The sequence below is a fragment of the Sus scrofa genome, chromosome 13 (assembly GCF_054392235.1).
Source record: "Sus scrofa isolate SSC_HxYL_T2T_F1_AM1 chromosome 13, Sscrofa_HxYL_maternal_Yorkshire_Landrace_v2.0, whole genome shotgun sequence".
In the NCBI taxonomy this organism is placed as follows: domain Eukaryota; kingdom Metazoa; phylum Chordata; class Mammalia; order Artiodactyla; family Suidae; genus Sus; species Sus scrofa.
Genome location: NC_139395.1, coordinates 212842513 through 212914320, shown reverse-complemented (window position 1 = coordinate 212914320; position 71808 = coordinate 212842513). Strand labels below are relative to the sequence as shown.

Genomic DNA, 71808 nt, shown 5'->3' with positions numbered 1-71808 from the left:
TGTGTTTTAACACAATTTTTTAAAAATGCAACTCCTGTATTGCACCCTTAGGTAATCTGGCCTAACCTCCATCTTTGACCTCATTTCCCAGCCCCCTCCCCCTCCTCCTTAGCTCTAGCCATCCTGGCCTTCCAGCTGACACTCTTCCTCCCACCTGGAAGCTGCTTACTCCAGATGTGCTCAGGACTCGCCTTCTCAGCACCGCAGGCCTCTGCTCCGGGAGCCCTCCCCTGACAACCGTGTCCAAAATGGCAGCCTCCCACACTTGACTTGTCTTTATGGCACTTTCCACACTCAGCATTACGTTGTAAGTACAATTATTTTCTTGTTTATTACTTCTCTCTTCTTTGTTCGGGTAAGGACTTTTCCTGCTTTCCTTGCCACTATGTCTCCAGCTCCTGGCACACAATAGGTGCTCACTAAATACAGTGACTTGTTGAGAGAATAAATGTGAGCCCGACAATGCAGTCTCTCATCAAAAGACAAGGGAGTTCCCGTTGTGGCTCAGAGGTAATGAACCTGACTAGTGTGCCTGAGGATTCAAGTTCCATCCTTGGCTCCACTCAGTGGGTTAAGGATCTGGCATTGCAGTGAGCTGCAGTATTAAGCCATAGATGTGGCTTGGATCTGGTGTTGCAGCGGCCATAGTGTAGGCTGGCAGCTGCAGCTCTGATTTGATCCCTAGCCTAGGAACCTCCATAAGCTTCAGGTGCAACCCTAAAAAGAAAAAAAAAAAAAGACAAGGGTAGGGGTCTCCAGGGGCCTCAAATCACCCCCCGCCCCCGCAACCGCCACTCATCAGTAAATCCAGTTCCCTCCCTGGAAAATGGGATCCCTTCAGGTGCCTCCAAGACTGAGATGATAAATAATGGAATCTTATATGTAAAATACTGTGAGTTCTTAGGAAAACAATAATTCTGAAACATGCAACAACTGGTACACAGCCATGCTTGACGTTTGCAGAATAAAGATCTTTGTGTTGGCATGATTTAAAACATTAAGCTATTTTTCCATTTCCACCAACCAAAGTGAGGCTGCTGGGCTGGGGGTCAGAACACCTGGCCTCTATCCCTGGTGCCACCAGTTACCTGCCTTGTGACCTTGGGCAAGCCAATTTCCCTCTGGGGACCTTGGCTTTCTTTCTGGCCCCGTGAAAGGACTAAGCTGGTATCTCATGAGTCCCTTTCTCCTTGAAGACTCTAAGATCTTTGACAAGTTGTAGTTCACTCACCCTTTGATATTGTTGAGATTTTTAAGTTCATCTCGAATTACTGATTAATCGGATCCCTTTTTCATGCTTCCGTCTGTTGGCAATGCAACAACAGTAGAAAAACATTTCTACCCAGGAGTAAAACCACAATGACTCATGACTTGTTAAACCCAAATGTGAATGGGGGAGGGGAGGAAATACAGGCGAGAAGGGAAATTTACTGATTCGTGGAAGGAGAAAGAGCTTCAACTCAAAACTGCATGATTCATGGTAACATCGTTCATTGGGACAAACCGCTGGGTTTTCCACGAGGGTCTAAGATGATACCTCAGGCATTCGATGTTCTTAGAATGGTGGAGTCCCGTCCTGTCAATAAAAATGGAATAAACTCTATTTTTAGGGAGGTCAAGAGGGAGTCTCACCCAGGAAAGGCACAGAGGGCGACACGGTGCTGGGAGCAGTCCCTGGACATGGACATAGGGTGTCTGGGACTAGGAGGGGGGTGCGGGGGGGCTCCAACTGACTCATTTCAACTCCACTGAGATGAAACAGGAAGCGGGCAGGCAGGCCTGAGCATCACAAGCTCCGAGCTGGGAGGGGGCCAGTGGGGACTTTTTCAGAGCATGGCTGTAGGAAATTTACCAAGTGGAACCTGGGGACTCGAAAGCGTGCCTGTGCTTTCCCCAAAGAGTCCAGAGGCACTTGTGCCAAAAATAGACGAGTGAGTGAGTGTGTGTGTGTGTGTGTGTGTGTGTGTAGCAGGTCCTGGCAATTTAAAACAAGTTCTGTGGTTCTTCCCACTCAAATTCCCCCACCCCTACATCCCCTCCTGGGTTCCACGTGTCTGAGCATGTCTAGCTGCGTGTGAGGTGACACCACGCCTCCCCCCACCCCTGCCACCAGAAGCTAATCAGCGGGAGCCAAGCAGCGCAGGTGAGTACCTGAAAGGAAGGGAAAGGTAGACCCAAAACCCTGGCTGCCCTCTAAAATAATAACCACGGAGTTCCCATTGTGGCTCAGCAGTTAATGAACCCAACAAGCATCCATGAGGTTGCAGGTTCAATCCCTGGCCTTGCTCAGTGGGTTAAGGATCCGGTGTTGCCGTTGCCTTGAGCTGTGGTGTAGGTCACAGATGTGGCTCAGATCCTGTGTGGCTGTGGCTGTGGTGGCTACAGCTCTAAATGGACCCCCAGCCTGGGAGCCTCCATATGCCACAAGTGCAGCCCTAAAAAGACCAAAAAGACAAAATAAAATAAAATGATAACCACTATCATCAAAGGGGAAGGACTGTTATATTTACAGCCTCCTCTGACCCCTGTGACCAGAATCTGTCCCCATGGGATGGAACCAGAGGAACTACATGTGAAAATGGAAGGAACTGTTTTTACTCGAAGTAATAAAAACTTGACCCAAGCCGCTTAGGAGCCTACCACCGCCACCACCCCTACCTGTCACTGTTGCACAGAGAGCTGTGTGGCTTCAGTTTTCTGAGAAGCTCAGAAGTTGAAGAATCACTCTGGCCCTCTGAGTGTCCCTAAGGGTTTTGGCACAATAAGCAAGAGTGGCTTTGGTTGTTTGAAGAAGTGGCAATGGCCAGCAGGAGGCAGCTTTCAGTGAAGGCAAAAATGAGGTGATTGGAGTTCCCTGATGGTCTAGAGATTAAGGATCTGTGTTGTCACTGCTGTGGCTCAGGGCACTGCCGTGCATGGATTCAATCCCTGGCCTCGTTCAGTGGGATAAGGATCCAGCATTGCCGTGAGCTGTGGTGTAGTTCACAGACACGGCTCGGATCTGGCATTGCTGTGGTTGTGGTGTAGGCCAGTAGCTACAGCTCTGATTCGATCCCTAGCCTGGGAACTTCCATATACTATGGGTGTGGCCCTAAAAAGACAAATAGAAAAGATGAAAAGGAATTCCTGTCGTGGCGCAATGGTTAGCGAATCCAACTAGGAACCAACCATGAGGTTGCCGGTTCACTCCCTGGCCTTGCTCAGTGGGTTAAGGACCCAGCGTTGCTGTGAGCTGTGGTGTGGGTCACAGACGAGGCTCGGATCCCGTGTTGCTGTAGCTCTGGCGTAGGCCAGTGGCTACAGCTCCGACTGAACCCCTAGCCTGGGAACCTCCATATGTCACGGGAGCGGCCTTAGAAACGGCAAAAAGATGGAAAAAAGAAAAAGAAAAAAGAATAGGATGTTCCCATCATGGCGCAGAGGAAACGAATCCCAGTAGGAACCATGAGGTTGCAGGTTCAATCCCCGGCCTTGCTCAGTGGGTTAAGGATCTGGTGTTGCCGTGAGTTGTGGTGTATGTTGCAGATGCGGCTCGGATCCTGTGTTGCTGTGGCTGTGGTGTAGGCTGGCAGCTGTAGCTCTGATTGGACCCCTAGCCTGGGAACCTCCCTATGCCGAGAGTGAGGCCTAAAAAGGCAAAAAAAAAAAACCCAAAGAAACAAAAAAGAATGATGAATATCTTCATGATAAAAAGTGACTAGATTTCCAGTGAATCAGAAGTGTATTTGGAACGACTTAAGCTTGGGCTCCATAGCATGGGAACCATTGACTTAGAGGATCCTTGTGTAGGTTTCAAAGAAATCAGGCCAGCAGCTGTCCTCCAGGACAGCTGAAGCTGAGCCGCGTTGGATCAGGAGAGGCGTGCCATGCCTGGTAAGATGCAGAGGAAGCAAACTGGGTTTCCTAACCTGAGCCAGAGACAGAGAGTCACAAGCACATTTGTAGGTGTTGGGTTGCAACAAAGCGGATTCTCTCATGACGCCATCCAGCGTGCCTCCAGGTGAGAAAACTCAGGGTCTGTTTATTCAACAGTGGTTAATAATTATCCAGTCTGTAGTAATCCACGAAGCAAACTACACCCAGAGTGGGAAAAAAAAATCTTTAAGGTTATGCAAGTTGAAGATGACGTTGGCCTGGTGCAGGTGGAATGCAGTGGATGCATGTTTTTTTTGTTTTGTTTTGTTTTGTTTTGTTTTTGTTTTTTTGTCTTTTTGCCTTTTCTAGGGCCACTCCCGTGGCATGAGGAGGTTCCCAGGCTAGGGGTCCAATCGGAGCTGTAGCCACTGGCCTACACCACAGCCACAGCAACGCAGGATCCGAGCCGCGTCTGCGACCTACACCACAGCTCACGCCAACGCCGGATCCCCAACCCTCTGAGCAAGGCCAGGGATGGAAGCCGCAACCTCATGGTTCCTAGTCAGATTCCTTAACCACTGCGCCATGACGGGAACTCCTGGATGCACATATCTTAGAGGGCAATGTAGCTTAGCCACAAACAGACCGGATAGGAAATGTGGGATGGGGATCAAGGATTACTCAAACAAACCTAACTTGAGAGACTTGAAGCACCTTTGAGATGAGAAAGACACAGAAAAGAACACTTTTTAAAATTAGGGGGCAGGAATGAGGAGGGAGCGGATTCAAATTTTCCATTTTAGACTTTTAAATTGACAACACCTCTGAGACCTCCAAGTGGCAACATCACTTCTGCAATTGGAGCCCCGAGGAAGGGTTTAGGCTACAAATACAAATATTGGCATCATTAGCCCATTACAGGTGATATTTACTGCCAGAGATAGGGATGAAAATCATCTAGTGAAAATGCATATAATTTTAAAAGACCCTTTTTTTTTTTTTTTTTTTTTTTTTGCCTTTACTAGGGCTGCTCCCTTGGCATATGGAGGTTCCCAGGCTAGGGTTCTAATCGGAGCTACAGCTGCCAGTCTACACCAGAGCCAGAGCAACGAGGAATCTGAGCTGCGTCTGTGACTTACACCACTGTTCACGGCAACGCCGGATCCTTAACCCACTGAGCAAGGCCAGGGATTGAACCCAAAACCTCATGGTTCCTAGTCAGATTCATTAACCACTGCGCCATGATGGAAACTCCAGAAGACGCATAATTTTTTAAGAGAGAATACAAATCACCCATAGTCTATGAGCAGAGACCATCTATAAATGATCTAACCACCTAATTATAAATTTATGGAATTTTATCCTAGCCATGGATAAACGAATGTATCACTGGGAGGATAATATTGAAATAACAAACTACGGTTTGATTTACAATTTCCTTGTACCCTTGGCTCTCGATTTTTTCCTCCAATTTCTAGGAACCTTTTGATGCCCGCTGCCATAGTGAAGGGATGTGTTAATTGGCTGCCTTCTAGTTTGGGGGTTTCCAAGGGGCATGGAAAGGACCAAAATCAACCCCCAGGGGACGGGATGGAAAGAGCACCCAGTGAACACATGTTCCAGTCTAGATAAAGCTCCCCTGGAATGGGAGGAAAAAGAGGACAAGAGGGAAGTCAGGGGCCCCAGGTGCTGGTGGCTCCCCATGAAGGACCCTCCAGCCCCGCCCCAGGCCAAGAGCTGGATCAACCTCCACATGGAATCTAATAGCAAGGGGGGTCCTAAGCCTCATTGCTCACGTAGCACTCAATGAGCGGGGTCTGGACCCCACAGCAGGAAAGCTGCCAGATGAAGGGGTCTTGGCCCCCACTGTGGGGCAGAAGCAGTGGCACACCCAAGTGGCTGGGAAACCCAGACTGCGCAGAGCCTCTGGCAATGGATGGATCCTTGGCAACCTGTGTGGACCAACAATGAATGGACAAGTCCAGGGACACCAGTTAGGATGGGAGGGACCCACACATGTACCTAGGCACACTGAAGCCCCCTGGAACAGATGTAACCTCAGGGAAAACATGGGAATCCTAACATGACTTGGAAACAGGGGGGCTTGTGTTAAAATCAGTTAGGGAAGAATTTTTTTTTTTTTTTTTTTGCACCCATGGCATATGGGAGTTCCCAGGCTAGGTCTTAAACCGGAGCTACAGCTGCTGGCCTAAACCGCAGCCACAGCAACTCAGGATCTGAGCCACATCTGTGACCTTCACCACAGCCCACAGCAATGCCAGATCCTTAACTCACTGAGCAAGGCCAGGGATTGAACCCAAATCTTCATGGAGGCTAATAGGGTTCATGACCACAGGAGCTCCAGGGGAGAATTTTTTGAAGTTATGCTTCCTGTGATATATCAGTGAATTCTTGGAGGTGGGCTTTGCAGAGAGGATGAGAAATTTGCAAAAGCAGACACGGCAAACATGGAAGAAACACCATCCATCACTATTCAGGGCATCACATTTTGCCTCCCAGGGTGGCGGGACTTGGGAAACAAGGAAGGGAGGGAGGGGAGAAGATGAAGACAGAGGGAGTGCCCTCCCCAGGACCTGGGACACACAGAGGGTGAGCTTGGCGACAACGCCAATTACGCCCGCTTCACTCACCACGGGCACAGCGCCTCGCTCAATATTAAGCATCTAATAAACGTCTGCAGAGTGACTGAATGGTAGGTACACAATAAATATTTGTTGAATAAACACGCACATTGTATATGTGAGATATAAAGCTTGCCGAAGCAGCGCAATATTGTTGGGGACCAAAAGTTAAGAAAAACATTTTCGTTCATCTGAATCCCATCATCTCACGAAATCAAAGTGTTGGATTTTTCGGTACTCCCTCCTGTCATTGTTCTGGATAAAGATGGAATCAGAACTTCTAGACTTTACTTGTTTTTGCTAAGAAGTTTTCCTTTTCTTGCAATAAGCATTTGTAATTACAGCCATTAGCCTCCTAGAGGCAGGAGTCTCAAGCGCATGTCCCCACTGTCAAGGGAAGGGCTGGATCTGGCTCACGCTGTCCGTGGGTGCGCCTGCGCAGTGGGACCACGGCCTCCTTTCCCGGGATGGGCGTGAGGGCCAAGGTGGCCGGTGGCGGAAGCTGCCCCAGCCTGAGCAGCAGTTGGACCCGCTTCTGGGCCTGACACTGGCGCCACTGTCTCTCCGTCAGCAGTCCGGGCTTGTGTTCCCCTGATCTTGGAGATGCCTTTCAGCTTAAATGTTTGATGAGGCTGAGCTTCTTTGATTCAAGTAGCTGATTGTCACGGGGGTTTGATTCCAAACCCGTGTGTCAGCACTGGAGCTGACATGCAAAGAAGCCTGGCTCCCCCAGGATGAGAAACCCAGGCCTGAGGGAAGTTCTCCTGCCTGCCCAATGAGCCAGGCTTCTGCTCACAGTCCCCAGCCCCTGGACCTTCCACATATGAGGAGAAACCCCTGCTGCAAGACCGAGGGCGAGGGGTGGAAAGCGGCCAGCACGGTGGTTCCCTCTGTCCCAGCAGCAGCGCCTCCGCAGGTGGCTCGGTCTCTGGTGACTCCAGCTTCCCCAGGTCAGGTCCACCTGACTTCAACGTCCAAGAGTGACCCCCAACCCTACAAGGGTGACCCCCCACCCCCAGGGGGCCAGGAGCCCTACCTCCTCCCTCTGTCACTGCAGCCAGAAAATGGTCTTGGCACCATTGGTTATTGCTAATCTCTGAGTTTTTCCACTCCCCTATTTGGTGTCTCAGTTTTCCCACCAATTTCCTGAATGGTGTATATTTTCTGTCTCAAATACGAAGAGGAGCTTCTAGTTTCCTAATCAGCCCTGGCAGTGAGATGGAAGAGCGTGTGGCTCCTGGAGGAGTCAGGCCAGGTCTCCGAGGCCCTTCTGAGCAGGTGACTGGGTGCTTGTGGGAGGGCTCACAGAGGGGGACCAACTCATCTCAATTTGCCCAGTTTTAGAGCCCAAAATCCCACAGCCCAGGAGACCCCTCTGTTGAGCATCCTGGGGAGGAGTGGGGGGCCGCTGGTCACCCTCTGCCTCAACAAGATGGCTCTGAGGAGCAGAAAACAGTGTCTTCAGAATGAATAAATCCCTTCGAGGAGTCAGAGGCGGGCACATTCCTGGTTCTTGGGGTCACAGCCAGAGCCCCGGACTCAGGCTGGCCGCATGTGTCATGTGACTCTGAGAAGTCACCCCGGCTCCCTGGGCCTGGTTCCTGTGGGGTGGAGAGGAAGAAGTCTGACAGAACATCTCAGCCACCCCCTGAGTTTCGAGGAGAGTCAAAGAGGGAAGCTTCTGGAAGGGCAGGTGTCACGGTTGCCTCATCTCACTCCTTGACCATGACCGAAAGAAAGTCAGTCAGAAATTTAGGCACCTAAACAAATGACAGATGCGTCAAGCTCCTGTGAGTGGAGTTCACAGGTCCATTGAGTAGAAGCCCAACTTAATCCCTCATCTCATGACTGGACTTGGGGGACCGCCCCCCAACCCCGGATTCCCTAAAAGAGGCCAGAGCCAGGCCTTGCCCCCTCTCCTGACTTCCCCTGCCAGGAGCAACCTTCAGAGACCGTGGGCCCGTGAGGCCATTCTCCCTGGCTGCTCCCATGGAATTCCCAACACACCTCCACCTCGGAGCCCCAGCGGCTCCCCCAGAGGCCAGAAGGATGGTGACAATTCCAGGGACGTAGCTGCACACACTGGCCCCAACCTCCCTGCCCTAAGGGTCCAGAGGAGGAATCTCATTCCCCAGGGTAATAAAACTTCCTGGGGAAGAGGGATTGGTAAAGATTGAAAGCCCACTGGGCACCTGAGCACACTGCCTTCTTGAAAACAGGATTACAGAATTCCACCACATGCATTTTCACAAATGTAGCCTCGGTCCACTTTTATGTCCTTTAGGATAGGAAATATTATCTTTCCTTAATAAATAGTGGTAGGCTGAATAATGGCCCCTAGAGATGCCCCAGCACTAATCCCTAGAATCTGTGGCTATTACTTTACATGGAAAAAGAGCTGCTACAGATGTGATTCCATTAAAGGTCTTAAAACTATTATTCTGGATTATCCAGGAGGGCACAAAATGCAATCACAAATGTGCTTATAAAAGGGCGATATAAAACAATAAATGCTGAAGAGGGTATGGAGCAAAAGGAACCCCATCACACTGTTGGTGGGAATGCAAATTAGTGCAACCACTGTGGAAAACAGTATGGAGATTTCTCAGAAAACTAAAAATAGAATTACCACTTGATCCAGCAATCCCACTCCTGGGCATCTACCAGAGAAAACCATGACTTCCAAAGACACATGTACTCCGATGTTCATTGCAGCACTCTATGCAATAGCCAAGACATGGAAACAACTTAAGGTCCATCGACAGAGGAGTGGATCAAGAAGATGTGGTACATATACACAATGGAATATTACTCAGCCATCAAAAGGAATGAAATACCAGCTTTTTTAGCAATATGGATGGACATAGAAATTATCATGCTAAGTGAAGTCAGCCATACATTGAGACACCAACATCAAATGCTATCGCTTATATGTGGAATCTCAAAAAGGACACAATGAACTGCTTTGCAGAACAGATATAGACTCACAGACTTTGAAAAACTTACGGTTTCCAAAGGAGACAGGTTAGGGGGTGGGGGGATGCACTGAAAGTTTGGGAAGGAAATGCTAGAAAATTGGGTTGTGATGATCATTGTACAACTATAAATGTAGTAAAATTCATTGTGTAAAAAAAAACACAGGCAAACCAAATAAATAAGTAAATAAATAAAAGAAAAGGGAGGCAGAAAGACAGGAAAGAAGGCACCGTAACCACCAAAGCAGGATGTTATGCTACCGGCTTTGAACGTGGAGGAGGAAGCCAAGAACCACAAAATGCAGGGAAGATGGCATTTGAAGCTGGAAAAGGCAGGGAAACGGAGCCCCCAGAAGGCCCATGGCCTCAGCCCAAGGAAGTCAACTTCAGACATCTGACCTCATCATTCTCAGCGAATAAATGTGTATTATTTAAAACCACCAAGTGTGTGGTAACATATTACAGTGGTAATAGGAAACGAATAAAATGAATAAACAGGGAGCTTTACTCTGACTCACTTCAAGCCACCCAGCAGGTAAGCAGAGCTAGAATTCACACTCTGTCCTTTGGATTCTAAGCCTCACATCTTTCTGTTACACCATGCTGCTTCCAAAGTTCAGGGTGTAATAATTAGGAAACAGATAAATTATTTAAATGTGTGTGTGTGTGTGTGTGTGTGTGCTCGATTGCACACCCAATATTAGCAGGAAAGGAAAGAAGCATTAAGACAGCACATCATTGAATTGCATTCATTCCTCAAACTATGTCCAATGGGAAAATGAGAAGCACCAAATAAAAGCTTGACTAGGACAGGTAATTTTTTTTTTAAGGCCGAACCTGCAGCATATGGAAGGTCTTGGGCCAGGGGTCAAATCAGAGCTGCAGCTGTAGCCACAGCCAGAGCCACACGGATCTCAGTGCATCTGCAACCTATACCACAGTTTGTGGCAATACTGGATCCTTAATCCCCTGAGTGAGACCAGGGATCAAACCCGCATCCTCGCAGAGACAATGCTGGGTCCTTAACCCACTGACCCACAACAGGAATTCCTAAGACCAGTAATATTTTTTTTTTTTTTTGTCTTTTTAGGGCCACACCTGTGGCATAGGGAAGTTCCCAGGCTAGGGGTCAAATTGGAGCTACAGCTGCCAGCCTATGTCACAGCCACAGCCACAGCAACAGCAACACAGGACTGGAGCTACGTCTGCAAACTACACTGCACTCACATCAACGCTGGCTCCCTGACCCACTGATCAAGGCCAGGGATCGAACCCACATCCTCATGGACACTAGTTGGATTCATCTCCACTACACCACAACAGGAACTCCGGGACCAGTAATTTTTAAAAGACATCATTTAGCTCATTTCTCTGATCACATTGCAGTCTTGGCGTTGCAATGAAAAGTGAGGATCTGGTGAGCCCACATGCTCACCTCAAGCAACGGACTTAAAGAAAGATCTGGGACTTCCCGTCTTGGCACAGTGGAAATGAATCCCACTAGGAACCATGAGGTTTAGGGTTCAATCCCTGGCCTTGCTCAGTGGGTTAAGGATCCGGCGTGGCCATGAGCTGTGGTGTAGGTCACAGACCGTGGCTTGGATCTGGTATTGCTGTGGTTCTGGCATAGGCCAGCAGCAACAGATCTGTAATCCTCTAGCCTGGGAACCTCCATGTGCCACGCAGATGTGGCCCTAAGAAGACAAAAGACAAATAATAATAATAATAATAAACAAACAAATAAATAAATAAGATTTGGAAGAAAGCAAAGGTTGTATTCCTTGAGAGTCCTGCTAAATAATAGAATATGAGTGGGATGGATTCCATCCAGGGCTCCAGTTCAGAAGGTCTTGAACTTCAACACTGGCCTTTCCTGAACACCTTGAGAAAGCAAGTACATCATTGATGGATGTTGGTCACATCCATCAATGATAACAACAACCAAAAAAACCCAAATAGCCCAATTGAAAAATGGGCAGTAGATCGAAACAGACATATAGACAGTTCTCCACGAAGACGTACAGATTGTCAATAGCACATGAAATTCTCTAATAATTCACAATGCTCATCATCGTGAATTATTAGAGAAATGCAAACAAAATCACAATGAGGTAAAAAGTCCAAAAACGATAAATGCTGGAAAGAGTGTGGAGGAAAGGGAACTCCTGGAAGTTCCCTTGTGGCACAGCAGATTAAGGATCCAGTGTTGCTGTAGCTATGGCACAGGTCCCAACTGAGGCATGGGTTCGATCCCTGGCCCAGGAACTTCTACATGCCATGGGTGTGGCTAAAAGAAGAGAAAAAAGAAAAGAAAAGGGAACTCTCTTACACTGCTGGTGGGAATGTAAATTAGTAAAGCCACTATGGAAAACAGGATGGAGATTCCTCTAAAAATAGAGTTGCCACATGATGCAGCAATCCAACTCCTGGGCAGATACCCAGACAAAACTATAATTCAAAAAGATACATGCTCCCCTATGTTCACTGCAGCACTATTCACAACAGCTAAGACATGGAAATAATCCAATGTCCACCCACAGAGGAATGGATAAAGAAGATGGGGTACATGTGTACAATGGAATATTACTCAGCCATAAAAAAGAATGAAATAATGCCATTTGCAGCAACATGAATGGACTTAGAAATTATCATACTAAGTGAAGTAAGTCAGAAAGAGAAAGGCAAATACCATATGATATCACTTACATGTGAAGTCAAAAGTACGAGACAAGTCAACATGTCTACAAACAAAAACAAGATACACAGACACAGAGCACAGACTTGTGGTCGCCAAGGGGAAGGGGGAGGCAGGATTTGGGAGTTAGGGATTAGCAGATAAACAGCAAGATCCTCCTGGAGAGCCCAGTGAACTGCATTCAATGTCCTGTGATAAACCATAACGGAAAAGAATATGAAAAAAATATATGTATAACTGAGTCACTTTGCTGTATAGTAGAAATGAAAACAGCATTGTAAATCAACTATACTTTAATATAATATTTTTACAAGGGAAAGTACCTCCTTCAATGTAACAAGGAATCTGAGGCCCAGAGAGATGAAGGAATGGCTCGAGTGTTCACTGGAAGTGGTAAGGGAAGCTTCTCTTACTTTCTTTTTTTCTTTTTTCTTTTTTCTTTTTTTCTCTTTTGTCTTTTAGGGCCACACCCGCAGCATATGGAGGTTCCCAGACTAGGGGTCCAATAGGAGCTGTAGCCACCAGCCTACGCCACAGCTACAGCAACGCCAGATCCCAGCCACATCTGTGACCTACACCACAGCTCACGGCAACACCCGATCCTTAACCCACTGAGCAAGACCGGGAATCAAACCCGAAACCTCATGGTTTACTAGTCAGATTCGCGTCCTCTGTGCACTAATGGGAACTCCCTTCTTTAATTTTTTAAAGTTTTCAGCAGGGAGTTCCCACTGTGGTGCAAAGGAATTGGTGGTGTCTCCGGAGCACAGGGACACAGGTTTGATCCCAGCCCAGCACAGTGGGTAAGGCTCCAGCGCTGCCACAGGTGCAGCTTAGGTGGTGACTGGGGCTCAGATCTGATCTCTGGCCCAGGAACCCCATATGCTGCGGAGCAGCCAAAAAATTTAAAAAGAAAAAATAAAATAAAAAGTAAGAAATTTTTGAAAAAGCTCTCAACAGAAGAACTGCAAGAATCTGGCCTTGCCTCATCTTCTGGAAAGCAGTTAATCAGAGAAATCTGTGGCTGAGCTATTCAACGTGTTTTTACATATGAAAACTTCACTACATGCTGCTCCCTTTGATATAGAAATTTTGACCTCACCTAACTTTAATAATCTATATGTTTATTTGGAGTTCCCGCCGTGGTGCAGCAGAAACGCATCCGACCGGGAACCATGAGGATTCAGGTTCCATCCCTGGCCTCACTCAGTGGATTGAGGATCCAGTGTTGCTGTGAGCTGGGGTGTAGGTCGCAGATGTGGGTCGGATCCTGCGTGGCTGTGACTGTGGTGTAGGCCGGCGGCTACGGCTCCAATTCGACCCCTCCATATGCCGCAGGCACAGCCCTAAAAAGACAAAAAAAAATCTATATATTTACGTATAAATACATGTCCAGTTAAATGCATGTGACTTGGACACAGTAATGTAAGAGTATCTGAGCAATCACAGCGCATCTCATGCCCTGGGTTGAAGAGAAAAACAAAAGTCAAAGACTCCTAGCAGACAGATGATAGCGTGTCAACGTTTAACGCTATGGGGCTTTCATTTTTATTTTTTGGCACCTTTAACTCAGGCAAACATGCCATATAACAAACACTGAGAAATGAAGGTGGGAAGGTCCCTCTAGCTGATTAAACTCCCTAATTCTTTTCCAAGGTGCCCCCGCAAAAACCTGAAATCCCCTTATCAGCTCTCATATGGGCAACAGAAGGAAACAAGCATTCTCTAAACCCTTAATCCTATGCCTACCTAACCTCCTTCACGGCCTATGCCAGGCTTCCTGTTTCTTTAACTCGATCTCCACCGCTGGTGTTAAAAGCCACTAACACCTCCTCTGTTGCCAGGAATTTTCTGTAGCTGGGACCGACTTAGTTGGTTTTAATTAGGGGGTTGGAGTGGGGAGCCGTCTGAAGCCCACCTTAGTGGACCCACATAGAATCAAGGTAGATTATTGATGGCCTGGGTATAGAAACTTCCACTGAGACAAGGTCCTGGCAATACGGCTGCATTTGCTTGGCTCACCGAGTGACAATGACCACATGTGCTGGGGAGATCTTTGCTCAGGGCACCTCTTGCTTGGCAAGTCTTCAGGGATGCCAAGCATGGGCCAGACCAAAAGGTAGGAGTTTAAATAGCACGGCAGAGGAAATTTGGAGCCAGCCATAAACTCGAATTCCCTGAACCAGAGGACTTTGTCCAGGAAACATGCTTATTTTGTCAATGACATCGACCAGCAGAGAATCCGAGGCCAGAGAAGCAGTGGGCGTGCCTCCAGGCAGGAGGAGTCACCTGTGACCTTAGCACATCCCTGGTTTCTCTTCACAGTTGACAGCTTGATGGCATTGGACATTCTCCTCTACAACCACTTCTACAAACTTGCCTTTCTGTTTCAAGCGGTTCTCCCGGGAAACTGATCACATTTTAGATGGTGCTAAGTGGGCACCATCTTAAACCCAGCCAAATGCCAGTCTTCCCAGGTGTGCTTTGAGGAATTCACCAGACTGATAGCAACTTACTTAAAATTCAGCCGCTACTCTTATTTGTTTAAATTCAACAAAGCATTGCTGAGTGATGCTATCGCCAGGCTCTGCCCAGCTGGGAATCTTACTGGTCGCCTCTGACCTCAAGGAGCTCCCCATCTAGCTGGAAAGACACATTTAAATGGGGAATCACGCTGCAATGAGCTTTGCAGCCTGGGCTATAAATAGCATGGGGATTAGCGCTAATCTAGAGGACCAGCTGCTGCTGATGTTGTTGCCACTGCAGCAAATTGAAGCCAGAGAGGGAATGAAAGAAAATGCAGGAAATGTGCCTGAAAATAATAATAATAGCCTGGTGGCCCCACACAATGGTGACCGAGTTGGTTTTTTTTTTTTTTTTTTTTTTCCCCACAAGTTCCAATGAAGCATCCATTCATTTTTATGTTGTGAGATTGAAGCAGTAATAGCTGGGTGTACACAAAGAATTTCCTGTAGATTAAATGAAGCTGGAAGGCATTGATAGACTTCAGGCAGCGATTTGGGCTAATAATCCAAGCCAGTCATTCATTAACCCTCAGGAAGTTTTCTGTGCCAAAGTCATTATTATTATTATTATAAACGAAACCCCAAGCCTCCAATGGGTGTATGGCTACTTTTCTCTCCAGGATGCTCAATGTATGAGTCAGCCAGGGAGCTTGAATCATTTCCGCAATTCCCTTCTGGTTCGTGGGGAGTGTGGCTTTGTGTAGAGCACTGCTGCTGCCGAAAACCAGCAAAGAGCCCTCTTGAAAGGTAACTATCATTCTTGCCTTTTTAATGAGATCTTGAGCGGCTCTGGCAGCCTGCTGGTTGTCTCCCGATTTCTATGCTCCCATCCTTTCAGAATGTAACACTTTGGCTGGCAACATGGCCATCACACCAAGGAGCACGTTTCCCAGTCTCTCTTGCAGTGGGTGTGGTCATGTGATGTGGTAACGTGGGCAGAAGTGATGGGGTCCCTTCTGGATCTTACCCTCAAAGAATTGGAAAGATGATATTCCATCGTATGTCTGTACCACATCTTCATTTATTCAGCCATAAAAAAAGAATGAAATAATGCCCTTTGCAGCAACACGGATAGATCTAGAGATTATCATATTGAGTGAAGGAAGTCAGGCAGAGAAAGACAAATATCATATGGCATCACTTATATGGGGGATCTAATTTAAAAATGATACCAAAGAACTTATTTGTAAAACAGAAACCAGCTCACAGATTTCAAAACCAATATTATGGGTAACCATAGGCGAAACCCTTGGGGGAAGAGAGGAATTGGGAAATGGGAATAACATATACACACTACTGTATAAAATAGATGCATAAAAAGAACCTACTGTAGGCGCTCCCGTTGTGGCTCAGTGGTTAACGAATCCGACTAGGAACCATAAGGCTGTGGGTTCGATCCCTGGCCTCGCTCAGTGGGTTAAGGATCCGGCGTTGCTGTGAGCTGTGGTGTAGGTCACAGACACGGCTCGGATCCCATGTTGCTGTGGTTCTGGCGTAGGCTGGCGGCTATAGTTCCAATTAGACCCCTAGCCTGAGAACCTCCATATGCCACTGGAGCGGCCCGAGAAATGGTAACAAGACAAAACAAACAAACAAACAAACAAACAAACAAAAACAAGAACCTACTGTAGAGCACAGGAGAATCTATGCAATAGTTTATAATAACCTATATGGGAAAAAAAAAAAGAATGGATAGATTTATATGTATGATGGATTCACTTTGCTCTACACCTAAAACTAACACAACAGTGTCAGTCAACTTTGCTCCAATAAAATTAAAGAAAAAAAGAAAGAATCAGAAGGATAATTTCCTCCCCACTCCCAGTCCCTTTTCTCGTTCCTATTTTTGGGAGATGAGAGAATCAAGAGCAGGCTCCTCAGAACATAAAAGGTGACCCAGGTAGCCATCCTCCCAGCTAAAGGATGCAGAGCTGACCTGAAAGCCCCAGACTGCCACCTGTCACATAGGATGAGACCAAATTCTATCTGGGCAAGTCACCATACTTTGGACTGTCTTAGTTACAGCAGCCAAACCTGTACTCCTACAAATACAGTGACTACCAAGCAAGCCCTGTGGCCCCAGATCAGACCCCTTCCCACAGCCTAAATCCATACATTGGGGTGGTCATTTTTATCCTGAGCATATGTCATATGAGGTACACACTCTGGAACCAGTGCGGGGGCGGGGAGGTTTGTTTGTTTTTTTTCTTTTTTTTGCATTATCTCATTTAATTCTCCCAGTATCCCTATGAGGTTGGTTCCACTGTTGTCCCATTTTAAAGATGAGGAAACTGAGGTGTCAAGACATCAAGAAACTTACCCAGGATCCCACAGGCAAGTAGGTGGTGGAGCAAGGATTCAAACCCGGAAGTGTAACTCTACCTCTTCCCTGAGCGGCCTCCAGCCAGTACGATGACCTGTTCACATAAACATTCTCCTTGGGGTCCGAGTCAACATGTATCTGAAGTTAAACAAGTCCAGAAAATAATCAAATATTCACTCCTTGTGCATCTAATCTGCATCTCTTGCTTTTCTAAAGGCACCATTGATCCGCCACCCTCAAAAGCTTTGCCTGGCGGTTCACTAGTTCAGTGGCTCTGCATTGATGGAATTCCTGTTGTGTTCCAAGTGGCAGGTTTGACGCTGGGGATGTAAAAATAGGTAACATATGGCCCTGGGTCTCAAAGAATCTGACTTCCAATGGAAAAGAAAGAGACTTGCGTGGATTATTTTCGTATAATGAACATGACCAGTGATAAGAGTACGCCGTAGAGCGTCACTGCACAAAATGCTGCCATATTTTGCTTTTCCGAGATTTCTCGAAGGGTAAAGAACTACCCAGTCCGTACTTGAAGGGGAAGGTAAATAAAAGAACATTGGCTGAGACCCTGTGCTCTTTTGTAATGCAAGTTATCTTCTCTAACCCTCACCATAAAACTCAGAGCGGTGTAATTTTATCTCCATTTTACAAAGTGAGGCCCCCAGAACCTAAGTAACGTTCTCAAGTTTCTACATTCTGCAGGAGAATCAAGATTTAAATCCAGATTTGCCTGGAGTTCCCGTCGTGGCTCAGGGGTTAACGAATCCGACTAGGAACCATGAGGTTGCGGGTTCGATCCCTGGCCTTGCTCTGGGTTAGAGATCCAGTGTTGCAGTGAGCTGTGGTGTAGGTCACAGATGCAGCTTGGATCCTGAGTTGCTGTGGCCCTGGTATAGGCTGGTGGCTACAACTCCAATTGGACCCCTAGCCTGGGAACCTCCATATGCTGTGGGAGCGGCCCTAGAAAAGGCAAAAAGACAAAAAAAAAAAAAAAAAAAAAAAATCCAGATTTGCCTGACCTCAGAGCCCATGTGATTTTTATATACTGTGAAATGATCACCACAAAATGTCTGGTTAAATTTTTTTTTTTTTTTTTTTTTTTGTCTTTTTAGGGCTGCACCCATGGCATATGGAGGTTCCCAGGCTAGGGGTCAATTCAGAGCTGTAGCTGCCGGCCTGCACCACAGCCACAGCAACACAGGATCTGAACGGGGTCTGCAACCTACACCACAGCTCACAGCAACGCCAGATCCTTAACCCACTGAGAGAGGCCTGGGATCGAACCTGCATCCTCATGGATTGCTGGTCAGATTCGTTTCTGCTGAGCCACAGTTGAACTCCCCATAAACTTTTTTTCTTGTAATGAGAACTTTTACGGTCTGAGCAACTTCCAAATACATGATAGTGTAACTAACTATAGCCACCATGCGTGCTTTGCATCCCCACAACTTACGTATTTTATAACTGGAAATTGGGACCTTTTGACCTCCTTCAACCATTTCACCCAATTTCCCCCAACCCCCTGTCTCTGGCAGCCACCCGTCTGCTCTCTGTATCTATGAGTTCTGTTTTTTATTGGTTTTTGACTTTTAATTTTATTTTTTATTTGTGTATTTATTTTTTTAGCCGTACCCACAGTATGAGGAAGTGCCCAGGCCAGAGATCAAACTGCCACCACAGCAGCGACAATGACAGATGTGCTGCTGAGCCACCAGGGAACTCCTTGTTTGTACTTTTCTCGATTCCACATATAAGTGAAATCATATGATATTTGTCTTTCTCTGACTGACATTTCACTCAGCATAGTGCCCTCAAGATCCATTTATGTGGTCACAAAGGGCAGTATTTGATTTTTTATTGCTGAATAATATTCCATTGTGCATATATAAAATATATACAAATTTTATGTTGTGTGTATAAAATATATACATTGCGCATATAAAAAATAGTTACATTGCCTATATAAAATATTACATTGTGCACATATAGAATATATGATCAGTTTCTTTACCCATTCATCTGTTGGTGGACTTTTATGTTGTTTCCACGTCTTGGCAGTTGTAAATAATGCTGCAATGAACATGAGAGGGCATATATGCATAAACCTTTTCAAATTAGTGTTTTCGTTTTCTTCAGGTGAATACCCAGGAGCGGAATTTCTGGATCATACGGTAGTTTTCTTTTTAATTCTTTGGCAAAACAGAAACCTCCTTCTTGCTTTCCACCATGACTGCACCAATCGCCATCTATATTCCCACCAACAGTGCAGGAATATCCCCTTCTCTCCACATCCTCACCAATGTTTGTTATTCCTCTTTTTTTTTAATTTTTAATTTTTATTTTTACCAGCTGCACCTGCAGCAGCATATAGAAGTTCCTGGGCCAGGAGTCGAATCGGAGCTGCAACTGCAGCCTACACTGTAGCCATAGCAACACCGGATCCAAGCTGCATCTGGCACCTACACTGTAGCTTACATTAATTCCTTAATCTACTGAGCAAGGCCAGGGATGGCACCCGAGTCTTCACAAAGACAACGTTGGTTCTTAACCCACTGAGCCGAAATGGGAACTCCTCCTTATCTTTTGGGTAATAACCATTCTAACAGGCATGGGGTGATAGCTGATGGTTTTGATTTGCATTTCCCTGATGACTACTGATTTTGAGCATCTTTTCACGTATGTCTTCGCCATCTATATGTCTCCTTTGGAAAACTGTCTCTTCACATCCTCTGCCCATTTTTTAATGGGATTATTTGTTTGCTCTTGAGTCATAGGAGTTCTTTATACATTTTGGCTCTTAGCCCCTTATCAGATATATGATTTGCAAATATTTTTCCCATTCAGTAGGTTGTCTTCTCATTTTGTTGGCCATTTCTTTTGCTGTACAGAAGTATTCCAATTTAATATCAGAGGCCCCCCCCCAAAAAAATAATATCAAAGCCTACATTTTATCAACAGCTCCCAAAGTAAGAAATAAATTATCCTTGGAGTTTTCATTGTAGCTCAATGGGTTAAGAACCCAACTAGTATCCATGAGGATGCAGGCTCCATCCCTGGCATCGCTCACTGGGTTAAGAATTCAGCTCTATGGAGTTCCCGTCATGGCACAGTGGTTAACGAATCTGACTAGGAACCATGAGGTTGCGGGTTCGATCCCTGCCCTTGCTCAGTGGGTTAATGATCCGGCATTGCCAGGAGCTGTGGTGTAGGTCGCAGATGCAGCTCGGATCCTGCGTTGCTGTGGCTCTGGCATAAGCTGGCAGCTACAGCTCCGATTAGACTCCTAGCCTGGGACCCTCCATATCGCGGGAGCGGCCCAAGAAGTGGCAAAAAGACAAAAAAAAAAAAAAAAAAAGAATTCAGCACTGCTTCAAGCTGAGGTATAGGTCTCAGATGCAGTGTCGCCATGGCTGTGGTGGAGGCCAGCAGTTGCAGCTCTGATTGGACCCCTAGCCTGGGAACTTCCATATGTGGCAAGCACAGCCCTAAAAAGAAAAATAAATAAATAAAATAAATAAGTTAGCTTTAAATTGGAAAATTCTCTATCCAAGTCTTTGACTGGAATGCAAAGCACCTGGCTTATGGAAACATCCAGAAGAAAGGGCTTTAAAAACATTCTTTAAAACGTGGTGCTTTCTACAGTCTCAGAGAGAAAACGTCTTTTGTTAGCATAGGGGGAAAGCTGAGATCATGGGAGATTGTTGTTTCCCTTCCCTGTTCCTTTGAGGACCTGCTTCTCACCAAGCTGATGTGGTTCTTCAGGGCTAAGCCTCAGTGGCCCCAAGGACGTGGTGACAGTGGCAAAGGCCTGGCCAATCTCAGGCCCCCATGGCTCCTGCCAACCTGCAAAGCCAAGGGAGGGGCATGTGACCTGGCAGGGCAGTCCAGCTCATCCACAATTTCACATGTCCCTGCTGGGGCAAAGAGGTGCTCCCTTTGCCCTTTGGGCATCAAGCCACAGAGATCTGGGAGTGAAATATCATGTTCCTCTGGCCAGAGGACATGTGTCTGCAGCCAGAGCCGGAAAGAATGATGCCTGCGGGAGCCAAGCTGCAGAGACCAAGGGGAGGCGGACAGATTCCCAACCCTGCTCATCCCCGAGCAAAAACAATAAATAAATAAGTCAAGTCCCCCTTTGTCCTAAGCTTGGCTGGATTCATGTTCCCTTATTTGCCAATTAAAGCATCCTTATAGCATAGGGGACTGGGTCTGAGTGCAAAAAGCAAGCTCGAAATTTCAATATTTATATTTCTTGTCTTTTTTTTTTTCTTTTTTTTTTTTTTTTTGATCTTTCTAAAGTTGCACCCACAGCATATGGATGTTCCTAGGCCAGGGATCGAATTAGAGCTACAGCTGCTGGCCTACACCACAGCTCACAACACCGGATCCCCAACCCACTGAGCAAGGCCAGGGATGGAACCTGCATCCTCATGGATACTAGTTGGTTTCGTTAACTGCTGAGCCACGATGGGAATTCTGTTTCTTATAAATATTTCTTATTGTATTTATACCTAGGTACCGAATAGATTTATTTTTATTGATTATCATATTTGGGTTATACATTATATTCTTAGGTATTTCATACATTTTATCAATTCTGAGAATTTCAGACGTACTCCATTTTCTTTCTTTCTTTCTTTTTTTTTTTTTTTTTTTTTTTGTCTTTTTGCCATTTCTTGGGCCGCTCCCGTGGCATATGGAGGTTCCCAGCCTAGGGGTCCAATCGGAGCTGTAGCTGCCGACCTACGCCACAACCACAGCAACACAGGATCCGAGCCGCGTCTGCAACCTACACCACAGCTCACGGCAACGCCGGATCCTTAAACCACTAAGCAAAGGCAGGGTTCAAACCCGCAACCTCATGGTTCCTAGTCGGATTCGTTAACGACTGAGCCACGACGGGAACTCCCAGACGTACTCCATTTTCAAATGAAATCGCAAAGACAAATGCCAAGGTCGACTATTTGGAATTGCCACCTTTTTATCTGGCTTCTGTAGCATTGGTTTTCTGTGTATCTCATAATTAAGGTCTGGTCCCCATTCTTAGCTTATAAATTCCAGTGGCTATAGATGTAACTTCTGACTTAATCACCAGCTCCCCCATGAGAGGGCAGCTGTAGTCTAAATTTGTATTTCTACCTAAATTGCCATTTTTGTCTAAAAAAATTTATCCTATGATTAACAACTTTCATTTTCTCTTCTTTCTTATAAAAAGTGTTACTCAAAATGGGTTTCCCAGAGTTCCCATTGTGGCTCAGGGGGTTAAGAACCCGACATGTTGTCGGTGAGGATACAGGTTCACTCCTTGGCCTTGCTCAGTGAGTTAAGGATCTGGTGCTGCCACAAGTTGCAGGATAGGTCGCAGATGCAGCTCGGACCCAGTGTTGCCATGGCTGTGGGGTAGGCAGGCAGCTGCAGCTCCCATTCAACCTCTACCCTGGGATCTTCCATATGCTTCAGGTGCGGCCGTAAAAAGGAAAATAAATAAATAAATTTCCCTAGCTTTTCACAGCTTTCTGGCATCTGTGGCCAAAAGTAGAGCCACTTTTCTATTTCTATTATCCAGGCATGGCCTGATGTATGGACAGATTTGGGGGTGACTTCAGGGCTTTGGGGTGCCTGTTTATTCCAGAGCCTCGGCACTTGCTTCTTGGGGTTACAAAGTCCTTCTCAGGGAAACACCGCCTCTCATTCCTTGGAGATAACGTAAAAATGAGACCACCTGGCAAAAGGTGACCCATGGATTAATGAGTCCGCAATAGGAAATGAATGACTGACAGCAGGTCCTTTCCAATTCCGACAGGTGGAAAGAATGAGGCTAAGAAAAGGTGGGCAGAGGCTTTGTCTGAGAGAGAAGCCAATGAATGGAAGGCAATCGTGGAGGAGGCGCCTGAGGACACGGGAGCTGCCCTGTAACACAGTCCCGCCAGCAACACGCTTTCCCCAGCCACACGACCTCAGCAAGTCCTGGTCGAAGTGGAGACCCTCATGCTTGCGTCACAGGATGTCGTGATTCTTAAAATATCTCAAGTCTATAATGTGCAAGCCTGATACTTAAGGGTCACTACCAGTGTGCAAAAATCTTGATTTCCGTCTCCTCGGATAAACAGTTGTGGAACGACTCAGGGGGTATGTGAAAGAATAACCGAAGGCGTGAACAGCTTTCCCTCCCGTCAGCTGACCCATCGGCACCCATCTGCCGCACATCTGCTTTGCCAGCCACCACATTCGACATTCAGCGCATGATTTATCGACTGCCTAATATATGGCTGGTCGTCATAATCTGCAAAGGCCATATGTGAAATGAAAATAGGCCAGGGGCTTGTTCAAAAAGCACTAAGGATTTCAAGATGCAAACAGCAGAGCGTTACACCAAGTGCAAAGTCATCATGCCTGCACGGACTAGCCATGCAGCTGGCCCTGCTGGTTGTATTTCATGAGGCAAGGACACAATGGGGACGACATAAACAACCACTTCAGCAAGAAGAAATGGAAAAGAAATAAGAAAACATAGAGAAGGCAGAAGATCATCAGTGCTATGGGGGAAATAGATCAAGAAGACAGGGTAGGCGGCTGGGGAAGGGAGGTTATATGCCATTTTTATTAGGATGGTCAGGGAAGACCTCTCCAAGAAGGGAAATTTGCATGAGGACTCAAGGGGACCAGGGATGTGCCGAGCAGATATGTGGGGGAAAGGCTTTGGGCAGAAGGAACAGGAAGTCCAGAGGCTCTGGGTGGGAGTGAACCCGCTTTGCAGAAGGAAGAGCAAAGGGCTCGGCATGGCAGGGGGGGAGTTAGGGGGACACAGCGGCGCCAAGTGAGGTCAGAAAGGAGGAGGATGTGCAGGACTCTCCGTCTGAGGTCACTGCCATTATCCAAGTGACAAATTCTGCGGGCGTGAAGCAGGGTGGGACGGGGAGATGGTGAGAAGTGGTCAGACGGCAAATGCACTTGGAACGTAGAGCCCAAAAGACTTGCTGAGAGACTGACCATGGCACATCAGAGAGAAACAAGGATGACTCCAAGCTTTTTGACCTGAATAATGAGAATCAAGATGCTATCAACCAAAAAGAGAAGCATGTGGGGAGGAGGAGTGTGGGAGCATCTTAGGAGCCCAGTTTTGGACAAGTTACGTCTGAGATGCCCGTTCGTTGTTCTGGTAGAGGTACAGAGCAGGCAGTTGGAGATATGAATTTTGGTGTCAGGGGTGGGGTCCAAGTGAGAGATGCCAGGGTGAGAGTCATCAGAGGTGGCATAGGGACACAGGAGGGAAGGGCTCTCTGAGAGCTTCGATCAACCCGGAGAGAGATGACATACACAGAAGCTTCTAACAGTACTGGACACTGTGTGACGAGAGTGAGAAAGAGACAAAGACACTAAATGTGAAAGGAGTTCGCAGCCACATGTCAGAGGTCAGGAGTGGCGAGGGCCAAGCCTGGAGGAATGAGGATGAGGAAACAAGACAGACTGACCAAGACAGGAAGAGCTGAGCCCAAGAGCTTGAACGCGGGGGCCCCAGGGCTGCTCCCTGACCACTCACCCACTGCCTACCAGCCACCAGCAAGTCCAGTCCATTCTAACCCCCGAAATACCTTCCAAATTGACCTGTTTCTTTCCTGCTTCATTACCAACACCCCAGGGACAATCACAGGAGAACTCACCTCTGCTCTGATTTGCCCCCGGTGCTTCCTCTTCTCAGGAAGACCTGGTCTTAGAATACAAATCACATCTCATCGCTCGCTTGTTGAAACTCTACATTTATGTGGCTTCTCACAGCATTTCCACTTCAGCCAGACTCCTTTCCAGGGCCTCCCAAGTCCTGCATGATCTGGCCCCTGCCAACATCTCAGGCCACTTCCCCTTTCCTTCTGGGCTGTGGCCACGCTGTTCTACTTCCATTTCTTGGCACAGGATGGTGGCGAGAAGTGAATGATTCTGGATATATTAGGAAAGCAGAACCAAAAAGACTTGCTGACAGATTGAATACCTGAAAGTTAAGACTCTGAGCTTTTTCCCATCTCAGGGCTTTTGTATGCACAGTTCCCACAGCCTGGAACACTCTCTGTACCATCTTCCACCAACCTGTCTGGTTCAGAGAGGGCTGAACCGTTCCATTTCCTTTATGGCTCTTTGCACAATGTGAAAGGATAGAGGTACTAGGTTTTTGTTGGCTTGGGTTGGCTCTCCCACAGTGGTCCCCAGGCCCCACGAGGGAAGGGCTCTGCTTGTCTGTATTGCCATCTGCTCAGCTTCCCTGCCTACCCTGGGTGTCGGGCAAACAGACACTGGAGCTACAGTCAGTTCTCATTATTCATGGATCCCATATTTGCAAATTCTCCTACTGCCTAAAATTTATTTATAACCCCCTAATCGATACTCATGGCGCTTTCACAACTGTTCACGCATGGACATGCACTTGCTCAGAGCGGTGAAGAATTTGCATCATCTCTGCACATATTCCTGGCAAGGCTGATCCAGGAAGTACTCTCTGTTCTTATTTCAGCTTTTGTGCTATAAACAAGGGTCCTTTTCCTGGTCTCTTAAGAGCCACATTTTGTACTTTCTGTTGGTGACTTCACTGTTAAAATGTCCCAAAGAACACTACCAAAGTGCTCTCCAGTGTCCCTATACACAAGAAAGCTGGAATGGGTCTTATGGAGAAAATACATGTGTTAGAGAAGCTTCCTTCAGGCATGTGTTATTCTGTTGGCTGTGAGTTCGATGTCAATGAATCAACAAAGGCATTAAAAATAGTGTCTTTAAACAGAAACACACATAAAATAATGTTAGGTGTTGCACTGATGAAAAGGGCATCTTAAGAGCTTATATGAATTAATCTCAGAGGCAAAGGGAAGCATGGAAGGTTTCAGAGAAAATTTATTTTTCTGACTTCTTTTTATTATTATTGTGAACTTTTCACATGTTAAAGTATAATAGAAAATAATAAAATTAACTCATAGGTACCAATCATTCTGGTTCTAATTATTATTATTTTGTCTTTTTAGGGTGTACCCATAGCATATGGAGGTTCCCAGGCTAGGGGTCAAGTCAGAGTTGTAGCCACTGGCCTATACCACAGCCACAGCAATACCAGATCCAACCCATGTCTGTGACCTATACCACAGCTCATGGCAACTCCAGATCCTTAAACTACTGAGCGAGGCCAGGGATTGAAACTGAGTCCTTATGGATGCTAGTCGGATTCATTTTTTCTGAGCCAGGACAGGAATTCCTGGTTCTAATTATTTTATCATATTTGCTCTATATATTTTCCTTTTCTTAAAAAATCTGTGTCATTGTGTTTAACTGGTTTCTTGGTAGACAGCCTAAATTTAGGTCTTTTTTAAATCAAATATGACAATCTCTGTTTTTTAATTGTTGTATTTAGATCATTCACATTTAATGTAATTATCAGTATGGTCAAATTTAGATCTGTTGGTATAGTATTTTTTGTTTGTCCCTTCTGTTTTTTGTTTCTTTCATTCCCTCTTTCCTGCCTTCTTTCAGAGTGTTTGATTTATCATATTCTGTTACTTATCTGTTGGTTTTTTGGCTATATCTCTTCATCTTATTTTTTTAGCAGTTGCTCTAGAAATTATAATATACATTCCTAACCTTTCACATCTACTTCAAGTTAATGTTACTATTTCATAGTAAAATGTAGACACCTTATAATCATATATAGCTCCCCCCCATTATATTTGTCATATGCATTATTTCTTTTCTTTTCTTTCTTTTTTTTTTTTTTTTTTTTTTTGTCTTTTTGTCTTTTTGTCTTTTCTAGGGCTGCACCCACAGCATATGGAGTTTCCCAGGCTAGGAGTCAAATTGGAGCTACAGCTGCCGGCCTATGCCACAGCCACAGCAACGCAGGATCTGAGCCGCATCTGTGACCTACTCCACAGCTCACGGCAACGCTGGATCCTTAACCCACTAAGCAAGGCCAGGGATCGAATCCTCAACCTCATGGTTCCTGTCGGATTCGTTAACCACTGGAGCCATGACAGGAACTCCGTGTATTATTTCTAAATATACTGAGAACCCCATTAATGTTATAACTTTTGCTTTATAAAGTTTTTAAAGAACTCAGGACAAAGAAAAGGTTTATTATATTTGCCCAGACATGTACCATTTCTGTTGCTCTTCCTTCACTCATGAAGTTCTAAGTTCCCCCCAATATCATTTACCCTTGGCCTATATGACTCCCCTTAGCATTTATTTTAAAGCAGATCTAATGGCAAGGAATTCTTTTACTTTTAAAATAAATTTTATTGGAGTATAGGTGACTTACAATGTGGCATTAGTTTCAGGTGTACAGCAAAGAGAATCACCATACATATACATATATACTTTTTTTTTTTCAGATTCTTTCCCCCATAGGCTATCACAGAGCATTGAATAGGTTTCCCCAAGCTATATAGTAGGTCTTTGTTACTGATTGGTTTTGTAGATAGAAATGTGTTTATGCCAATTCCAACCTCCCAATCCAAGAATTTTCTTACTTTTCCTTCTGAGAACATCTTTATTATGCCATAATTCCTAAAGGATATTTTCTCTGGATATAGAATTCTGGGTTAACTCCTCCTCCTCCTCCTCTTCTCCTTCTCCTTCTTCTCCTTTTCTCTTGCTCTCTAAGGGCCACAGGTGCAGCATATGGGAAGGCTAGGGATCAAATCAGAGCTACAGCTGCTTGCCTATGCCACAGCCACAGCAACACTAGATCCAAGTCATGTCTGTGACCTACACCACACCTTGCAGCAATGCCAGATCCTTAACCCACTGAGCAGGGCCAGGGAATGAACCCGCATCCTCATGGATACTAGTCAGGTTCGTTTCTGCTGAGCCACAATGGGAAATCCCCGTTCTTCTCTTTAACCACTTGAAAGATGTTTTCCAGTGTCTTCTGGCCTCCACGGTTCCTGATGAGAAATTCTTGGTCACATGAGTCATTGTTCCCCTACATAAAAAATGTTACTTATTTCTGGTTGCTTTCAAGATTTTTCCATTGTAGTTGGTTTTCAACAGTTTGATTATGATGTGTCTAGGCATGATTTCCCATTTTGTGTATCCTGTTTGAGGTTTGCTAAGCTCCTGGGGGTTTCTTGATTTTTCTTACCCTCTACACCACAGATGTATTTTTTAAAATTCTGCTCAAGATTTATTGGGCTTCTTGGGTTTTAGGATTCACGTTTTTAATCAATTCTAAAAATTTCTCAGTCATTAACACTCTGAGCACTGCTTCTTCCCCATTAACTATCTTCCTACTTTCTGAAAATCCCATTATACCTATACTGAACTTCTCAGCCTGTCCTACCTGTCTCTTAACCTCTTTCATTTCCCGACTTTTTTTTTTTTTTTTTTTTTTTTTTTTTGTCTTTTCTAGGGCCACTCCCTCGGCACATGGAGGTTCCCAGGCTAGAGATCTAATCAGGGGTATAGATGCCGGCCTACGCCAGAGCCACAGCCGCATCTGCAACCTACACCACAGCTCATGGCAATGCCGGATCCTTAACCCACTGAGCAAGGCCAGGGACTGAACCCACAACCTCGTGGTTCCTAGTCAGATTCGGTTAACCACTGCACCATGAAGGGAACTGCCTCATTTCCCATCTCTTAATCTCTCTGAGCTGCTTTCTGTGAAAGATTCTCTACTCTACCTTCCAATTTCCCAATTCTCCTTAAGTTTCATCTAATTTGTTCACTGAATTTTTAGTTTTAATGAATATATATTTTTCAATTTTATTAGCATTATTATTCTTTTTCAAATCTCTCATTCTTTTTAATAATGTCTGACTCTCCTTATATATGTTTAATACCTTTTTAAGTATTTACTTATTTTAAATATATTTATTTTATAATTTATTTGCTAGTTCTATTATCTTAAGTTATTGGGATCTAATCTCACAGCTGCTCATCTGCTGACTCTAGCTCATGCTGGATTGGTTCATTGTATGTCTTGTAATGTTGGTTTGCATACTCATATTTAGTGTGCCTCTATTTGTAGCAATATTGGGCTCCTTGCATTGAGGGCATATCCCTCCAGGGAGGTTTTTTATTTGCTTCTGATAAGCATTGCAGGTACATTATCGCTGCTTGGGACGACTTTTATCTTAATTTCTCAGCTTAGGAATTTCCAGACCAAACGAGTAAGCACATCTGAACCTTTAACCTACAGAATTTACAGTAGCATAAAAAAATATCAAATATCTAGGTATTCCTATAATGGAAGTTGTACAAGAGCTCTACCATGTTCATATACTGGAAGATTCAAAATCATAAAGATATAAACACTCTACAATATATCTAAAGTTTTCCATGTGATCCTAATAAAAATCTCAGCAGGTTTAGTGAGTATGCATGGAAATTGACAGGCTGATTCTAAGCCATATAAATAAATGCAGAGGACCAACTAGAACCAAGACAAACTTGAAGTTGGAGGGCTCTCGCTACCTGATAATCAAGACTCATTGTAAAGCTAGGTAATGATATAAAATATGAGACTGTCATAAACAGAATAGAGAATACAGAAACTGACCTATACATATATAGGCACTTGATTTATGGTAAAGATAACAATGCAGTACAATGGGGGAAAGAATACTTTTTTTTTTTTTTTTTTTGGCCATGCCCACAGCATGTCGAAGTTCCCGGACCCAAGCCACTGCAATGATAACGCTGGATGCTTAACCTATTGTGCCACAAGGAAAGTCCAAGAATACTTTTTTAATTAAATAGTGTGAGATCAATTGGATAACTGGATGGGAAAAAGTAATAACTCTTATATATACGAAGAGATGAATTCCAGATGAGTTGTAGATGTACATATGAAAAATAAGAATGTTGGAGTTCCCGTCGTGGTGCAGTGGTTAACGAATCCGACTAGGAACCATGAGGTTGCGGGTTCGGTCCCTGGCCTTGCTCAGTGGGTTAACGATCCGGCGTTGCCGTGGGCTGTGGTGTAGGTTGCAGACGCGGCTCGGATCCCGCGTTGCTGTGGCTCTGGCGTAGGCCGGTGGCTACAGCTCCGATTCAACCCCTAGCCTGGGAACCTCCATATGCCGCGGAAGCGGCCCAAAAGATAGCAACAACAACAAACAACAACGACAAAAGACAAAAAGACAAAAAAAAAAAAAAGAAAAATAAGAATGCTTCTAAAAGAAAACATAGGAACTATCTTTATTACTATGGAGAAAACAAACATTTCTTAAATAGGTCACATAAAGCAAGCTATGAGGAAAAGCCTGATAATTGGACTTTATTAAAATCAAGGACATCTATTCATTAAAAAACACCACCAGGAGAGTGAAAGGGTAAACTACGGAATGGAAAAAGATATCTGCAAGATCAATATAGATCTTGACAAAGATCTGTATTTTTAAGTATATAAAGAATTATAAATCAGTAAGAAAAAAACAGAAAACTAAAATACTTGGACAGGCATTTCACAAAAGCATATACCACATTGCCAAACTATTTATGAAAAGTGGTCACTCTCATTAGTCATTATGGAAATGCAAATCCAACCAGAGTGGTTCATATGAGGCAGAGAAGAAAAGACAGTATCAATTGTTGGGGTGAATAGGGAGCAACTGGAATGCTCATTCACTGGGAATTTTAAATGGTCGACCACTTTGAAAAACTATATAGCATGTCCTCCAAATCTGAGTTTATGCATACCTAAGATCCAAAAATTTTTTTTCTCTTAGATATTTGTCCAACAGGAATGTCCTCTGTTCAAAATTAATGTAGTAGAATATTCAAGGCAGTGCTATTCATAAATCCCCAAACTGGAAACCATACAAATGTTATGGATGAACTTTCAAACCCAAGTGCCTAGATGACCAAAACCAACCTGTACACCCCCCCACCCCCAGGGATACCATTGTTTCAGTCATGTGCTTGATGCTGTAGCTTGCAATTCCCTCTTCATTTGGCCCTTGGAGATTTCCTTTACTATCTTATGAGCTCAGATCTGCACTTAAAGAGCTGTACGTGACTGTTCATCCAGAACATCAGGAGATTCTGCAGCAGATCCGTCACTAAGTTACATCATTCATAGTATGCCCATCATCTTTCCATGTCCCCACCAAGATGTGAAAAGTCTTCTGGGGACCGTTTTTAGAGCCTAAAGATGATGTTTCGTTGTAAAGGGAGAGGAGAGAGGGCAAGAGAAAATACTTCCACTTAAAACCAAAGGGACAGGGGAGCAGAGAGGATGGAGGACCTCAGCCTGCGTTTCCTCTGCTAAGAGGCCCAGGTATAATACACGCCACATCCTTACTGCCCCACCTAAATAGAGACCAAATCTTTGGCTGTTCCAAGGGCCCATCTCTGGTCCCATGAGATTGGCAGCTATTTGTGGAGCCTCCATCACTCAGATGAGCAACTGCTCACTGCCGTCAGGTCCCAGGGTTGTGCTGGCTGGGCTGGGATCCAGGCTGTCAAGTACTGCCGACAGGTGTGCTGAGAGGGTGGATCTGAGGACAGTCACTCCCACCTCTTGCCCTGCCTCTGCAGTCCTTGTGAAATCCCCTTCAAGGTCACACCTCTGTGACAGAACAGGTTTAATCTCTGGGTGCTGCTTGTATTTCTTGTGTCCTAATTTTCACAAAGCCTCCAGTGCTATGCCCCAGGCCACTCAAAGAAGGAAACTGTTGGCAGGAAACAGTAGTTCCTCCCCGGGGGCTGGATGAGCCCCAGCGGCCATGATGGTGAGTTTTCTGGACCACTTCTCTGTGGTTGAGTGAAAGGCTTTCACATTTTGAGGTAGAACTGGGGCTTCTACCAATTGGATTAGAGGTGACAACCCACTGTACGGGTAAACAGCTTCTTTTCCAGAGAGATGCTTAGACCATAACAACAACAGCAAAGCATTAACAGTTCTAGGAGTTCCCATTGTGACTCATTGGTAATGAACCCAACTAGTATCCATGAGGATTCGGGTTCAATCCCTGGCCCAGCTCAGTGGGCTAAAGATCCGGCATTGCCATGAATTATGGTGTAGGTCACAGACGGGGCTCAGACCTGGCGTTGCTGTGGCTGTGGCATAGGCCAGCAGCTGAAGCTCCAGTTCAACCCCTAGCCTGGGAACTGCCATATGCTGCAGGTGCGGTCCTAAAAAGACAACAACAACAAAAAAAGAGTTAACAGTTCTAGAGTATTCTGTGTGCCAGGTACTGTGCAAAGTGCTTTAAGTGGAGTATCCCATTTGTCTCAAAATAACCCCAAAGGTATATAGTAGTATCCCCATTTTCCCTGATGAGGAAACTGAGGCTCCAAGAGGTTATAGGATTTGCTGGAAGTGACACAGCCCAGTGATAAAGCCAGGACTGGAAAGCTAGTAAGTCTGGCTCATGTCATCAACCAGCATTCTGGATGTGACTATTTTGTCACTGATCCTGGGCTCTTAAGACCTATAGTGCAGATTGGGTCTGGCCTTGGGAGGAATCCTCTCCACCTCCTCGTGGTCCAGTGTTCCCATCTCCTTGGTGGGGACAGGAGGAAGAGAGAGCGTCCCTGGTAGGACTCCGGAGAGACCGCCTCATTGCTGCCACCAATGCAGCCCTCCCCATCCCCCTGGCCCTCCCAGATGCACTGGTGTGCCTACCTCCTAATTTCCTTGGCCCATCAGTCTTCTCCCTCAACTCTGAGCTGGAGTAAACCCAGACCCATCCCTTGCTCCTCTTCCCAAGGTCCTAAAGAGGAGTGGCAAGCCCAACTGACAGCAGGACTTGGCTGGCCCAGGCTAGAGCTGAAGGCTGTTCGCTTGCCTCTTCCTTGGCTGGGAACGTCCCTTCAAGGGGCATGGTTTCTCTAAGGGCACAGATTCTAGAGAGTGGAGAAGAGGGTCTTTAAATGTGGGAAATAGCACTTCTGGTGATACCTGAGGAAGGTTTGCTGGCACCCACCATCTTTGGTGGTTGTGGTTTAAAACCTAGAATTACTGTGACTCTGGTGTAGGCTGGTGGCTACAGCTCCGATTAGACCCCTAGCCCGGGAACCTCCATATGCCACGGGAGCGGCCCTAGAAAAGGCAAAAAGACAAAAAATAAATAAATTAATTAATTAATTTAATTAAGTTAAATAAAACCTAGAATTAGAAAGTCACCATCAGATAAGGCATCTCACCTATTTCCTGTTTAGGAGCCCAGCCTTGAGTGGGCATTAGATGTAGTTCTTGCTTGAAGGCTTCAGAGCAGAGCGAGCGTAAAGCAGGCTAGCACTATCAGAGGAAAACCCCACAGTGTCATCCTCCCAGGCTCCTGGGGGCACATCCTTCAGCTTCATCAGGCCTCCAGTCAAATTCCAGGTCTTGGCATTCCCATTGTGACTCAGCAGGTTAAGAACCCAACATGGTACCCATGAGGATGCAGGTTCGATCCCTAGCCTTGCTCAGTGCGTTGAGGATCCTGTGTTGCTGTGAGCCGTGGGGTCACCGATGCAGCTCAGATCCGCATTGCTGTGGCTTGTGGTGTAGGCCAGCAGCTGCAGCTCTGATTTGACCCCAGCCCGGGAACATCTACATGTCACAGGTGCAGCCCTAAAAAGAAAAGAAAAAAAAAAAAATTCCAGGCCTTGATCACATCAAAGTCTCGCAATCAACCAAATCTTCCTGCCAGGTAACCTTGTTCAGTTATAGAAGGAGGAACATCAGTCCCCCATAAGACCCCCCAAAGCCAAGATAACTTTAAGGAAGGGAATAGAGATCATAATGGGCCCAGAAAAAAAAAGATCACTGGGCCAGTAGCCTGAAAACTTAGAGCCCAACCCTATCAAGAAGCGTCACTTTGGCAGTCTAACTCGATCCTGCCCTGATTCCACTGGGAGAAGCAGGAGGATTAGAATCCCTTGTTGGGCTGCACCAGATTTTAAACCTCCTTTCAACTGGGAATCATCTGCAATTCTCTCAATCCTTATAATATCTGCCACCTAATAAACACTGGGAGCCAGGCATATGGAAGCGTTAACGCACTCAGCCCTCCCCATAGTGCAGGGAGGTGGTTTTTATTAACGTCTTTTTCAGAAGTGGGGAAAGAAGCTTGCCAAAGACACCAGAGCTGATAGGAGAAAGGAAAGGATTTGAATGTGGGTCTAACTCCAGTGCTGATCCTCTCCTGTCCACACTCTGCCTCTGGAACTCTATCCACTTACACAGCCTGCTGCCCCTTGAAAGGAAGTAAAAGGCACAGACAGATGGGACCCAGGTGGAGACTCTACCCAGAAAATGGGCACTTCCTGAGCAAAGGTGCCACAGTGACAGCCCTTGTGAACGGCAGCCTGCAACAATTAACCGCAGGGCTGTCTCCCATGTAGAAATAGGCTCCCTTTTGTCCACATAGCCCTACAGGCAAACAATAGCTCCATCACCCAGGAGACCACAGAAAAAAGGGAGGGAGAGAGATATGGACAGGACAGGGTGTAAACAAGATGCTGTATATGGGCAGAGAGAGAGAGAGAAAAAAAAAATGATGTAAAGGCAGAACACACCAGGATATTTGACATGCAGGCTTTCAAAATTATGCCTCCATGCTTTATGTGAGGAGTGTACACAAATGAGGCTGTATTTTCAACTACGTCACATGCACTGCTTTGCAACCAAAAACAATATTTGTGCTTCATGTGCTGCCCCGTGGTGTTTTATACACAGAATCACCTGGCACAGGTCCTGTCCCCAAGATTCAAATTAACGTTTGCATGGGGGAGGGGTGCGAGGGGAGGTGGGGGAGGGAAGCAGGCGTGTTCTGCCGGCCACACTCGGGGCCACTGACATTGCCGGGCATGATGGATGCTGCCAGCGCTGTTGCCTAGCAACCCAATACCCTTCAAGAAAATTCAGCAGTCTCGCTGGCTCGATGAAGCAAACAGGGCTGGTTCGGCATGGCACTGGGCATGGAAAGACAATAGTGGTTTTGTTCCAGTTATGCATAATCCTTCTTTCTGATTTCCTGTATAGATCAACATACCTGAGGGGACGTGGAGCCCAGCGCGGGACTGGGGCTGGAAAAAGCCCAGGGTTTTTTAAATTACCTCCAAATCGGCTTCAGACACTAGTGGAATTTTACTGGCTGGTCCCATGATGCTCCTTCAATCCCCGGTCCTTTTCACAACATAAAGGCTGATCTCCACTACGTGACTCACCAGCATACCTCCAGATAGTTGTTTGTCAGCCCTGTCATGAGTCATGCTTTCTTCAGCTTTCTTTTCTCCTCCAAACTGAACCACTTGACATTTTAGAATGGGGTTGGGGGAAGGGGTTTTATTTTTTTTTTTTCTTGATGTCACTCCACGGCTTTGTGTGCGAGTGTGGGGGTGTGTGGGACGAGGTGAGTAATGGCTGGGAGAACAGGTAAACAGGACTGAGGTTCTCCACGCCATCAGCTGCCTGGAAAGTCACCAAGTGCGAGGATGCTGAAACGGAACGTCTCTGGGCTAGAAGGGACGGTACCCTGGTCAGCATTCTGCCTTCCACCCATTCCTTTCCAGCAGCCTGCTGCTCCCTTTCTCCCCAACAAAGAGCTCTGCTTCACTTTGTGCAGTGCAGATGACAGCATCATTATAAGGCTTTCAGAAAAATCCAGCAGGAGTTATAAGACACAAAGAAAACCGGGATTTTCAGATGAAAAAAAGAGAAGCGCATTTGCCACACAAATTGTGCTGGACCAAGAGTTTCCTGGTGGCTCAGTGGGTTAGGGAGCCAGCGTTATTGCTGCTGCAGCTCCAGTCACTGCTGTGGCTCAGGTTCAATCCCTGGCCCTGGACCTTCCACCTGCCATGGGTACACCCTCCAAAAAAAAAAAAACTGTGCTCGGAGTTCCCATAATGGCACAGTGGAAATGAATCCATGAGGATTGCGGGTTCGATCCCTGGCCTCGCTCTGTGTTTTGGGGATCCAGTGTTGCCATGAGCTATGGTGTAATTTGCAGACACAGCTTGGATCTGGCGTTGCTGTGGCTGTGATATAGGCCGGCAGATTGTAGCTCCAATTAGGCCCCTAGCCTGGGAACCTCCATATGCACCAGGAGTGGCCCTAAAAAGCAAAAAAAAAGAAAAAAATAAGAACAAAACAAAAAAATTGTGCTGGACCAGACAGACCACAGGATCCCTGGGTTCAGGTTCTGATTCTGACATTTATTGAGCATGGGACGAACGTCTGCTTATTTTGCACGGCCCAGCACACATCTCATCTTCTCCATGAAGCTCTCGGCCTCTTAGATATATTCACTTAGATATTTATCTTTGAGTGAATTTCGCATCTGTTTAGATATTTTCCTCCCAGAGTGTGAGCACCTCCAAGTCAGACACTGTTTTGTGTATCCTGCATCACATCAGCTTAGCACCACAGCAGATAGATAGCAGATGCTCGGTTCATGCTTCCTGTTTGGAGGAGAGATAGATAAATGAAAGAATTGATTAACCACTCCAATAACTAAATCCAATTAACCCCTTGGAACCCCTATTTGTTTCTATACTTAATGTCCACTCACACAAAAGGAATGAGGATCTAGGAGTTGCCAATGAAAGCATTTCGAACATTACACAACAGCACGTTACTAAAAAGCATTATTGGAGGAGTTCTCATTGTAGCAGAGTGGAAACGAATCTGACTAGTATCCATGAGGATGCGGGTTCGATCCCTGTCCTTGCTCAGTGGGTTGGGGATCCAACATTGCCATGAGCTGTGGTGTAGGTTGCAGATGCAGCTTGGATCCCAAGTTAGGCTGGCAGCTGCAGTTCTGACTCAACCCCTAGTCTGGGAACTTCTATATGCTGCACATGTGGCCCTAAAAAGCAAAAAAGAAAGGATGGAATGAAGGAAGAAAGTTAGGGAGGGAGGAAGAAAGGAGAGAGAAAGAAAAGGAAGGAAGGAAGGAAGGAAGGAAGAAAAAAGAGGGAGGGAGGAAAGAAGGAAGGGAGAGAAAAAGAGAAAGTAAGCAAGCACTATTGGAAAAGAAAAAAGTAATGATAGTCAAAAGTGTCCCCAAAGTCAGGGATCAGGACCAATTCCACTCATAGACATAAAGTAGGGAAGGAAAGAATTCCAGCTAATACAAAATACTTCTCCCATCAGGTTGGAGTAATGCCTGAAATTCCCAAAATATTTGCTTCTTCAGATTAAGACATTGCAGATCCTTGTTAAAAATGGAAATGCTCTCGGCAAAGTTTCCTTGCCTGCCCACTTGCCTCTCTCACAAGCGTCCTATTCTAATAAATCTATTTCTTGCCAAAAAAAAAAAAAAGTGTAAATGCTCTCTTGCAGCAATCACATATTAGTCCATTATTAACCTTGAGTGCTTTAGTTACACACATTAAATCCACTTGCAGGGTTAAAGGACATGAGGCAGGAAATTACTTTTTACTTTTCATTATGAAAATATTCAAACACACAAAACTAGAAGCAATAGAATGAGAAGTCCCTGTGTGTGCATCAGCCAGCTTCAACAACTATCATCTGAAAACAAATCCTATTTCGTTCTTCTACTTCCCCAACCTGGATTATTTAGAAGCAAATACAAAACCTCCTAGCATTTCATTTACAATAGCCAAGACATGGAAGTAACCTAAACGTTCATCCACAAAGGACTGGATAAAGATGTGGTACATCTAAACAATAGAATATTACTCAACCATAAAAAATAATGAAATAATGCCACATACAGCAACATGGATGGACCGAGAAACTATCATACTAAGTGAAGTAAGAGAGAGAAAGACAAATATCATATGAAATCACTAATATGTGGACTCTAACAAAGAACGATACAAAAGAACTTACAAAACAGAAAGACTCAAAAGATTTTGAAATGTAGAGAAATGCAAATCAAAACTACCACAAGATACCATCTCACACAACCAGTGTAAACGGCCATCATTGATAAGTCCACAAATAACAAGTGCTGGAGGGGGTGTGGAGAAAAGGGAACCCCCCTGCACTGTTGGTGGGAATGTAAGCTGGTACAACCACTATGGAGAACAGTATGGAAGTACCTTAGAAATCTATTCATAGAACTACCATGTGACCCAGCAATCCCACTCTTGGACATATATCCAGACAAAACTTTACTTAAAAAAGACAAATGCACCCGCATGTTCACTGAAGTTCTATTCACAATAGCCAAGACATGGAAACAACCCAAATGTCCATCAATAGAGGATTGGATTAGGACGATGTGGTATATATACACAATGGAATACTACTCGGCCATAAAAAAGAACAAAATAATGCCATTTGCAGCAACATGGATGGAACCAGAGACTCTCATACTGAGTGAAGTAAGTCAGAAAGAAAAAGATAAATACCATATGATATCACTTATATCTGGAATCTAATATAAGGCATAAATGAACCTTTCCACAGAAAAGAAAATCACAGACTTTCAAAATAGACTTGTGGTTGCCAGGGGGAGGCAGAGGGAGTGGGGTGGTTGGGGAGCTTGGGGTTGATACAGACTATTGCCTTTGGAATGGATAAGCAATGAGGTCCTGCTGTGTAGCACTGGGAACTATGTCTAGTTACTTATGATGGAGCATGATAATGTGTGGAAATAGAATGTGTACATGTATGTGTAACTGGGTCACCATGCTGTACAGTAGGGAAAAAATTGTATTGGGGAATAACTATTAAAAAATAATAATAATAAAATGAAAAAAATTTAATAAATAAATAAAAGAAATTCATGGTTACCAAAGGGGAAATGTGGAGTGGGAAAGATAAAAAAAGGGATTGGGATCGACTGTATTACACACACACACACACACACACACACACACACACACACGCACTACTATATATAAAACAGATAGGTAACAGGAACCTACTATTGAGCACAGTGTAATCTAATCAGTACTGTGTCGTGACCTAGATGGGAAAAGAATCGGAAAAGGAAGGGATATATGTATGTGTATAACTGATTTATTTTGCTGTACACCTGAAACTAACACAACCTTCTAAGTCAACTATACTCCAATAGAATTTATTTTCAAAAAAACCTTCCCAAACAGTTCATTCATGTGTATTTCAGTATAGAGCTCTAAAACATAAGCACTCTTTTTTTTAACATAACCACAACATCACTATCAATACCTAAGGTAATAATAATAATCCCTTAATATCATCAAATAGTTGGTCAATAATCAGTGTTCAACAATTCAGTTTTGAGGCAAAAGTAACATTAGGCTCAGAAGACGGCAGGGGCAGGCTTTAGGGCTGGTCTCACCCAGGGGAAGAAGACTTGGATTTCGCTCCCTTCACTGTGTTGGTTTGTTTTGTTTTCCAGCCTCACAATTGCCAAGAGCAATCCACACGTGGGGAAGAACTTGAACGTCTCAGCCAAAATATTAATGGCTCTCCCTGTTGGCCAATGCCTTCTCCCGGCTGCTATAAAAATCACAGAGAGTTCGGTTTTCTTAACCTGACATCCGTAGGATTCCATCACTTCATCCTGTGGTCAGCATCACCTGATCATAGATAAGCCAGGCATACTTGTCTGAGCCTCAGTTTCTTTGCACAGTGGAAGTAATAACAGGACCTACCCCAGAGGGCTCTTAAGAAAATTAAAGAAGATAATGTATGTAAAGCCTTAGAAAAGCTCTTGGCACAGGACACCTATAATGAACATGAACCACTGTGTTGTTATTTCCCAGTCTCCTTGGAAACCAAAGCTTGGACAAGCCGATGCTTGATGCGGTTGATCCTAATGGCCGGCTTATGGCCACCTCCTCTGCTTGACAACATACTACACCTGAATTTCTTTTTCTAATCTTTTTAGGGAGGCACCGCGGCATATAGACGTTCCCAGGCTAGGGATTGAATTGGAGCTGTAGCTGTAGCCACAGCAATGTGGGATCTGAGCAGTGTCTTCGACTTATACCACAGCTCACAGCAACGCCGGACCCTTAACCCACTGAGCATGGCCAGGGATCGAACCTGTGTCCTCATGGATCCTAGTCAGGTTTTTTACCGCTGAGCCATGACCAGAACTCCCTACACCTGAAATATTTTAAGCCAGTGTTCTTCAAAGGGTACCTTACAGACACCTTGCATCAAAATCACCGGGAGCAATTACTTAAAAGGTGGATCACTACGCCCTGGGCAAGTCTTAAAAACACTAAAGTTTGAGAACTTCTGCTTTCGACTTGCTGAAGTGCTTGTGGAATGACTTTCCCCACCAAAGAGAAACCGGGGAGCCTGAGAAGACAACGAAGGGACCTGGGACCTGGAATCAGGAGGCCAGCAGGGGAAACTGGCCATTCATTTACCTGTGGAAAAAAACTAGTAATATCTCCCTAATGGAACCGCAGAGCCAAATGGGATCCTGAGAAGGGGAAAATATTTTCCATGAACCAAGTGATGTTACTCACTTGTATTTTTATCCCCATTCCAAGGACCTAAATATAGAATCCCTATTTGGTGCTTCCAACAGAAGACCACGTGGTCAGATGATATTTGTGACAAAGGACATCGTTCATGAGAATCACATCCATTCATTCATTAACAAATATTTGTTAAGTGTCGATTCTTTGCCGGGGACTATGCTGGCATCGATCAGGGAAAAAGCAGTCACATACCCTGCCTTCTTGAACACACAGAGGGCTCCGAAATATCCAGGGACAAAGGAAGGACAAGGAAAACCTTCAAGCCCACAGCAGTCTAGAGATGAGAAAGGACCTCAATGGACACAGTTCTTTCCTAAAACGGGGAAGAAGATAAAGATCCAAAAAGATGAAGCAGCTTCACACCCTCCAGAGAGACGGGGGCTAGAAAAGTACTCCTTCCTTGCTTCTTGGAACACTTCCCTCCCTGTCTGTTTTACCCTCTTCTGCACCAAGAAAAGCAAAGAAGCAAAACAAATATTGAGTTGCCCTTTCTCCATGTCATCAGAATGAGTCATTTGAGCTGACGGCCACAGAATTCTGCCCATTTCATGCCATGCATTAAAATTTTCATGTTTCAATTAAAACGGATTACAGAGTTCCCGTCGTGGCTCAGTGGTAACAAACCCGACTAGTACCCATGAGGATGCAGGTTCAATCCCTGGCCTCGCTCAGTGGGTTAAGGATCTGGTATTGCCATGAGCTGTGGTGTAGGTTGCAGACATGGCTCAAATCTGGTGTGGCTGTGGCCGTGGTGTAGACCAGAAGCTGCAGCTCTGATTGGACCCCTAGCCTGGGAACTTCCATAAGCCGCAGGTACAGCCCTAAAAAGACAGAAAAAAATTGGGTTACAAAACATCATGCAGAGTGGGATCTCATTCTTGTAAACAATCTATCTGTGGTGTACACCTGCACAGAAAAAAGTTTGTACAAACCAAAGATTATCAACAGATTTGCCCTAGAAGCTAAGCTTATAGGCACTTTTCATTTTCTTCTTTATATTTCTGGAACTTTCTTGGAATTTTCCAAATCTTCTACAGTGAACACAAATTATTTCTGTAATAAGTAAAAAAGTTATTTCAAAAATAGCATTTGGTTCCTTTTTTAAGTTGGTGAGTTTTGCCTAAATCTATTCTCATGAGAGGTTCCTAGAATCTTTTCACCCCAAAATTAAACTCAAGGTTGGTCTTCCAGCAGAAGAGATGAGACACCAAAATAGCCACCTGTTGACAGAACTCCTCTAAGACATTCCTTGGATTTATCCAGGCAAAGACAGCCCAGAATGGAATCAACTCATCTACCAGTGTTTCCCAGTCCCTACCAAGTTCAAGGAACTACCCTGGGCCCTGGGCCCCAAGGTCAAAGACACAGAAGACATGGTCCCGATCTTCAAGAAATTTGGGATTTAGCTGAGGAGTCAAAGCAAAAGTACATTCAAAGGTTGGCAGCAAAACATGAACACAGATGTGAGATTGGAAAGTACCCTGTGTGTTGGGACAACAAGGACAGTTTATTTCGGAAGCCATAGGAGCCAAGTGGCAGAGACAAGACTGGGGACACTGGGAAGCCATGAAGGTTTTTAGCAGGGAGGGGGGATAAGATCTGTGTTTAGGGAAGATTAATGTCTCTGCCACACACAGCAATATTTGAGCAGGGGGAGACAGAGGAGAGGGAGGAAAACTAGGCAAAAAAGATCAAGAATAATGAGTTTCTGAGTTCCCATCGTGGCTCAGCGGTTAACAAACCCGACTAGTATCCATGAGGACGTGGATTCGATCCCTGGCCTTGCTCGGTGGCTTAAGGATCCAGTGTTGCCGTGAGCTGTGGTGTAGATTGCAGACACGGCTTGGATCCCGTGTTGCTGTGGCTATGGTGTAGACCAGCAACAACAGCTCAGATTGAACCCCTAGCCTTAGAACATCCATATGCTGCAGGTGCAGCCCTAAAAAGACAAAAAAAAAAAAAAAACGGATACTGAGGTTCAGATCCAGCTTAGTCACTAACAGGCAACCTTGAACATATCACCTCTATTGCCTGCAACTAGTCTCTTCGCCTACCACGTGAAACAATTGGACTAGAATCTCCAAGGTCCTTTGCAACTGTCAAAATTCTTAAGTTCCACGATCCAGGCAAGAATGATAAAGGCCTGAAAGAGGGTGTTGATGGTTTTATTCTAGCAAATCCCTCACAGAGGAGTGGCTAAATCACCTTCAGCACAGACACCAGCAAAACTGGATTAGATTTTCCCCTCCGAATCTCATTTTTAACCCCTTGAGATGCTTGGCAGAGAATCTTTTCTCTTAGCTTTTTTTGTTTTAACTGAGATATAATTTACATACCATGAAATTCACCATTTTTTTCTTTTTACAGCTGCACCCGCAGCATATGGAAGTTCCCAGGCTAGGGGTCGAACCTGAGCTGCAGCTGCAGGCCTACACCACAACCAAAGCAACACAGGATCTGAGCTACATCTGCGACCTATGCCACAGCTTGCAGCAATGCTGGGTCCTTAACCCACTGAGCGACGCCAGGGATGGAACATACATCCTCAAGGAGACTATGTCCAGCCCTCAACCCACTGAGCCACAGTGGGAACTCCCACCATTTTAAAGTATAGAATTTAGCGGGTTTTAGTATATTCACAAAGTTATGCAACCATCGCCACTATATAATTTCCAGAACATTTCCGTCACTGCAAAAAAGAAATCCCATACCCACTAGTAGTCATTCCCCAATCCCCCTTCCCCAGCCCTTGGCAATGAGCAATCTACTACCTGTCTCTATAGATTTGCCTCATGGTAGGCATTTCACTCAAATGGGATCATACAAGTTGTGACCTTCTGCATCTAGCTTCTTTCATCAGCATGCTGCTTTCAATGTCTATCCACATGGTAAAGAGCTCATGTCAGTACTTCGCTCCTTTTTATGGCTGAATACTATTTCATTGTAGGATACACCACATTTTTTATATCTGTTCAACCACTGATGGACATTTGGGATGTTTCCACTTTTCAGCAGTGCACTGGCTCTCATATTCCTATTCATCAGAGGAAAAACTGTCACAAGTTTCCACTAGTTGAATTTAAAAACACACACAAAAAAGAAGTGGATATAAGTGATATCATATGGTATTTGTCTTTCTCTTTCTGACTTACTTCACTTAGTACGAGAGTCTCTAGTTCCATCCATGTTGCTGCAAATGGCATTCTTTTCTTCTTTTTTATGGCTGAGTAATTCCATTGTATATATATACCACATCTTCTTAATCCATTCATCTGTCAATGGACAATATGGCACAAATGAAACTATCTACAGAAAAGAAACAAACTCATGGACCTGGAGAACAGACTTGTGGTTGCCAAGGGGCGGGGATGAGATGGACTGGGAGTCTGGGGTTAGCAGATTCAAACTATTGCATTTGGAGTGGATAAGCAATGAGATCCTGCTGTATAGCACAGAGAACCATACCTAGTCACTTGTGATGGAACATGATGGAGGATGATGTGAGATAAAGAATATATATATATATATATATAAACTGGGTTACTTAGCTGTACAGCAGAAATTGACAGAACATTGTAAATCAACTATAATAGCAAAAAATAAAAATCTTTTTTTAAAAAATGGAAATTTGGGGTGGAAGGAGCATGGTCAATCCCAGACAGTGACCAAACCAACTTCATCTGTAGTAACCGCTGTAGACATTCGTTATGACAAGTTTTCCATAGATACTGCAGGAGTAAACAACATATTTGTATCGCCAAAGAATGTGTGACTTCAAGCAAAAATTTTTGAGCAGCAAAGCCCAGTCCATGGATTTAAAAATGCCGCAGGATTAGAGGATAATCTTTAGCTTTCATGTTCTGCCAATGAGAAGGCACTGAGTTTGTAGATTCCCAGGCATGACCGAATCTGCGTCTCAGCCTATGTGTGACCTGCTTTTCACTCCGTAAACAACCAATTAAAACCCTTGTCTATCAGAGCTTCAGCATAACTTCTCCTTTTCCCACAGTCCAAGCTGTTAATTTCCTCGTTGTGTTTGTATAAGCCAGAAAAACATGAACTATCACTGAACTGTCAATGTTGGCGTTACATTGTTAAGACCCAAGATGTCCTTGTCTTTTCCTAAATCAAATTGAATTTTTTAAAAGGCCAGTAAAACATTTATCTGGTTGACATGAGACCTCTGAGTTCAGGCCTTCCTAAATGGAAAGGGAAGAGGGGAAAAAACTCAGTTCCATGTTTTCTTCTTCCAGTTATTTAATAGATATTTTTGGGGTGCTGAGGCCAGGGCATGTGGAAGTTCCCAGGTTAGGGATCGAAGCCGTGCTACAACAGCTACCCAAGCCAATGCAGTGACAACACCGGATCCTTAAATCCTTAACCGCTTGAGCCACCAGGGAACTCCCTATTTAATACAATTTTAAATTATCATAAAGCCCAGAGAAAGAGTAGAGAGTCTTAAGGTTCAGAGCTTTATCACCAAGGAAAAAAAAATTACTACACATTTACTAAGAACCTTCTTTGTGACAGCAAGAGTGATAAGTTTCATGGTCTCTTGTAATCTAATTGAAGAGATTAAAATCTTCACAATTTGCCAGAGGCTGGTGGGGGAAAGAAAGGGGAGTTATTGCTAATGGGTATGAAGTTTCTTTTTTGACCTGGTGAAAATGTTCTTAAATTACATAGTGACGACAGTTGCACAACCTTGCGAATATACAAAAAAACACCGAAACGTACTTTTATCTGTCATCTTTTTTTTTTTTTTTTTTTTTTTTAGGGCCGCATTTGCAGCATATGTAATTCCCAGGCAAGAAGTCAAATCGGAGCTATCGTCGCCATCCTACACTACAGCCTCAGCAACACGGGATTGGAGCCTCATTTTCAACTTACACCGCAGCTCACGGCAACAGAGGATCCTTAACACACTGAGCAAGGCCAGGGATTGAACCCACATCCTCACGGAAAACTAGTTCGTTCCTGCTGAGCCACAATGGGAAGTCTTGAAATGCACATTTTAAAAGGGTACATGGATTTTATGGTATGTGAACCAAATCTCAATGAAATAAAAAAAAACTGAAATAATAACAAGCCCCATTGTAGTATTACAAACAAAAGTGGGGGAAAGAAAAAAATATGCCTGGGGGTGGAGTAGAAGATAGGTGGTTTTCAAATGTGAGCTTTGCTATTGAATAAAAACTGTAGTAAATTTCCCTGCATCTTTGACATTGCCCAAATTTCTCAAAGCCCTGAACCAGCCATCCCACTGCAGGGGGGCTGGCCTCCTCAGATCCTCAGCTTTCGCTGGTTCAACAGACACCCCCTGTCCACAGACTTGGGTGGAAGTTTTCCTAACTGCTTTGCCCCAAGAATGTGTTTCAAGGGAATGCTGCCTAGCTTACAAGGTGATTTGGAAATGTGCTGCTGGCTGTGTTTTATGCATTTTATCAAGTGTTTTTAACTTTGTACTAGCTGAGACCATGAAGGGCACAGTTTTCAAAGGTTGAAGTTAAATAATAATTTCACACCAGAAAACGTTCAACCAGGGCCACCAAGCAACAAGCAGCCTGGGTGGTCAATATTCTTGAGTCCTGGAGGCAGCTTCACATCTAAAGGTTGCACAGTGGCCCCTGGTCAAGTTTGAGGCAGGATAATACAGTGCTTGAGCCCGGGGGGGGGAGGGGGGGGTCCTCTTGGATGTAAGCCTACTGACTGGCCATATAATCTCAAGCATATTAATTAATCTCTCTAAAACCTGTTTCCTCATCTGTAAAATGAGGTTTTGAGAGGATTCAATGAGCAAATGAATATAAAATGCTTAGACAACTGCCTGGAGAGCATAACTACTCCCGAAGTGGTGGCCACTGTCGGAATGGCTGACTCCTTGTGCTGTTGCTCTCTGACCGCCCTTATGGATGGAAGGTGTTTGCCTCATCTAATAACCTTCAAGGAGGCTGGCAACCTGGCTGGGTATATTTTGATTGTCACCCCACTTAGGCCTATCATATCCTAAGATAAGGCAGCTAAAGAGTAAGGGTCGAAGGACATCCTGGGGAAACTTGGTCAACATTCCATTTTGGAACCAACAAACCAGGTTTCACATTCGCCCTTTTCAGCATCTTTAGACTTGAAGCCATTCAAATTCAAGCACCCCGCTCCTCCCAGGTTCTCAGTGGGTGGTACCAGAGCTTCTGTGTCAGAACCATGTGGGCTGTTTGTTTAAAATAGGCAATTCCCAGGCCCTTCCAGGATTCGTTTCACTAGAGTCTCTAGGGAGGGAACCGGCATGTCAACAAGCTCCTCAGAGCCTCTTCTGCTGGATTTGAGAAAACTGAGCCTCTGCAGCCAGAGTACTTAAAGCTGTGTGTCAAGCATACAGCAGGTGCTTAAGACATTTTTTACTTAATAAATAAGAAAAAGATTAAATAATAGTAATAGAAAAGTTCTAAAGGCTAAATAGAAATAATCATTGAATGAATGAATGAGTGAAAGAATGAGGCAGTCATGTGTATCTAATTTCTTTGGTCCATCTCACCACATTGTCCTTGATCAGGAAAGGGGAAATCACTATCATTTATTGAGGGAATTTTTCCCCCAGCATAAAAGCAATATACGTATACAACTGATGCTTAAAACTTAGAAGGAAAACACAGAAAAGCAGGAAGGAAAAGACAAATGAAAATCACTGCTCAGAGGTTACCATCTTGGGTGTTATTTGTGCAGTTATTTCTGGCTTTTTGTATGATGCATATAAATACATAATTATTTAACAAAAATACTGTCATGTTATACACTGAATTCTCTTTTGAGCCTGCTTTTTTTTTAAAAAAACTTATCAGTGTATTATGAGCCATTTGCAGCAACATGGATGGACCTAGAGAATATCATACTAAGTCAGAAAGAGAAAGACAAATACCATATGATATCATTTATATGAGGAATCTAAAATATGATACAGATGAACTTATCTACAAAACAGACTCAGAGATATAGAGAACAGTCTTGTGGCTGCCAAGGGGCAGGGGGTTGAGAGAGGTATGGATTGGGAGTTTGGGATTAACAGATGCAAACTATTATATATAAAATGGATAAACAACGAGGTCCTGCTAAATAACACAGGGAACTATATTCAATATCTTGTGATGAACCATAATAGAAAAGAACGTGTGTGTATATATATATCTGTGAGTGTATTTACATATATATGTGTGTGTGTGTGTATAAAACTGAATCACTTTGCTGTACCACAGAAATTAACACATTGTAAATCAACTATACTTCAATAAAATAAATTTCTAAAAAACCAATGCATTATGAATATGTTCTCAGCTCAGCAAATTCTTCCCACCATAATTTTTAATGGCAGCATAACATTCCATTAAAGACATACTACAACTTATTTAATCCTTGTCCAATGGTTAAACATTCAAGCTCAATAATTAACTAAAAATAAAATGTACCTGTAGGTTCTAAATCATCTGTCTTCAGTGGACATCTACAATTTAAGTTCCACAAGTGATTTCAATCAGTAGCCAGGACTGATGGCTACCGCCATGAAAGGCTACTTCTAGGATGTTCTCTCAGTAAACTTTTGGAGCTGGAATAAAAATAAGGAAAAATTTCCATGCCTCAAGAATGTCAGCAAACCTGGATTACATCAACTCTGGTGAGTCCAGGGTACACAGTGTTCTCACAGACCACGAAAAGCAAGAACATCAGTCCTCTTGTCAGCATCAAAATGGACCAACTTGATCTAGTGCTGCCAAGAGGGTATCAGCTTTATTTCTGATAAATACAAGCACTTTGAGAACTATACAGTGATGCTCTGCCAACTGGAATGAGTTATTTTTACTATCTCTTTCCCTTTTGTTGCTTCAAATAGTTGCCACGACATGACAGAAGGAGTTTGCTGTCTCTTAGGAGCTTGGATGTTGAAGGAATACCTACAAATGTAAAGACTTAATGATACGTCTTTATAAAGTTTATACAATTATGTTGCAATTTAGTTAAATTTTTAGCTGAACAAGTTTAATTTTTACTGAACATCCATACCAACTTCTTCTCCAATATGAAGAACAAAGTCATTTTAAAAAGTGAAAAACTGATTCGAAGGGAACTGGCTACAGCTCCTTGAAGGCAGAGTCTGTCTTGGTTGCCTTCATCCCCTGGAGCATCCATCATGGCCTCTAACATGCAGCTGAAGTCTGTTGAATGAATTAGTGCCTGAATGAAAGAATGAATGAATGAATTAGGAGATGGATGGTCCTCTATCCCACCTTAAGCCATAAAGTAAAAATGATCTAAATTACTCTATCTTCCTGCAGATGTGCTCTTAATCTCCAAAGGTCATCCACCAATAATACCCTCCTTGGTTAAAAACTCAAAATCGATGGCGCTTTTATTCAGCCTTGCAATTCTATGCACAGATTCAAAAACCCACAGGAATATGTCACTGGCCCAATCTTCCCCCTAAAGTTAGTGTCGACGAATGATGCCAATGATCATGATGATGAAAGAAGCTGCAAATAAGAAAAGCATTTACTCTGGGTCTTAAGAATTACAATTCAGGAGACACAGAGTCAGGAATCTGGGAAAGAGTGTTCCGCGAAGGAGAAAGAGTCAGGGGCTTACAAGACAAAAGAAAAGAAAAGAAAAGAAAAAGCCCACAAGTTTGTTAAAAGTTGCCCGGAGAGAACTGTGATGGACTCTGACGCAGATCAGAAAATATGTGTCCTGAAGGAATCACAAACTGTTTTAGGGTAGGGGTCTGATATGTCGATAGACTGCCACGCATTTCCGGTAGATGTTCTGGATGACTTGATGACGTCAAAGATCAGATTCCACCGAGGCTGAGACATGCAGAAGTCACCCACTCTCAGGGGCCTCCCAGCTCCACTTTCGAGACCCCCCCCCCCCCCCCGAGCAACACTGACTCCACTTTGATCTTCCTTTCCCAGGACCCAGGTAGCAAACTGAAAAGCCTCAGTATTCTTTTATCACTTCCCGGTCACAAGGGCGTCTGCAAGGTCATGGTAACTCATTTGCTACAGAAACGGTGGCTGCCTTTAAACTCGGGGCGGAAAAAGCCTCCGTTACACTCAGGTCCCCTCATCGATAATGTGCCCAGGCTCTCAGCTCCGTGCAATCGGCTGTGACCACGGGGCTCACCATTATCCTTCTCCATCTTCCTGGTACTAAAGTGTATCGCCCCAAACAGATCGCCAGCCTGATTCCCGAGGAACCTGAAAGCAAGCGTGTCCCCCCCACCCCCACCCCCTCGCGCCCCACCGCCGCCGTGTGCTTCTTTACTGACACAATGGTTGCACTGCCGCCAGGTTTCATCAACACTGTCCTGGGTGGTCCATCCAGGATGACGACATTAGTCCACAGGGCATTTCGAAATCCATGTGTCCCGCACACGGTCCACGTTCTGGGACGACTACCCCTCCCGCCTGTACACAGTCCATGCTCAACTTTTACTTTCTCTTTTACTACAGCGAACTAATTGTGCAAAGAAAAAATATATATATCATCTTCTTTTTCCTTATCATATAATTTCCTTTTTCAAACCAAACTCCTACAAAGCCTCCACTGTTCTCACATTTTCACGTGCACCCCATAAGCACACTCTTTTTTTTTTTTTTTTAAAGTAAACAGCATTCAGTGCTTTCTTGTTTACCAGTATATCCTGAGAGCCGATTGATTGTTCTAAAACCACTCGCCTGTCTTATCCTGTAAACTCCCACTTGGAGCCCGGGTTCTGACTCACCAGATGTGGCCACTCCCCCTGCAGGTGAGCTCCCTCAAGAGGGGCCGCTTCTGACAATAACCATTTCCCAGCTTTCAGAAGCCCTGAGGAAGCTCAGCTCTCCCTTCCCGGCCCCAGCTCAAGAAGGAAGTGAAAATAAGAATTAAGATTCCACAAGGAAGAATGGTCCAGGTTTGTGTTCCTCCTGCCTCTGTTAGAAAGACAATATTTTGTGAGCTGGTCTGGAGGAGGCGAGCAAGAGCTCAAGGTCACGGTACACTGACTCGGTGCCAGCACTGTGGCCAGATGCTACGCAGGAATTAACTCACCTGGTCTGTACTGTTCCTACCTCCATTCTCCAGGCGAGGTTAGGGGACTCAGACAAGCCACCAGCTGAGCCACCAGAGCGGCAGGGCTGGGATTCCATCCTAGGCCGTGGGGCTACATAACCTGCTGTTACCTCTGCAGGAAGAGCAGATAATGAGCAAATTGCAGGACCAGAGCCCTCCCCTCAACGGTGCCCCCTCCCCAACCGGGGGAAGGACCCCCCATTTAGGAGCATGGGAGCTGCAGAGGCCTTTACATGAGAAAAGCCCCCAAACATGTAGTGTTTCACAGTGTTCATTGCTCTTCTCAATTTACAGCCAACCTTTTTATGGAATCCACAAACAGAAGAACGTTCTGCATTTATCATTTGCTCCTCCCTTCTGGCATCACTATCTCCTGGCATTGGGCACCCACTGAATGATAAAACTCTTCCCTGAACTGCCCCAAACCCAGGAAGAAAAAGAACTTTGATAAGAAAGACTTGGGAACCCTCTAACCCAAGCGCGGTGTTCTCTAGAGCCTGCGGGGGTAAATGCCAAACCTGCTGCAGGAAGGGTGAGGGCTGAGGGGGAGGCGGGGTCGGTGCCAACTGCCAAGAACAGCAGGAGGAGGGTTCCTGGGGGTCCTAAGACTGGCTTCCCCCCCTGACACTGGGTGACAGGAACCTGTCTGAGCCCCCAGACACGAGGAGCCGGGATGTGAGCATCTCTTGGGAATCACTTCATTACCCAGCGTTTTTACGCGCGTGTGTGACTCCGAGGTTTGAACGGGCGAAAGCTCTAGAAAGAAACTGATTCCAAGGCCAGAGGCTGGGTTGACAACGCGAGGAGATGGCGCCCCCCAGTGTCAGGATGATGCTTTGGAAACCTGGGCCAGACTGAGCGCGAGCAGTGGGACCTTTTCGTAGGTGATGCCTCAAGGTAGGCAGGGCGATGGGCTGGAAAAGGCAGGGGAAGGTGCCAGTTCTCCCAGGGAGGTACTGTTCCCGCAGTACCTGGCTCTCCCTCTGCCGCCTTCCAGATCTCCGCTCTGGGCTTCAGACCCACCTGATGCAGCTTTCTCTGAAGACTCAAAAATATGTTTGTTTTATCCACTCTTCCTCTGTAGTGGATGCATCAAATCCCAAGAATAAACGGTTTAAAAGCAAATGGTCACAGCTTCTGGAGTCCCACTGTCCATTTTCTTCAATCCTCTTTCTTGTGCAAAGCCAGATCAGTTCCAGCCCAGTTCCTGCTGAGGGGCAGGACTGCCCTGACACCCTCTGTAATGCCATAGACACGTGTAGAAAGATGCCAGTCATTTTTTCCCTTCTTTTCCCCTCTCTTTTTCTCTTTTTATTCATCAAATCTAATATTATCCCCATTTACCAAAGATTACTGAAAGGCAATTTTGTTATGCTCTATACTCTAAAGAGAATACAGGAGTTCCCACCATGGCGCAGCAGAAACGAATCTGACTAGGAACCATGAGGTTGCAGGTTTGATCCCTGGTCAGTGGGTTAAGGATCTGGCGTGACCGTGAGCTGTGGTGTAGGTCACAGACGCAGCTCAGATCTTGCATTGCTGCAGCTGTGGTGTAGGCCGGCAGCTGCACCTCCAATTAGACCCCTAGCCTGGGAACGTCCATATGCTGCACGTGCGGCCCTAAAAAGCAAAAAATAAATAAATAAATAAAATACACACAATGTACAGAACCCATGAGAATATTCAGAGAACTCAAATTGATTCATTCTAGTGTCATTTCATTTTCCCACACTTAAGGTTTAAATGGAAAGACTAGCTACATGTGACTTTCTACATCAGGGTTGTCAGCCTGGGTCCCCAAGACAGCAAGTGGCTCTGGTCTGCTCTAAAGGATCCATGTACAGGGAGCTCCCGTTGTGGCTCAGCGGTTAACGAATCTGACTAGCATCCAAGAGGTCATAGGTTCAATCCCTGGCCTTGCTCAGTGGATTAAGGATCTGGCGTTGCCGGTGAGCTGTAGTGTAGGTTGCAGACTTGGCTCGGATCCTGCGTTGCTGTGGCTGTGGCGTAGGCCAGCGGCTGCTGTTCAACCCCTAGCCTGGGAGCCTCCATATGCCGTGGGTGCATCCCTAAAAAGATAAATAAATAAATAAATAATCAATCAATCCATGTACTGTTCTCAATATAAACTTGGAGGAGAAAAGAGCTGAAATAAAAGAGGAAATTGATGCAAAATTCACTTGAAGATAAATACATATGAATAATGCAAACATTTCCCAGGTCCTGTAACAAAATGCTTGAGGAAAATCTGAACACCCTTTGCTCTGAAAAGACCATCCTTAGTGTGTCTTTTGCAAAACTCAAGAAAATGGTCCCTAGGCTGGTGGGATCTAGTTGAAGCTAAACTTGGGAAGAAAACTTTGTTCTTTGTCCACCTTTGGAGCCTGGTCCTTCATGGAACACCTGAGAAGCATCCCTCTCCATGTCAGAAGCTGGGTGTCATCAGAAATTAGAGTGGCTGGGTGTTCCCATCATAGCTCAGCAGCTAATGAACCTGACTAGCATCCATGAGGACTCAGGTTCAATCCCTGGCCTCACTCAGTGGGTTAAGGATCTGGCATTGCCATGAGCTGTGGTGAAGGTCACAGACGTGGCTCAGATCCCGTGTTGCTGTGATCGTGTTGTACCCTGGCGGCTACAGCTCCAATTTGACCTCTAGCCTGAGAACCTCCATGTGCCACAGGTATGGCCCTAAAAAGACGGAAGGAAGGAAGGAAGGAAGGAAGGAAGGAAGGAAGAAAGGAAGGAATTTAGAGTGGCTGGATCTCTCCTTTATTAGACTGGCACATAGTTACATGGCAGGGTCATGGCATACCCGTTTTTAATTTCTTCTGATTATGGTAGCAGCACATGCTCATTATAGAAAAATCCAGAATGTAGTTTGTAATTTTTTCCTCGTGTCATTAAATATTTTTCTATGTCACTAAATGCTTTTTGAAAATCTCACCGTCCTGCTGTATCATACAGAGAACTCTACCCAGTATTCTGTGATGACCTATTTGGGGAAAGCATCTGAGAGAGAATGGATATGTGTATAAGGATGACTGGGTCACTTTGTTGTGCAGCAGAGGTTATCACAGCCTTGGAAATCAACTATACTTCAATAAAACTTTTTTAAAAAATTTAGGAGTTCCTGTTGTGGCTCAGTGGTAACAAACCCAACTGGTATCCATGAGGACACAGGTTCAATCCCTGGCCTCGCTCAGTGGGTTAAGGATCCAGCACTGCCATGAGCTGTGGTGTAGGTCGCAGACGCAGCTTGGATCCAGTGTTGCTGTGGCTGGCAGATGTAGCTCCAATTCCATCCCTACCCTGGGAACTTCCATATGCTGCTAAAAAGCAAAAAATAAAAATAAACCAAAGCAAAAATATTTAAAATTAAAAAAAAAAAACCTCATGGTTGTGGCTGCACGATGCTCTATTTTAAAAACTATTGTCTTGGGGTTCCTGTCGTGGCGCAGTGGTTAATGAATCCGACTAGGAACTGCGAGGTTTCGGGTTCGATCCCTGGCCTTGCTCAGTGGGTTAAGAATCTGGCATTGCCATGAGCTGTGGTGTAGGTCACAGATGCAGCTCGGATCTCGTGTTGCTGTGGCTGTGGCTTAGGCCGGTGGCTATGGCTCCAATTAGACCCCTAGCCTGGGAACCTCCATATGCCGCGGGAAGCAGCCCTAGAAAAGGCAAAAAAAGCAGCCCTAAAAAAAAGGCTGCTTTTTATTTTTTTATTTAAATAAATAAATAAATAAGAATAAAATAAAAACCATTGTCTTCTGTTCATTTTTTTTCCCCAGTATTTTGCTGTTTTAAAGTAAGCGCAGCAAACATTTTGCACATTACACTTCATCTAGATTTCTGAGTTTTGGAAGATTCTTTCTGGCTCAAGAGGAAAATCACTCCATATCAAACATGTGCAGTGGAGACCTCATGACACAAAGCTGCTGTTTTCCATGCCAGCATATGGTGCCTTTGCAGAGAAAATAAAACCCTGAGAAATATTTATTTTGCATTGAAAGTCAGCATAAAACCAAAAAGCCAAAATTTGATGTCTGGATTTTGCTATCACTGTGGCCCTGGACTGTGGCCTTGGGCATGTCCCTTTGATTCTATTAGCCTCAGTTGTTAAAATAACTATTTGTAAAACAATTTCAGTGTGTACAGGGGGAAGACATTATAAAAGTAAAGTGCTAAGCCTTTTCGCCTCTGCTATAGGACAAAGTTCTTTTTCTCCTCCCAAAGTCTCTATTCTTGCATAGCAGAAGGTGTGACAGTCCCATATCTGGGAAATTTCTGCCAGAATGGTCCCTTGTAGCTTTGCCTCTGAGGCCCTGGCCAGTCATGGCTGGGCTTTTCCTGCTGTGAGATTTCCACAGACACCCAGGAGAAGGCAGGCTTGACTACAGAAGTGTTGGGCATCAGAGAGCCACTTCTGTGTTTCTCCATTTGTGCAAATCACCATGATGTAAGCAGCAGACACTGGCATTAAAATCCCATACGCAGAAGTCCTAGAACTCAAAACTGCTGTTTCCTAGATGAGCTGCCTAAATAGGACCCAAGAAGTTTCAGCACCTGTAAAGTAGGGGTGTTCTAGACCACCCACAGCTGAGAGTTTTCCTGAGACTCAAAATAGAAATGAAACCATACACGTGTAACTACTCGGTAAACTCCAAAATGCAAAGGACCACAAACTACTATTTTGGCAATAGGCAAGGGGCTGCAGTGAGATAGGGGTAAATACAAAAGAAATAGAAGAAATCTCCCTGCTGCTATGCAACCTCACAGCTTACTTATATAATTAATTTTCCAAGCAATGGTCTAGAGTCTTCCAAGACTATCTGGCCCCAGAACTTTCTACTTGAAGTACATCTAATAAGACACACACATTAGGAAACATAGGATTTGTGGTTTGGTTGCACATAGAATATAAGGTCTGTGAAAGCAAGAACTTTGTCTTGCACCCTGCTGTACCTCCAGGGCACAGAAGAGCTGCCTGCACATACTAGCTGCTCAATAAAATGTGTTGCCTAATGAATATACTTTCCATTTAGACTAACTGAAAACGGTCTCTGAAAAGAGTTTGGAGAGGGAAGTAAAACAAGGGTTTTATGTGCTGCTAGTGAAAGTGTAAATTGGTTAAAAGTTTTGAAAAGAGCACGGCCTCTAAAAAGGAACAAAATAATGCCATTGGCAGAGTTCCCCTTGTGGTGCAGCAGAAACGAATCTGACTAGTAACCACGGTGTTGCAGGTTCCATCCCTGGCCTTGCTCAGAGAGTTAAGGATCCAGCGTTGCCCTGAGCTGTGGTGTAGGTCAGAGACACGGCTTGGATCCTGCATTGCTGTGGCTCTGGCGTAGGCCAGCAGCTGTAGCTCTGGTTCGACCTCTAGCCTGGGAACTTCCATACGCCAGGGGTACAGCCCTAAAAAAGCAAAAAAAAAAAAAAAAAAAAAAAAAAAAAAAAAAGGAAAAGAGCATGAGCTTATTCATCAAAGACTTTTAAAGTGTTCATACCTTCTCGCCAAGTTCTGCCAGCCCTGGAAATCTATTTGGAAGTTATCCTAGGTGGGAAGAAAAAAGTTTGTGTCTAAAGATGCTCTGGAGATGCAGCATTGTTTTAAACGGGGAAAAAAGCAACCGTTTATGTTCAAAAATCATTGAATGATCAAGTTATAGAATATCTACTTGATGGGTTATTCTGCAATATTAAAATTATGTTTATGATCATTTTATCACTTGGAAACATGCTTATATTATATTGTAAGCGTATATTTACAATCCACATATAATTTAGTATCTTTTTTCTTGTATTAAGGAAAAAGGCAAGACACTAAATTATGTAGATTGCGAATCTGTATATGTAATAAAAACAAACACAAAATAAAGAACATTAGTGACTACCAGCCTGTCAGACAATTGCTCTGAATGCTAAATATATATATGTGTATGTACATTTGTATGTATAATTTGTTTATTTTCCCTAACACCCTGTAAGGTAGGTGCTATTATAATAACCACTTTATAGATAAGAAAACTGAAGCACAGAAAAGTTATATAGTTGTGCCAAGGTCAATGAAAGGACTGGGATTCAAGACTGGGTAGACCAGGCCACTATCTGAAAAAGTAATGGGAGATAACGTACCAAATATTGACAACAGCTGCTTATGGGTGGTAGAAAAGAGGGCAATAACATTCCAGAAAAATAGATTCTGCCTTTTAACAAGTTTTTTGTAAGGATGAGAAAACTGCACTCAAATGTTCCCGTTGTGGCTCAGCGGTAACAAACCCCACTAGTATCCATGAGGACTCAGTTGGATTCCTGGCCCTGCACAGTGCGTCAGGATCCACCACTACCGTGGGCTGTGCTGTAGGTCGCAGACTCGGCTTTGCTGTGGCTGTGGTGTAGGCCAGCAGCTACATCTCCCATTCAATCCCTAGCCTGGGAACTTCCATATGCTGCAGGTGAGCACCCCCCCCCCCAAAAAAGGCAAGAAAAAAGAGAACTGCACTCAAAAAGTAAATTAATGACTTCATCTGTTTTCCTGTAATAGATCTGAGTAGAAAAACACTTTTTAATTGACTATAGAACTCCATTACTGCAACTAGGGAATTCCAACCCTATAGAAGAGAAAATTAGAGTAAGTTCTGTTTAGGGGGAAATGGGGTGTAAAGAGGTTGTTTTTATAAATGCAGAGAGGAGTCGCCCCCCCCCCGCCCCCGCCCCCGCCCCCTGTGGCTCAGGGGAAACCAATCTGACTAATATTCATGAAGATGCAGGTTTGATGCCTGGCTTCGCTCAGTGAGTTAAGAATCCAGCGTTGCCCTAAACTGTGGCGTAGATTGTGGACGCTGCTGAGATCTGACAGATATGGCGTGGCTGTGGCTAGACCAGCGGCTACAGCTCCCATCAGACCCCTAGCCTGGGAACCTCCATAACCTCCAATATGCAGGGGGTGCGGCCCTAAAAATACCAAAAAGTAATAATAATAATATAAATGCAGAGAAACTAACCAGAGCTAGTTTGGGGTTCTCAGTTTCAATGTCACACTTGCTCAAACCCCAGTTCTATTTTTAGGTCTGATTCTCAGATAATCACTCTGCTCTACTCAGAAGGATGTATTTAAACAGCAGACCCTCACGTGCCTGCACAAACCAAGAGGTCAATGCTGTACTCAAGTGAGATGGGGCGAAGATGGGACAGAGGTACTGGGCACAAAATGTCCCCTGCTAGAGCTATAAGGCCCAGGTTTCCGGGGTGGGGGTGGGGGTATCCACAGTGCGCGGATCTACGCTCGATATACCCTTTGGGTAAGAAAGTGTAAACACGCTAATGATGCTAGCGACGAAGGTGACATGGAATAAATGTCACCGTACTTATCCCAATGGAAATTTAAAACTAGTGGCAATACATCCATCCTACAGTAAAGGCCAGTTAGTAACGTAAACACTTCATTTCCAGGGGCTGACCCAAACCCACTAGTCCCACCCCCAGCCCTGTAGGTTCCGCCCTGACCACCCGCTCCTAAGGACTACAGCTCCCAGCCTGAGGAAGATTCCTGCGCATGCGATTTGACGACCTACGCCTACATTTCCCAGCAAGCCGAGCGACTACGCTGACGCACGCATGCGCTCTCGTTCTCTCTCGCCAAGTAGGGTTTGACCTACAGCCTCCCAGGAGAAGATGGCCTCCCAAGCAGTGTCCGGGCTTTCCCGGCAGGTGAGAGAGAATGGCGGTGTTGAAAGCCAGCGGAAGGAACCCTCCTGGGGTGACCCATACCAGGCCTCTAAGCGCTACGGTTTGAGGCCACAGTTGGGGGAGCGTGGCTGCCGTTCAAGGTCGTGGGGCCAGGAGAGCGGGGGCGACAGCAGGCAGCCGGACGGCCCGGCTTCCCCCCGGGATGCGCGCAGGGCGGTGGGCGCGGGGCTGCGCATGTCTGCCTTTGGTGTCCTCAGAGCACACCCCTCGAAAGTAGCTGCTTTGAGGGGCACAGGAGAAGGGGGCTCCACCTTTGTCGTAGGGGTCATCAGTAATGCTAAGGAATATTTGTGAAACACATTCCACCTTTTTATAAAGAAAATGAGACCGAAAAGTTTAAATGACTCGTCCTTGGCTGCTGAGCGAATAAGGGGTAGAGCTGAGATTCGAACCCACAGAAGATAGAGTTTGAAAGAAAATTCGTGCTCTTCATACTGCATGATTCCTTACGTATAGCTTCCGTAAGGTTTCCTAAGTGTTACGGTCTGTTAATCCTCACAACCTTTCGAGTACATTCCAGAGCCGGGATTACTTGAAGGTGACCTGTGCCCTTGCAGGTGCTTTTTAAATTACTAATTCCAACTCTTGATAGACAAGGTGATACTGTCTCAACAATCTCAAGGTAGTATCTGCAAGATACTGGGATCTGTTCTCACAACAGACTGCTGGGTAACCCAAAGAATTCATCTTTATTTTCAGATAGCAGTTCGAGTCTAAGAAGGTACATCTCTTGCAAATCATTCCTGGAATCCTCCCACTTTTTATTAAAACCACGCCCAAGGGTAGTAATATAAATGCCAAAAATCGCATTAAATTTTTTGGAACAGCGTGTTTCATTAAATTTGGTTTCTTCTCTCTGATACTGGTGTGCTAGCCTCAGCCTGTTTTAGTAAACTAGGAAGTGAGTGGGCCTGCAGTTTCCCAAGCTGCTGGGATGATTCTCAGTGGGGAAATTTACTCCTAGGCAAAAAAGAACAGCCCACCCTCGTGTAATCTGTGATGATACAAAGAAACACAAGAAACGAATCATTTAGGAGTTGCCGTTGTGGTGCAGCAGAAGCGAATCTGGCTAGTATCCATGAGGATGCAGGCTGCATCCCTGGCCTCACTCAGTGGGTCGGGGATCTGACGTTGCCGTGAGCTGTGGTGTAGGTGGCAGACCCAGCTCAGATCTGGTGTTGCTGTGGCTGTGGTGTAGGCCAGCAGCTATAGCTCCAGTTTGACCCCTAGCCTGGGAACTTCCATATGCTGCAGGTGCAGCCCTAAAAAGAAAGAAACGAATCATTTAAATGTCATACTTACTGTTTTTTACTTTTGGTTTAAGTGCAAAAATCCTTGAAGTAATCTCATTTGATCTCCTTTCTCTTTTCGTTGCTAAGGTGCGATGCTTCAGTACATCTGTGGTCAGGCCATTTGCCAAGCTTGTGAGGGTATGTCACCTTATTTTGTGATTATAAAGCAGATGAATGTGTGTGAGTCAGACACCAATACATGTAGGGCATGGATTCTGTATCATTCCGACTTGAACCTTTCTGCATGATTTGCGGTTCCCAAAACATGATGTGTTAGGGAACAAAACACATGTGTTGTGGTTCCCAAAACATGAGGGGCTAGGGAACAATGTAATGTTGAAGGCCTACTGTGCGACAGGCCCACACATAACTTTTAATTATGGGAATTTCTTAAAACCCCATAACAGTGGTGGGAAGTAGCTAGTTTTCCCATCTTTGCCAAAGAAGAAACAGCGTTTGGGAAGACTTTCCCAAAGTTATTCAGCTTAGTCTTAGAGCTGGACCGAAACGAAATCTCTCTCAGAGCCTAAGCTTTTCCACTATAATCGTACTACAGTACCACTCAGCATATGTAGTCATACTTGATGGTAGTGTGGTTTTAAATTCAGGAGTTTCCTGTTGGGGCGCAGCAGAAACGAATTTGACTAGTATCCATGAGGATGCGGGTGTGATCCCTGGCCTCACTCAGTGGGTCGGGGATCCAGTGTTGCTGTGAGCGATGGTGTAGGTCACAGATGTGGCTTGGATCCCACGTTGCTGTGACTGTGGCATAGGCCAGCAGCTATAGCTCCAATTTGACCCCTAGCGTAGGAACCACTATATGCTGCGAGTGCAGCCTAAAAAACCAAAAATACAAAAAATAAAAAGCCTACAATTCACTGTAAAAATTAATTTTAGCATTAGGCACAGAGTAAATTGCTCTTGGGCTCCATTAAACTGAACCTGGATGGGGAAGCTCAGTGAGGGAATTGATAGTCTTGCTAGGAAATGTATAAAGGTGTGCTTGCATGTTTCATAAACACCGTTTTCCTGGTTCTCACGTATTCAGAACTGCCTTTTATCAGTGTTTAAAACCTCCCCAAATTGGAACTGAATCATTATTGCGTTCCAAGGAATTCTAAGCTCATCTCAAAATTAATATAATGAAATTATAGGTAGAGTGGGAAGGGCCTTGACATGCCATGTTTCCTAAGCCCTGGTTTTAAGATGAGGATTTGGAAGCTCACAGATTGAGTAGCCCAGCCAAAAAACATCCCTGATTTGTTTGAGAATTGTCATGCAAGGTACCTCTTTGATGACATATTTAAACTGTTTTGTGGTATAAAAGTGTATTTTTAAATTGTAAGTATTTCATTCTGCTATCGACAGTATAATATAGTCTTAACTGATTTTTCTTTTCTTTTCCTCCCCCACTCCACCCTGTTTTGTAAAGCCACCTGTTCAGATATATGGTATCGAAGGTCGCTATGCCACTGCTCTTTATTCTGCTGCATCTAAACAGAATAAACTGGAACAAGTGGAAAAAGAATTGTTGAGAGTAGCAGTAAGTAGCTTTCCTGTTCCTCACTTATTAAGTTCTCATTGTCTATTTTTTCCTTAGATGTTTGACTCTGTATCCCTAATGAGGTGTGTTCTAAGAGAGAAAGAGTTGCAAATAAAGAAAAAAACTTATTTTCGGCAATCATGTTGATAGTAATAGTACTGGATACTGTTGCTTTGAGCCTATTGTATAATAGATACAGACAAATACATATAAGGATGTTAATGTTAGGAACCACGATTTCGAGCTAAGAGAAGAAATAGAAATAGAAAATCCAAATTTAAGATGGTAATATAAGAACCATTGCCATTTCAAAAGAGAATTGAAAAGTCACCCTGAAAAACTATGCTCGTACTCCAGGTATTTCCAAAGTAGTCTAGAGGATATCACGATAGTGTTTTACTGGGAATTTATTTTCCTTATGAAGCTTTTACCTCCGTTTCATGTGTTACTTTGTTCCCAAACTGCGAGGGGAGAAGGAGCGGATGTATTGGCCAGCAAAACTGGTCCAGGTGCATGAGCTTCACGATGACTAGAGAGAACCGACAGAGAACGGCCGTGAGGCTACAGGGGAAATGAAGAGAGGAGCAAATGAACTAAATTTCTAAAAGCCTGGGTGTGGCTAAGGAGATTCTTCACTGCAGTTTCCCCAAAGGTTTTGTTTTGTTTTTTGCTTTTTGTTAGGGCCACACCCACCACGTATGGAGGTTCCCAGGCTCAGGGTTGAATCAGAGGTGAAGCTGCTGGCCTCCTCCACAGCCACAGCAACACTGGATTCTCACCCGCTGAGCGAGGCCAGGGATTGAACCCGCAACCTCATGGTTACTCGTCGGATTTGTTTCCACCCTGCCACAACGGGAACACCCTCCCCGAGTTTTCTGGTTAACAAGGTGCTACACACATTGTTCCTTCCCCAGCTCCTTTCCCTCTCCAGATCCACCTAAGGCACTATGGTGTGCATTCGGGGAGGAGACACAGCTGGTATATACTCTCTCCAGAGGCAGTTACGCTCTCTTCTTGATTTTATGTTTTAAGAATTTCTTGTAGGTGTTCCCATCGTGGCTCAGCAGGTTAAGAACCCAACTAATATCCATGAGGATGCAGGTTCGATCCCTGGCCGTGCTCAGTGGGTTAAAGGATCTGGCATTATGAGCTAAAGCACAGGTAACAGACAAAGCTCAGATCTGACATTGCTGCTGCGGCTGTGGTGTAGGCCAGCAGCTATGGCTTCAATTCCACCCCTAGCCTGGGAACTTCCATATGCAGGTACAGCCCTAAAAAGAAAAAAAAAAAAAAGAGAGAGAGAGTTTCTTGTAATTTTTATCAAGTTATTTCTAAAGACTTTTTTATTAAGTTATTAGAAGGGGAAGAAAGCTTCCCAGGCTAATTGTATAGTACAGTACTTATATATATTGTTCATTTTTTCATTTTGAGCTTTTATTGGAACTTTTGACCTAACAGACAATAATCTTAACTCCTTTCATCCAGTTATCTCTGCAGATAACACTCCTGATCTAAGTTGGTGCGATCAGCTGTCAGGATGCTCACAGCCAACAGCCCTGCTGTTGGGGACACTTGGGGGAGGGGTAGCAAGAGCAGACAGGATCACACACAGGCTTTTTTTTGGAGGTGACGATTACTGCCTGCTGCTTGTCACTTACCCACTTTAAATTGAACATTGGTGTTTACAAAGGAGAGGCTGACCTGGGTTGTGGACATTAGAGTGGGGTTTGATTAAAACCTCAGGTCAGTTAAGACCGGGAGACATGCAAAGGAGGCAGTTACCTTAAGACTTTTTTTGGCCATGGCGTGCAGCAGCTTGATGTGGGAGCTCCGTTCCCAGACCAGGGACTGAATCCAGGCTGCAGCGGTGAAAACACCCACTCCTGACCACTAGACCAGCAGGGAACTCCCACCTTAAGACCCTTTATGAATGAAAATCAGCCATTTTCTGGCATTGAGAGGAAAATATGATGCTACACAGATGTCACTTACTGCCCATTGAATGATGCAACAGAAACAGATAAGAAATATGAAAAACTGGAATTGCTGTTGTGGCTCAGCGGAAACGAGTCTGACTAGGAACCCTGAGGTTGCCGGTTCAACCCTTGGCCTCTCTCAGTGGGTTAAGGATCCATCATTGCCGTGAGCTGTGGTGTAGGTGGAAGACACAGCTTGGATCCCACATTGCTGTGGCTCTGGTGTAGGCCAGTGGCTACAGCTCCGATTTGACCCCTAGCCTGGGAATCTCCATATGCTGCAGGTGCAGCCCTAAAAAGCAAAAAGAAAGAAAGAAAGAAAAACTGAAAAACTGGATGACTCCAACTCCAGACCATTTGTAGTTTTTATAAGCCAGTAGTTAATGTTTCTTTGAGGCCATTCAAGTTGAGGTTTTAGCATTAGATAGCAGAGTGGACTAGTCGCTCGGATCAGAGACAGAAATTGTGCAGCTGTGGAACCTGGGAGAGGGTTAGAGTAAGGGAAAGGCTGACAGAGGTTTGTTACTGCGAGTTGCCCAGATGGCAGCAGTTCTTGGTTCGCTGGACGCTTGGCCTGCCAGTGAGGGCTGCAGAGTGCTGGACGCTGCCCTTGGTCGCTGACCAGACATTTGTGATGTAACATAACCGAGACAAAGTGGTCTCTCTCTGGTGGCTGCACTCCCGTTTTTTGTCCGTGTTCCCTCCCAGATTAACTGAGGCTGCTCTGGAAGCACCAGACGTCCGGCACAGTGCTGGGTTGGTTCTCCTGAGCCTGCCTCTGAGAGCGGCCAGACAGAATGCAGATCGGTCTGAGCCGGAGCAGTCCCCCTGCAAGGGAGAGGCAGGGAGGCTTCCCGAAGTCAGAGCATCTTGTTAGGTCTGCACCCAAATGTGGGCCTTGCTCGCATCCTTACTGTGTGCAAAACTAGAGGCTGGAGTTCCTATCATGACACAGTGGAAATGAATCCGTTTAGGAACCATGAGGTTGAGGGTTCGATCCCTGGCCTCGTTCAGTGGGTTAAGGATCCAGTCTTGCCGGGAGCTGTGGTGTAGGTCGCAGACGCGGCTCGGATCCCTCGTGGCTATGGCTGTGGTGTAGGCCGGAGGCTACAGCTCCAATTCGACCCCTAGCCTGGGAACCTCCATGTGCTGCAGGTGCAGCCCTAAAAAGACACACACACAAAAAAACCCAAAAAACTAGAGGCTGACCCGGGGCAGATACATTCAAATGTGTGGTGAATTGAATCTTGGCCACTTAGTCTTTTTTAATAATCTTTCTGGAGAAGCAGAAATACATTTAAGAAGCTTCCTAAAAGTAGTTTTAAATACCTTCAAGAAATAGTACATGCTGGGTAAAATCAAGTGTGGTACCTTCCTCAAGGCAAAGCACGTAATTAGCTTTGAGAATGCTAATTTCATTCATGAACTAGATGATTCATCAGGAAGTTTGTGTGTGGCAGCTAGGATCATTTACACCCTAAAGAGTCTTAAGAAATTATTTTTGTACTTGTAGCAAATCTTGAAGGAACCCAAAGTGGCTGCTTCTATTATGAATCCCTATGTAAAGCGTTCCGTCAAAGTCAAGAGCCTGAGCGACATGACAGCAAAGGAGAAGTTTTCTCCCCTGACGTCCAACCTGATCAGTAAGTATCAGACCTTTTTTACCGAAGTCTCAGGAAATGTTGCTGCTGACACTGGTCCGTGGACCAGGAACACCAGCATCCCACGCCTTTTGGCAGAGAAGCATCTTGGACTTAACCCCAACCTGCTAAGTCAGAGTCTGTGTCTTAACTAGCTCCCCAAGTGAAATGTCTTCGCAGTCACGTGTGTGTAATCAGTAGTTTCAACCCGTGGAGGAGACCAGTGGGGTTCATACCAAGAAAATGATTTGTGGCCAGTGGCTAGGCCTCTGTCCTTGAAGAGAGTTGCATTCCTTGGTACCTTCGGATTGCTTTTCAAATCCCATGATCCCTCAGGAGCCAAGGAGAGTGTATAGTGACTACAGACAGTGTGTTAATTTGGGACCTTGTAGCCATTGAAATCTGAGGCATAAACCTGAAGGTCAGATTGCAAGCTGTGATCAAGAAATTATTGCAGATGCGGGTAAGACACACACCCTCTCACAGATTTAAATGATTGTTGGTACAGTCTTTTATTTTTTTACCGTTGAATATTCCTTTTAAGTAACAAGTTGCATCGTCTCCATTCACAGTCTTAAATGACGTCGAGGCTACAAATGTAGGTTTGCTTTTGAGGTGAATGTAATGCTTCACGAATAGCTTGATTTACGTGAGATCCTTCACTGTCCCAGATTTGCTTGCTGAAAACGGTCGCTTGAGCAGTACCCCTGGCGTCATTTCTGCCTTTTCTACCATGATGAGTGTCCACCGCGGAGAAGTACCTTGTTCCGTCACCACTGCATCTGTGAGTAACAGCTTGTTGCTGCCGCATTTGTCTTGACATTCCAGGTGTCACATCTGGTAGGAAAAGAAAAAAGCTAAAATCAAGAAATTGGGGAAGGTGATTTATACCAGCTTCTGGGAACCTCTGCTTTAGAAGGGCCAGCACGTGTCTTCTTGGGGCCTCCCCAACCAGTGATTATTCGTAAGGACTAGAGATTGGGTCAGAATGTGTTGGGAAATACTGGTTTATATTGCATTACAGGTTTGAGTTATTTTGTAAATATCAAACTGAGTAGTTTACTGAAATGAGCTTCTAAGCTTTTGTGGTGGATGGGAAGGGTTACGTGGATGGGCCTTCGATCTTGTTGTCCTGCTGAAGTGGACGGTAATTACAGCCACCGTTTACGGAAACCTACCACATGCTGGGTCCCTTACTTAATACCAGAGGTCCCTGTGAAGCAGAAGTGTGATCATCCTTGTTCTACCAACAAGGAGACTGAAGCCCAGGGAAAGTAAGTTGCTTACTCGAGGTCCCAGAAGGTGGAGCTAGGATTTGAACACAGGCATCTCTCAGAAGTCGGGGTTCCTTCAGCGGCAGTAGCTCCCCACTTCCGTTGCTGTTGTCTTAGCTATGTATCATCTTCCTCCTGCCGTTCAGTCAGTGTGGGGAACAGCGCGTGGGGCTTAATTATCAGCAGAGCATGTGGTAGGTAGGTTTACCTGGGGTACGCAGCACCTGACCTCATCTGGATTAATTAATATTTCTGCTGTTTAAGAGATGGTCTAACTCTCCCAAAGAGCACAGTTGCAAAGAGACATTTCAGCCCATGGAACTTGCTTGTACATTTGTGGTTCGATACTTGGTGTCCCCAAAGCAGGTGCCTGGCTGAGAATCACAGCTCAGGTGCCTTTCGGAGCCCACCCTGCCTGCACTGGTTCTCCTTGACCAGAGAGCTCAGACAGGGCTTCCCTGGCCAGATGGTCAGCAGCTCATTCCTCAGTGATTGCAAGGACATGATTTTTTTTTAAAGGGTGCTTATTTTTGTAAAAATTTTTTAGAACCAGCTGATGCTCATGCCTTTGACGTTGAAACTCCTGGGTAAATAAGTTTCCACTGTTAAAAAAAATAACACACCTTGATTAATGATTAAGGGCCCAGACTTTAGAAACAGACTGATTTCAAATCTTGGTGCCAGTCCTCACTTGCTGGTGGGACCTTAGGTGAGTTTTTCTTAACCGCTATGAACCTCAGTTCTCCCACATGTAAAATGGGAGCAATAACTCAGCCTCCCAGAGGCGTCCAGATTAAAACAGGTGGGGGTGCAAAATGCCTGGCGTGGGAAGTTCCCGTCACTGCGCAGCCAAAATGAATCCAGCTAGTATCCATGAGGTTGCGGGTTCGATCCCTGGCCTCACTATGGGTTAAGGATCCAGCGTTGCTGCCACGAGCTGTGGTATAGGTCACAGACGAGGCTTAGATCCCACATTGCTGTGGCTGTGGTGTAAGCCAGCAGCTGCAGCTTCAATTCGACCCCTAGCCTGGGAACTTCTATATGTCTCAGGTGCGGCCCTTAAAAGCAAAAAATAAAATAAAATGCCTGGGACATACTTCAAAGATCTCTTAAGCTCAGAGCCTCAGCAAATGACTAATTGGATGCTGATCGGCTTTCCCTACCACCCCCAGGAGACAGATCTTGGCAGAGCTGTGGGTGTTCTTTGCTGTCTTTGGGACTCTAGGATGGGTGGGTGGGGAGGTGGGATCTGTGATGGGTATAAAGTCTCTCCTTCAACAACATGTGCCGTGCTTCTCATCCAGAAGTAGAAGGTGGGGCAAGAGGGGCGAACGCAGTCTGGGTGCTCAGGGCCCTGGCTCTGTGTGAACAGATTACATAGCTGTAGTGACTTCAGGAGCCAGCCAAGCCGGGCTCAAGGGGGAGCTCAGAGCAGAGTGGCATGCCAGAGCGCCTGGTCACCTCGAACTTACAGATCATAGAACCAGCTCAAATTGCAGTTTTTCACCAAAGAAATAATAGGCTCAAGCCGCCCTCAAAGGGGCTAAGCCCTGTATCCCCCGGCGCTATAAACTTTGGGTCCCCCCAACCCATCATTTCTCAGTTGTACTGCTAGTGCCGGGGAGGGAGTGGCAGTAGGTGCACCTTCTGATCCTAGAGGGAACTACCCAGGTGTGCTGGGAGGCAGGGCCTGCCTGCACCCGGACACACTGACAAGTGACCGTCACAGTGCACCTCCAGGGCGGGTCCCGGGCCTTCACGCAGGAATTCACCAGGCCCGTCTCGCTGGTGTGTGCAGAGGGATGTGTGTGCTCTCCTTTCTGTGTAAGTTTTTGTTGTGCTGTATCCAAATTTAAAGGATGGTTTTGTCCTTTTTTAGCCTTTAGATGAAGCCACTCTTACAGAGTTAAAAACAGTCCTGAAGAGCTTCCTAAGTAAAGGCCAAATATTGAAGTTGGAAGTGAAGGTAGGTCTTTAATTATGTGAAGCATTTCCTCAAGTTACGTGACACTTACATTGGCTGTGGAAAGTGGAAATTAGATGTGATTGTGTCGTGATTTGCCTGGAGTAGACCCTTCATATTTATTTTCAACATAATTGATAACTGAGTCCATTCATAATTTAACGTCTGTCTTTTTCTAAATGTAATTAGAACATCTCACACGTAGACTTTATGTAACACGTAGACTTTGCAGAGCAGTTTTTCATCTTTCTCTTTGATTAATGAAACATCGGTGTGTTTTCACATTTCTAACCCATTTCCTTTCCTAGGTTGATCCATCAATCATGGGCGGAATGATTGTCCGAATTGGAGAGAAATATGTTGATATGTCAGCAAAAACCAAGATTCAGAAGCTGAGCAGAGCCATGCGGGAGATTTTTTAAAAAGTGTTGATTTTCTGTCCATGAAAATTCTTAAACTTGGAGCAACAATAAAATGCTTCCTGAACAGAACATACTGTGTGTGCTCTTTTGAAATAGAAAGGGAGCCTTATTTGTGTGGCTTTCTTTCAGGATCCCCTTACTTTAGAGGTTGAAAGCCCCTTTGGAATTTAGTTTGTGTAGATTATTCTCAGGAATTTATGGAAATTTGTATCCCGTAGGAAAAATAGCTAATATTTATTCCAGGCACTATTAATACTTAACGGGTCTTACCTCATCTCCTTGGTCTCAAAGGCCAGAGCCTGGGGAAGGGCTAAGCCTGCAGGTGGAGGTAAGGTAAAGCCAACTGGCTGCCGTCCAGAGTTTCAGCTGGTGGCGTCCCTCCCTAGTCTCTGAAAGTGGTCCTGCAAGCCCATGCTGGGCAGACAGCTGCTCCTGCTCTGCTTCTTCATGCTTCTGACAGTTTCTGCCGCATGTGGGCCAGCCCCCACTATCGTGCCCTTAAGATCCCATGTCAGCCAGATGCCAGGCTGCTCTTTTTTGGGGGGGGGGGGGTGCACCTGCAGCACATGGAAGTTCCCAAAGGAGGGGTCAAATTGGTGCTATAGCTGCCATCCTACATCACAGCTACAGCAATGCCAGATCTGAGCTGCATCTCTGATCTACACCACAATTTGTGGCAACCCTGGATCCTTAACCCACTGAGCAGGACCAGGGACCAAACCTGCGTCCTCATGGATACTAGTCAGGTTCGTTTCCACTGAGCCACAATGGGAACTCCGACAGGCTGTTTAAGTCCTTAAAACGGCCAGTCTCTGTTCACCTGATTATTCTAACAGTATTCTGTTCTGTGCACTTTTGACTTGTGAAGCCAAAATGGTTTGTCCTGCAGTCCCATCCTCCATGTTATCCTAAGTATCAAGGCAGTAATATTTCTAGAGGCTTTCAGAGCACAGAATCAGCCAAAAAGATGTCTCTATTCTAGAATTTCAGAAAATCTAAAAGGAAGCAGTTACTCTGCTAACAAGCATTTATTCCCTCAACCCCACCGGGGGCAGAGGTCCCCATCAGAGCTGTGCCCTTAGAGAAGGCAACAGAATAGCTGGTTTCTTGGTGAGCTGGCTGTCACAACCCCTGAGAGTGTCCTCAGAACCAAGGAAAGGCCAGGAATTTCAGCCCAGAATAAAATGAGGATTTCCTCCCCCACTAGGGAGAAAACTCAGGGGAAGATACACTAATTGTTGAAAGTCACTGCTCTTGGGCTGAACTGCCCACTGGTCCTGCCAATTCAGGCCTTTCCAGCCAGGCTGGGGGCAACAGATGTACGCAGAGGCCTCTGCTTCCACTGGCTGCAAGCCAAACACAAAGGAGAGATACCTTTTTGCTTCTCTGATAATTAGTCACCCTGAGGAGAGATCTGTGCGAGGATACAGCTCAGACTTAACCTGGTACACATGCAGCCACCGCACTTGAAGTTATAAAATACCCCCAAGGAGGTCCTGTCATGGCGCAGCAGAAACGAATCTGACATCCATCAGATGGATGTTGTGAGGACACAGGTTCCATCCCTGGCCTTACTCAGTGGGTTAAGGATCTGGCGTGGCAGTGAGCTGTGGTGTAGGTCACAGACGCAGCTCGGATCTGGCATTGCTGCGGCTGTGGTGCAGGCCGGCAGTTGTAGCTCTGATTCAATCCCTAGCCTGGGAACCTCCTTATGCCATGGGTGAGACCCTAAAAAGCAAAAAAAAAAAGTACACCCTGGCAGGACTAGAACCTCAGCAGCCACAGTGAGTTACTGCTCTTGGAAAGTAACCCTTTCCCAGGCTGTGGAGTGCCCTCATCAGGAGTAATAATCAATCTACAAGATTCATTCAAGAGTACATTTCAGGAATTCTTGTTGTGGCTCAGCAGGCTAAGAACCTGACATAGTGTCCACGAGGATATGAGTTCGATTCCTGGCCTCCCTCAGTGGGTTAAGGCTCCGGTGCTGTCGCAAGCTGCAGCGTAGGTTGCAGTTGCAGCTCAAATCCAGTGTTGCTGTGGCTGTGGTGTAAGCCAGCAGCTGCAGCTCCAATTCTAGCCTTAGGTTGAGAACTTCAGTATGCCACAAGTACAGCCATAAAAAGAAGGAAAAAAAATTGAACATTTAGAGGAGAGCTAACACCTATCCTTGTGAAACTATTCCAAAAAATTGCAGAGGGACACCCCCAAGCTCATTCATCATCCTGATACCAAAACCAAAGATACTACAAAAAAAAATTACAGACCAATGTCACTGATGAACATAGATGCAAAAATCCTCAACAATATACTAGCAAACTGAATCCAACAATATATTAAAAGGATTGTACATCACGATCAAGTGGGATTTATCCCAGGGATGCAAGGACTCTTCAATATCTGCAAATCAATCAGTGTGATTCACCACATTAACAAACAAGAATAAAAACCATATGATCCTCCCAATAGACACAGAAAAAGCCTTTGACAAAATCCAACACCCATTTCTGATAAAAACCCTTCAGAAAGTGGCATAGAGGGAACCTACCTCAACATAATAAAGGCCATATATGATAAACCCATAGCAAACATCATTCTCAATGGTGAAAAGCTGAAAGAATTCCCGCTGAGATCAGGAACAAGACAAGGATGTCTGCTCTCACCACTACTATTCAACAGTTTTGGAAGTCCTAGCCACAGCAATCAGAGAAGTTAAAGAAATAAAAGGAATCCAAATTGGAAAGGAAGAAGTAAAACTATCACTATTTGCAGATGACACGTTATACCTAGAGAATCCTAAAGACTCTACCAGAAAACTGTTAGAGCTCATCAATGAATTTGGCAAGGTCGCAGGATACAAAATTAATACACAAAAATCGACAGCATTTCTATATACTAACAAAGAAAGATCAGAAAGAGAAATTAGGCAAGCACTCCCTTTTACCATCGCATCCAAAAGAATAAAATACCTAGGAGTAAACCTACCTAAAGAGACAAAAGACCTGTACTCTGAAAATGGTAAGACACTGATGAAAGAAATCAAAGACAACCCAAATAGATGGAAAGACATACCATGCTCTTGGATTGGAAGAGTCAATATTATCAAAATGAGTGTACTACCTAAAGCAATATACAGATTCAATGCAATCCCTATCAAATTACCAAGGACATTTTTCACACAACTCGAACAAAAGATTTTAAAGTTTGTTTGGAAGCACAAAAGACCCAGAACAGCCAAAGACATCCGGAAAAAGAAAGATGGAGCTGGAGGATTCAGGCTCCCTGACTTAGGACTATACTACAAAGCAACAGTCATCAAAACCATATGGTATTGGCACAAAGACAGAAATATAGATCAGCAGAACAGGATCGAAAGCCCAGAATTAAACCCACACACCTACAGCCAACTAATCTATGACAAAGGAGGCAAGAATAGACAATGGAGAAAAGACAGCCTGTTAAATAAGTGGTG

General features: G+C 44.9%; 1 protein-coding gene and 2 long non-coding RNA genes across 7 annotated transcripts in view; 1 reads left to right on the top strand and 2 right to left on the bottom strand.

Annotated features, from left to right (window-relative positions):
- Positions 1–24865, bottom strand: part of LOC106508031 (uncharacterized) — a 30210-nt gene extending 5345 nt beyond the window's left edge. The window contains exons 1-3 of one of the 4 annotated variants that reach the window (XR_002338042.2): positions 24674–24842; positions 17013–17153; positions 1–1576 (exon numbers count right to left, since the gene is read on the bottom strand). The exon at positions 1–1576 is cut by the window's left edge and continues 1442 nt beyond it. This is a non-coding gene — a long non-coding RNA (uncharacterized LOC106508031). Of the gene's footprint in view, positions 1577–6566; positions 8258–17012; positions 17154–24673 lie in introns of those variants that run through there. The other 3 variants (XR_001304561.3, XR_001304560.3, XR_002338041.2) reach the window with 3 other exon arrangements.
- Positions 24866–36122: 11257 nt separating this feature from the next.
- LOC102164637 (uncharacterized) lies at positions 36123–51367 on the bottom strand. 2 transcript variants are annotated; one of them, XR_014823943.1, is made up of 6 exons: positions 50714–51367; positions 50152–50592; positions 48435–48605; positions 47843–47979; positions 43538–43657; positions 36123–36386 (listed from the first exon to the last, which is right to left on the bottom strand). It is a non-coding gene; the product is annotated as an uncharacterized LOC102164637 (long non-coding RNA). The 2 variants fall into 2 exon arrangements; XR_014823942.1 differs by lacking the exons at positions 36123–36386; positions 43538–43657; positions 50714–51367 and having other exon boundaries at positions 47072–48605; positions 50152–50634.
- A 6771-nt stretch (positions 51368–58138) lies between these two features.
- Positions 58139–68406, top strand: ATP5PO (ATP synthase peripheral stalk subunit OSCP). The gene is given in 7 exon segments (NM_001044606.2): positions 58139–58190; positions 59609–59659; positions 60954–61064; positions 64554–64683; positions 65352–65464; positions 67834–67920; positions 68226–68406. Coding segments are annotated over 7 exon segments (642 nt in total). The 5' UTR covers positions 58139–58154; the 3' UTR covers positions 68340–68406.
- The last annotated feature ends 3402 nt before the right edge of the window (positions 68407–71808 follow it).